This window comes from Rhipicephalus microplus, unplaced genomic scaffold, assembly GCF_043290135.1.
Source record: "Rhipicephalus microplus isolate Deutch F79 unplaced genomic scaffold, USDA_Rmic scaffold_35, whole genome shotgun sequence".
NCBI classification, from domain to species: Eukaryota; Metazoa; Arthropoda; class Arachnida; order Ixodida; family Ixodidae; genus Rhipicephalus; species Rhipicephalus microplus.
In genome coordinates this window covers 2,870,203-2,942,291 of record NW_027464608.1, presented here as the reverse complement: position 1 = coordinate 2,942,291, position 72,089 = coordinate 2,870,203, and positions in this window count along the sequence as shown.

Sequence of the window (72,089 nt, the reverse complement as noted above, 5' to 3'; positions counted from 1 at the left end):
AACTAGAAACTTCACAACTAGAAACTCCACAACTAGAGACTCCACAACTAGAAAATCCGACTAGAAACTCCACAACTAGAGGCTCCACAACTAGAGACTCGACAACTAGATACTCCGCAACTGGAAACTCAAGAACTAGAAACTCCACAACTAGAAACTGCTCAACTAGAAACTCCACGACTAGAAACTCCACAACTAGAACCTCCACAACTAGAAATTCCAACACTAGAAACTCCACAATCAGAAACTCCGCAACTAGAAACTCCACAACTGGAAACTCTACAACTAGAAACTCCACAACTAGAGACGATGCAAATGAAACTCCGACACTAGAAACTCCGCAACTAGAAACTCAACAACTAGGAACTCCACAACTAGACTTCACAACTAGAAATTTCACAACTAAAAACTCTGCAACCGGAAACTCCACAGCTACACACTCCGCAACTAGAAACTCCACAAGTAGGAAAACCGACTTCAAACTCCACAACTAGAGACTCCACAACTAGAAACTCAACAACTAGAAACTCTACAGCAAGAAACTCCACGACTAGAAAGTCCACAACTAGAACCTCCGCAACTAGAGACTCCGCAACTAGAAACTCCAACACTAGAGACTCGGCAACTAGGAACTCCGCAAATAGAAACTCCACATCTAGAAACTCCGCAACTAGAAACTCCGCAACTAAAGACTCCACAACTAGGAACTCTGCAAATAGAGACTCCACAGCTAGAAACTCCACAACTAGAGACTCCACAACTAGAAACTCCGAAACTAGAAACTCCACAACTAGAAACTCCAACACTAGAAACTCCACAACTAGAAACTCTACAAATAAGAACTCCACAACTAGACACTCCGTGACTATAGACTTCTCAACTCTAAACTCCACAACTAGAGACTGTACCCAGAAACTCCACAACTAGAAACTCCACAACCAGAAACTCCATAACTAGAAACTCCGCAACTAGAAACTCCGCAACTAGACACTGCACGACTAGAAACTTCGCAACTAGAGACTCCACAACTAGACACTCCACGACAAGAGACTCCACTACTAGAAACTCTACAACTAGAAACTCCACAACTAGAAACCCAACAACAAGAAACTCAGCTACAAACTTCACAACTAGAGACTGCGCAACTACAAACTCCACAATTGAAACTCCAAAACTTGAAACTTCGCAACTACAAACTCCACAACTAGAAACTTCACAACTACAAACTCCACAACTAATGACTCCGCAATTAGAGACTCCCCAAATAGAAGCTCCACAACTGGAAACTCCAAAACTTGAGACTCCGCAACTAGAAACACCACAGCTAGAAACTCCACAATAGAAACTCCACAACTAGAGATACTTGAACTAGAAACTCCGCAACTAGAGACTCTGCAACTAGAGACTCCGCAACTAGAGACTCCATAACTAGAAACTCCGGAACTAGAGACTCCGCAACCAGAGACTCCGCGACTAGAAACTCCACGACTAGAAACTCCACAACTAGATACTCTAAAACTAGAAACTCCACAACTAGAAACTCCAGAACTTGAAACTCCACAACTAGAAACTTCGAAACTAGAAACTCCGCATCTAGAAACTCCGATTACAAACTGCACAACCAGAAACTCCACAACTAGAGACTTCTCAACTTGTGACCCCACAACTGGAAACTCCAGAACTAGAAACTCCACAACTAGACACTGCGCAACTAGAAAATCCATGACTAGAAACTCCACAACTAGAACCTCCATAACTAGAGTCTCCACGACCAGAAACTCCACAACTAGATACTCCACAACTAGAGACTCTACAACTGGAAACTCCACAACTAGAAACTCCACAACTAGAAACTCCACAACTAGATACTCCGCAACTAGAAACTCCAAAACTAGAGACTCCGCATTTGAAACTTCGCAACTAGAAACTCCACAACGAGAAACTCAACAACTAGAAACTCCACAACTAGAGACTCCACAACTAGAGACATCACAACTAGAAACTCCAAAACTAGAAACTCCGCAACTAGAAACTCCACAACTAGAAACTCCGACTAGAATCTCCACAACTAGAGACTCCACCATTAGAGACTCAACAACTAGAGACTCCACAACTAGAAACTCCAGAACTAGAAACTTCACTACTAGAAACTCCACAACTAGAAACTCGACAACTAGAGACTCAACAACTAGAACCTCCACAACTGGAAATTCCGCAACTAGAAACTCCACAACTAGAAACTCCAGAACTTGAAACTCCACAACTAGAAACTCCACAAATCGGAACTCCAAAACTAGAAACTCCGCAACAAGAAACTCCACAACTAGAGACTCAAAAACCAGAAACTCCGCAACTAGAAACTCCACAACTGGAAACTCCACAACTAGAAACTCCACAACTAGAGACTCTGCAATTGAACCTCCGCAACTAGAAACTCCACAACTAGAAACTCAACAACTAGAAACTCCACAACTAGAGACTCCACAACTACAAACTCCACAACTAGTAATTTCAAGACTAGAAACTCTGCAACTAGAAACTCCGACTAGAAACTCCACAACTAGAGACTCCACAACTAGAGACTCGACAACTAGACACTCCGCAACTGGAAACTCCAGAACTGGAAACTCCACAAATAGAAACTGCGCAACTAGAAACTCCACGACTAGAAACTCCACAACTAGAACCTCCACAACAAGAAACTCCGCAACTAGAAACTCGACAACTACATACTCCGCAACTGGAAACTCCAGACTAGAAACTCCACAACTAGAAAGTGCGCAACTAGAAACTTCGCAACTAGAAACTCCACAACGAGAAACTCAACAACTAGAAACTCCACAACTAGAGACTCCAAAACTAGAGACTTCACAACTAGAAATTCCAAAACTAGAAACTCCGCAACTAGAAACTCCACAACTAGAAACTCCGACTAGAATCTCCACAACTAGAGACTCCACCATTAGAGACTCGACAGCTAGAGACTCCACAACTAGAAACTCCAGAACTAGAAACTTCACAACTAGAAACTCCACAACTAGAGACTCAAACACTAGAACCTCCACAACTGGAAACTCCGCAACTAGAAACTCCACTACTAGAAACTCCAGAACTTGAAACTCCACAACTAGAAACACCACAAATAGGAACTCCACAACTAGAAACTCCGCAACCAGAAATTTCACAATTAGAAACTCTGCAACTAGAAACTCCGACTAGAAACTCCACAGCTAGAGACTCCACAACTAGAGACTCGACAACTAGACACTCTGCAACTGGAAACTCCAGAACTGGAAACTCCACAACTAGAAACTGCGCAACTAGAAACTCCACGACTACAAACTAGAAACTCCACAACTAGAACCTCCACAACTAGAAACTCCGCAACTAGAAACTCCACAACTAGAAACTCCCCAACTTTAAACTCCACAACTAGAAATTCCTTAACTAGAAACTCCACAACCAGAAACTCCGCAACTAGAAACTCCGATTACAAACTGAACAACCAGGGACTCCACAACTACAGACTCCACAACTAGAGACTCCACAACCAGAAACTCGGCAACCAGAAAATCCACAACTGGAAACTCCACAACTAGAAACTCCACAACTAGAGACTCCACAACTAGAAACTCCACAACTAGAAATTTCACAACTAGAAACTCCACAACTAGAGACTCCACAACTAGAAACTCCACAACTAGATATTTCACAACTAGAAACTCTGCAACAAGAAACTCCGACTAGAAACTCCACAACTAGAGGCTCAAAAACTAGAGACTCGACAACTAGATACTCCGCAACTGGAAACTCCAGAACTAGAAACTCCACAACTAGAAACTGCTCAACTAGAAACTCCACGACTAGAAACTCCACAACTAGAACCTCCACAACTAGAAATTCCACAACTAGAAACTCCACAATCAGAAACTCCGCAACTAGAAACTCCCCAACTGGAAACTCTGCAACTAGAAACTCCACAACTAGAGACGATGCAAATGAAACTCCGACACTAGAAACTCCGCAACTAGAAACTCAACAACTAGGAACTCAACAACTAGGAACTCCACAACTAGACTTCACAACTAGAAATTTCACAACTAAAAACTCTGCAACCAGAAACTCCACAGCTACACACTCCGCAACTAGAAACTCCACAAGTAGGAAAACCGACTTCAAACTCCACAACTAGAGACTCCATAACTAGAAACTCAACAACTAGAAACTCTACAGCAAGAAACTCCACGACTAGAAAGTCCACAACTAGAACCTCCGCAAGTAGAGACTCCGCAACTAGAAACTCCAACACTAGAGACTCGGCAACTAGGAACTCCGCAAATAGAAACTCCACATCTAGAAACTCCGCAACTAGAAACTCCGCAACTAAAGACTCCACAACTAGGAACTCTGCAAATAGAGACTCCACAGCTAGAAACTCCACAACTAGAGACTCCACAACTAGAAACTCCGAAACTAGAAACTCCACAACTAGAAACTCCAACACTAGAAACTCCACAACTAGAAACTCTACAAATAAGAACTCCACAACTAGAGACTCCGTGACTATAGACTCCTCAACTCTAAACTCCACAACTAGAGACTGTACCCAGAAACTCCACAACTAGAAACTCCACAACCAGAAACTCCATAACTAGAAACTCCGCAACTAGAAACTCCGCAACTAGACACTGCACGACTAGAAACTTCGCAACTAGAGACTCCACAACTAGACACTCCACGACAAGAGACTCCACTACTAGAAACTCTACAACTAGAAACTCCACAACTAGAAACCCAACAACAAGAAACTCAGCTACAAACTTCACAACTAGAGACTGCGCAACTACAAACTCCACAATTGAAACTCCAAAACTTGAAACTTCGCAACTACAAACTCCACAACTAGAAACTTCACAACTACAAACTCCACAACTAATGACTCCGCAATTAGAGACTCCCCAAATAGAAGCTCCACAACTGGAAACTCCAAAACTTGAGACTCCGCAACTAGAAACACCACAGCTAGAAACTCCACAATAGAAACTCCACAACTAGAGATACTTGAACTAGAAACTCCGCAACTAGAGACTCTGCAACTAGAGACTCCGCAACTAGAGACTCCATAACTAGAAACTCCGGAACTAGAGACTCCGCAACCAGAGACTCCGCGACTAGAAACTCCACGACTAGAAACTCCACAACTAGATACTCTAAAACTAGAAACTCCACAACTAGAAACTCCAGAACTTGAAACTCCACAACTAGAAACTTCGAAACTAGAAACTCCGCATCTAGAAACTCCGATTACAAACTGCACAACCAGAAACTCCACAACTAGAGACTTCTCAACTTGTGACCCCACAACTGGAAACTCCACAACTAGAAACTCCACAACTAGACACTGCGCAACTAGAAACTCCATGACTAGAAACTCCACAACTAGAACCTCTATAACTAGAGTCTCCACGACCAGAAACTCCACAACTAGATACTCCACAACTAGAGACTCTACAACTGGAAACTCCACAACTAGAAACTCCACAACTAGAAACTCCACAACTAGATACTCCGCAACTAGAAACTCCAAAACTAGAGACTCCGCATTTGAAACTTCGCAACTAGAAACTCCACAACGAGAAACTCAACAACTAGAAACTCCACAACTAGAGACTCCACAACTGGAGACTTCACAACTAGAAACTCCAAAACTAGAAACTCCACAACTAGAACCTCCACAACTAGAAACTCCGCAACTAGAAACTCGACAACTAGATACTCCGCAACTGGAAACTCCAGACTAGAAACTCCACAACTAGAAACTGCGCAACTAGAAACTTCGCAACTAGAAACTCCACAACGAGAAACTCAACAACTAGAAACTCCACAACTAGAGACTCCAAAACTAGAGACTTCACAACTAGAAATTCCAAAACTAGAAACTCCGCAACTAGAAACTCCACAACTAGAAACTCCGACTAGAATCTCCACAACTAGAGACTCCACCATTAGAGACTCGACAACTAGAGACTCCACAACTAGAAACTCCAGAACTAGAAACTTCACAACTAGAAACTCCACAACTAGAGACTCAAACACTAGAACCTCCACAACTGGAAACTCCGCAACTAGAAACTCCACTACTAGAAACTCCAGAACTTGAAACTCCACAACTAGAAACACCACAAATAGGAACTCCACAACTAGAAACTCCGCAACCAGAAATTTCACAATAAGAAACTCTGCAACTAGAAACTCCGACTAGAAACTCCACAGCTAGAGACTCCACAACTAGAGACTCGACAACTAGACACTCTGCAACTGGAAACTCCAGAACTGGAAACTCCACAACTAGAAACTGCGCAACTAGAAACTCCACGACTACAAACTAGAAACTCCACAACTAGAACCTCCACAACTAGAAACTCCGCAACTAGAAACTCCAAAACTAGAAACTCCCCAACTTGAAACTCCACAACTAGAAATTCCTTAACTAGAAACTCCACAACCAGAAACTCCGCAACTAGAAACTCCGATTACAAACTGGACAACCAGGGACTCCAGAACTACAGACTCCACAACTAGAGACTCCACAACCAGAAACTCGGCAACCAGAAAATCCACAACAGGAAACTCCACAACTAGAAACTCCACAACTAGAGACTCCACAACTAGAAACTCCACAACTAGAAATTTCACAACTAGAAACTCCACAACTAGAGACTCCACAACTAGAAACTCCACAACTAGATATTTCACAACTAGAAACTCTGCAACAAGAAACTCCGACTAGAAACTCCACAACTAGAGGCTCAAAAACTAGAGACTCGACAACTAGATACTCCGCAACTGGAAACTCCAGAACTAGAAACTCCACAACTAGAAACTGCTCAACTAGAAACTCCACGACTAGAAACTCCACAACTAGAACCTCCACAACTAGAAATTCCACAACTAGAAACTCCACAATCAGAAACTCCGCAACTAGAAACTCCACAACTGGAAACTCTGCAACTAGAAACTCCACAACTATGGACGATGCAAATGAAACTCCGACACTAGAAACTCCGCAACTAGAAACTCAACAACTAGGAACTCAACAACTAGGAACTCCACAACTAGACTTCACAACTAGAAATTTCACAACTAAAAACTCTGCAACCAGAAACTCCACAGCTACACACTCCGTAACTAGAAACTCCACAAGTAGGAAAACCGACTTCAAACTCCACAACTAGAGACTCCACAACTAGAAACTCTACAGCAAGAAACTCCACGACTAGAAAGTCCACAACTAGAACCTCCGCAACTAGAGACTCCGCAACTAGAAACTCCAACACTAGAGACTCGGCAACTAGGAACTCCGCAAATAGAAACTCCACATCTAGAAACTCCGCAACTAGAAACTCCGCAACTAAAGACTCCACAACTAGGAACTCTGCAAATAGAGACTCCACAGCTAGAAACTCCACAACTAGAGACTCCACAACTAGAAACTCCGAAACTAGAAACTCCACAACTAGAAACTCCAACACTAGAAACTCCACAACTAGAAACTCTACAAATAAGAACTCCACAACTAGAGACTCCGTGACTATAGACTCCTCAACTCTAAACTCCACAACTAGAGACTGTACCCAGAAACTCCACAACTAGAAACTCCACAACCAGAAACTCCATAACTAGAAACTCCGCAACTAGAAACTCCGCAACTAGACACTGCACGACTAGAAACTTCGCAACTAGAGACTCCACAACTAGACACTCCACGACAAGAGACTCCACTACTAGAAACTCTACAACTAGAAACTCCACAACTAGAAACCCAACAACAAGAAACTCAGCTACAAACTTCACAACTAGAGACTGCGCAACTACAAACTCCACAATTGAAACTCCAAAACTTGAAACTTCGCAACTACAAACTCCACAACTAGAAACTTCACAACTACAAACTCCAGAACTAATGACTCCGCAATTAGAGACTCCCCAAATAGAAGCTCCACAACTGGAAACTCCAAAACTTGAGACTCCGCAACTAGAAACACCACAGCTAGAAACTCAACAATAGAAACTCCACAACTAGAGATACTTGAACTAGAAACTCCGCAACTAGAGACTCTGCAACTAGAGACTCCGCAACTAGAGACTCCATAACTAGAAACTCCGGAACTAGAGACTCCGCAACCAGAGACTCCGCGACTAGAAACTCCACGACTAGAAACTCCACAACTAGATACTCTAAAACTAGAAACTCCACAACTAGAAACTCCAGAACTTGAAACTCCACAACTAGAAACTTCGAAACTAGAAACTCCGCATCTAGAAACTCCGATTACAAACTGCACAACCAGAAACTCCACAACTAGAGACTTCTCAACTTGTGACCCCACAACTGGAAACTCCAGAACTAGAAACTCCACAACTAGACACTGCGCAACTAGAAACTCCATGACTAGAAACTCCACAACTAGAACCTCTATAACTAGAGTCTCCACGACCAGAAACTCCACAACTAGATACTCCACAACTAGAGACTCTACAACTGGAAACTCCACAACTAGAAACTCCACAACTAGAAACTCCACAACTAGAAACTCCACAACTAGAGACTCCAAAACTAGAGACTTCACAACTAGAAATTCCAAAACTAGAAACTCCGCAACTAGAAACTCCACAACTAGAAACTCCGACTAGAATCTCCACAACTAGAGACTCCACCATTAGAGACTCGACAACTAGAGACTCCACAACTAGAAACTCCAGAACTAGAAACTTCACAACTAGAAACTCCACAACTAGAGACTCAAACACTAGAACCTCCACAACTGGAAACTCCGCAACTAGAAACTCCACTACTAGAAACTCCAGAACTTGAAACTCCACAACTAGAAACACCACAAATAGGAACTCCACAACTAGAAACTCCGCAACCAGAAATTTCACAATTAGAAACTCTGCAACTAGAAACTCCGACTAGAAACTCCACAGCTAGAGACTCCACAACTAGAGACTCGACAACTAGACACTCTGCAACTGGAAACTCCAGAACTGGAAACTCCACAACTAGAAACTGCGCAACTAGAAACTCCACGACTACAAACTAGAAACTCCACAACTAGAACCTCCACAACTAGAAACTCCGCAACTAGAAACTCCAAAACTAGAAACTCCCCAACTTGAAACTCCACAACTAGAAATTCCTTAACTAGAAACTCCACAACCAGAAACTCCGCAACTAGAAACTCCGATTACAAACTGGACAACCAGGGACTCCAGAACTACAGACTCCACAACTAGAGACTCCACAACCAGAAACTCGGCAACCAGAAAATCCACAACAGGAAACTCCACAACTAGAAACTCCACAACTAGAGACTCCACAACTAGAAACTACCAACTAGAAATTTCACAACTAGAAACTCCACAACTAGATATTTCACAACTAGAAACTCTGCAACAAGAAACTCCGACTAGAAACTCCACAACTAGAGGCTCAAAAACTACAGACTCGACAACTAGATACTCCGCAACTGGAAACTCCAGAACTAGAAACTCCACAACTAGAAACTGCTCAACTAGAAACTCCACGACTAGAAACTCCACAACTAGAACCTCCACAACTAGAAATTCCACAACTAGAAACTCCACAATCAGAAACTCCGCAACTAGAAACTCCACAACTGGAAACTCTGCAACTAGAAACTCCACAACTATGGACGATGCAAATGAAACTCCGACACTAGAAACTCCGCAACTAGAAACTCAACAACTAGGAACTCAACAACTAGGAACTCCACAACTAGACTTCACAACTAGAAATTTCACAACTAAAAACTCTGCAACCAGAAACTCCACAGCTACACACTCCGTAACTAGAAACTCCACAAGTAGGAAAACCGACTTCAAACTCCACAACTAGAGACTCCACAACTAGAAACTCTACAGCAAGAAACTCCACGACTAGAAAGTCCACAACTAGAACCTCCGCAACTAGAGACTCCGCAACTAGAAACTCCAACACTAGAGACTCGGCAACTAGGAACTCCGCAAATAGAAACTCCACATCTAGAAACTCCGCAACTAGAAACTCCGCAACTAAAGACTCCACAACTAGGAACTCTGCAAATAGAGACTCCACAGCTAGAAACTCCACAACTAGAGACTCCACAACTAGAAACTCCGAAACTAGAAACTCCACAACTAGAAACTCCAACACTAGAAACTCCACAACTAGAAACTCTACAAATAAGAACTCCACAACTAGAGACTCCGTGACTATAGACTCCTCAACTCTAAACTCCACAACTAGAGACTGTACCCAGAAACTCCACAACTAGAAACTCCACAACCAGAAACTCCATAACTAGAAACTCCGCAACTAGAAACTCCGCAACTAGACACTGCACGACTAGAAACTTCGCAACTAGAGACTCCACAACTAGACACTCCACGACAAGAGACTCCACTACTAGAAACTCTACAACTAGAAACTCCACAACTAGAAACCCAACAACAAGAAACTCAGCTACAAACTTCACAACTAGAGACTGCGCAACTACAAACTCCACAATTGAAACTCCAAAACTTGAAACTTCGCAACTACAAACTCCACAACTAGAAACTTCACAACTACAAACTCCAGAACTAATGACTCCGCAATTAGAGACTCCCCAAATAGAAGCTCCACAACTGGAAACTCCAAAACTTGAGACTCCGCAACTAGAAACACCACAGCTAGAAACTCCACAATAGAAACTCCACAACTAGAGATACTTGAACTAGAAACTCCGCAACTAGAGACTCTGCAACTAGAGACTCCGCAACTAGAGACTCCATAACTAGAAACTCCGGAACTAGAGACTCCGCAACCAGATACTCCGCGACTAGAAACTCCACGACTAGAAACTCCACAACTAGATACTCTAAAACTAGAAACTCCACAACTAGAAACTCCAGAACTTGAAACTCCACAACTAGAAACTTCGAAACTAGAAACTCCGCATCTAGAAACTCCGATTACAAATTGCACAACCAGAAACTCCACAACTAGAGACTTCTCAACTTGTGACCCCACAACTGGAAACTCCAGAACTAGAAACTCCACAACTAGACACTGCGCAACTAGAAACTCCATGACTAGAAACTCCACAACTAGAACCTCTATAACTAGAGTCTCCACGACCAGAAACTCCACAACTAGATACTCCACAACTAGAGACTCTACAACTGGAAACTCCACAACTAGAAACTCCACAACTAGAAACTCCACAACTAGATACTCCGCAACTAGAAACTCCACGACTAGAGACTCCACAACTGGAGACTTCACAACTAGAAACTCCAAAACTAGAAACTCCACAACTAGAACCTCCACAACTAGAAACTCCGCAACTAGAAACTCGACAACTAGATACTCCGCAACTGGAAACTCCAGACTAGAAACTCCACAACTAGAAACTGCGCAACTAGAAACTTCGCAACTAGAAACTCCACAACGAGAAACTCAACAACTAGAAACTCCACAACTAGAGACTCCAAAACTAGAGACTTCACAACTAGAAATTCCAAAACTAGAAACTCCGCAACTAGAAACTCCACAACTAGAAACTCCGACTAGAATCTCCACAACTAGAGACTCCACCATTAGAGACTCGACAACTAGAGACTCCACAACTAGAAACTCCAGAACTAGAAACTTCACAACTAGAAACTCCACAACTAGAGGCTCAAACACTAGAACCTCCACAACTGGAAACTCCGCAACTAGAAACTCCACTACTAGAAACTCCAGAACTTGAAACTCCACAACTAGAAACACCACAAATAGGAACTCCACAACTAGAAACTCCGCAACCAGAAATTTCACAATTAGAAACTCTGCAACTAGAAACTCCGACTAGAAACTCCACAGCTAGAGACTCCACAACTAGAGACTCGACAACTAGACACTCTACAACTGGAAACTCCAGAACTGGAAACTCCACAACTAGAAACTGCGCAACTAGAAACTCCACGACTACAAACTAGAAACTCCACAACTAGAACCTCCACAACTAGAAACTCCGCAACTAGAAACTCCAAAACTAGAAACTCCCCAACTTGAAACTCCACAACTAGAAATTCCTTAACTAGAAACTCCACAACCAGTAACTCCGCAACTAGAAACTCCGATTACAAACTGAACAACCAGGGACTCCAGAACTACAGACTCCACAACTAGAGACTCCACAACCAGAAACTCGGCAACCAGAAAATCCACAACTGGAAACTCCACAACTAGAAACTCCACAACTAGAGACTCCACAACTAGAAACTCCACAACTAGAAATTTCACAACTAGAAACTCCACAACTAGAGACTCCACAACTAGAAACTCCACAACTAGATATTTCACAACTAGAAACTCTGCAACAAGAAACTCCGACTAGAAATTCCACAACTAGAGGCTCAAAAACTAGAGACTCGACAACTAGATACTCCGCAACTGGAAACTCCAGAACTAGAAACTCCACAACTAGAAACTGCTCAACTAGAAACTCCACGACTAGAAACTCCACAACTAGAACCTCCACAACTAGAAATTCCACAACTAGAAACTCCACAATCAGAAACTCCGCAACTAGAAACTCCACAACTGGAAACTGTGCAACTAGAAACTCCACAACTAGAGACGATGCAAATGAAACTCCGACACTAGAAACTCCGCAACTAGAAACTCAACAACTAGGAACTCAACAACTAGGAACTCCACAACTAGACTTCACAACTAGAAATTTCACAACTAAAAACTCTGCAACCAGAAACTCCACAGCTACACACTCCGCAACTAGAAACTCCACAAGTAGGAAAACCGACTTCAAACTCCACAACTAGAGACTCCACAACTAGAAACTCTACAGCAAGAAACTCCACGACTAGAAAGTCCACATCTAGAACCTCCGCAACTAGAGACTCCGCAACTAGAAACTCCAACACTAGAGACTCGGCAACTAGGAACTCCGCAAATAGAAACTCCACATCTAGAAACTCCGCAACTAGAAACTCCGCAACTAAAGACTCCACAACTAGGAACTCTGCAAATAGAGACTCCACAGCTAGAAACTCCACAACTAGAGACTCCACAACTAGAAACTCCGAAACTAGAAACTCCACAACTAGAAACTCCACGACTAGAAAGTCCACAACTAGAACCTCCGCAACTAGAGACTGCGCAACTACAAACTCCACAATTGAAACTCCAAAACTTGAAACTTCGCAACTACAAACTCCACAACTAGAAACTTCACAACTACAAACTCCACAACTAATGACTCCGCAATTAGAGACTCCCCAAATAGAAGCTCCACAACTGGAAACTCCAAAACTTGAGACTCCGCAACTAGAAACACCACAGCTAGAAACTCCACAATAGAAACTCCACAACTAGAGATACTTGAACTAGAAACTCCGCAACTAGAGACTCTGCAACTAGAGACTCCGCAACTAGAGACTCCATAACTAGAAACTCCGGAACTAGAGACTCCGCAACCAGAGACTCCGCGACTAGAAACTCCACGACTAGAAACTCCACAACTAGATACTCTAAAACTAGAAACTCCACAACTAGAAACTCCAGAACTTGAAACTCCACAACTAGAAACTTTGAAACTAGAAACTCCGCATCTAGAAACTCCGATTACAAACTGCACAACCAGAAACTCCACAACTAGAGACTTCTCAACTTGTGACCCCACAACTGGAAACTCCACAACTAGAAACTCCACAACTAGACACTGCGCAACTAGAAACTCCATGACTAGAAACTCCACAACTAGAACCTCCAAAACTAGAGTCTCCACGACCAGAAACTCCACAACTAGATACTCCACAAGTAGAGACTCTACAACTGGAAACTCCACAACTAGAAACTCCACAACTAGAAACTCCACAACTAGATACTCCGCAACTAGAAACTCCAAAACTAGAGACTCCGCATTTGAAACTTCGCAACTAGAAACTCCACAACGAGAAACTCAACAACTAGAAACTCCACAACTAGAGACTCCACAACTAGAGACTTCACAACTAGAAACTCCAAAACTAGAAACTCCGCAACTAGAAACTCCGCAACTAGACACTGCACGACTAGAAACTTCGCAACTAGAGACTCCACAACTAGACACTCCACGACAAGAGACTCCACTACTAGAAACTCTACAACTAGAAACTCCACAACTAGAAACCCAACAACAAGAAACTCAGCTACAAACTTCACAACTAGAGACTGCGCAACTACAAACTCCACAATTGAAACTCCAAAACTTGAAACTTCGCAACTACAAACTCCACAACTAGAAACTTCACAACTACAAACTCCAGAACTAATGACTCCGCAATTAGAGACTCCCCAAATAGAAGCTCCACAACTGGAAACTCCAAAACTTGAGACTCCGCAACTAGAAACACCACAGCTAGAAACTCCACAATAGAAACTCCACAACTAGAGATACTTGAACTAGAAACTCCGCAACTAGAGACTCTGCAACTAGAGACTCCGCAACTAGAGACTCCATAACTAGAAACTCCGGAACTAGAGACTCCGCAACCAGATACTCCGCGACTAGAAACTCCACGACTAGAAACTCCACAACTAGATACTCTAAAACTAGAAACTCCACAACTAGAAACTCCAGAACTTGAAACTCCACAACTAGAAACTTCGAAACTAGAAACTCCGCATCTAGAAACTCCGATTACAAATTGCACAACCAGAAACTCCACAACTAGAGACTTCTCAACTTGTGACCCCACAACTGGAAACTCCAGAACTAGAAACTCCACAACTAGACACTGCGCAACTAGAAACTCCATGACTAGAAACTCCACAACTAGAACCTCTATAACTAGAGTCTCCACGACCAGAAACTCCACAACTAGATACTCCACAACTAGAGACTCTACAACTGGAAACTCCACAACTAGAAACTCCACAACTAGAAACTCCACAACTAGATACTCCGCAACTAGAAACTCCACAACTAGAGACTCCACAACTGGAGACTTCACAACTAGAAACTCCAAAACTAGAAACTCCACAACTAGAACCTCCACAACTAGAAACTCCGCAACTAGAAACTCGACAACTAGATACTCCGCAACTGGAAACTCCAGACTAGAAACTCCACAACTAGAAACTGCGCAACTAGAAACTTCGCAACTAGAAACTCCACAACGAGAAACTCAACAACTAGAAACTCCACAACTAGAGACTCCAAAACTAGAGACTTCACAACTAGAAATTCCAAAACTAGAAACTCCGCAACTAGAAACTCCACAACTAGAAACTCCGACTAGAATCTCCACAACTAGAGACTCCACCATTAGAGACTCGACAACTAGAGACTCCACAACTAGAAACTCCAGAACTAGAAACTTCACAACTAGAAACTCCACAACTAGAGACTCAAACACTAGAACCTCCACAACTGGAAACTCCGCAACTAGAAACTCCACTACTAGAAACTCCAGAACTTGAAACTCCACAACTAGAAACACCACAAATAGGAACTCCACAACTAGAAACTCCGCAACCAGAAATTTCACAATTAGAAACTCTGCAACTAGAAACTCCGACTAGAAACTCCACAGCTAGAGACTCCACAACTAGAGACTCGACAACTAGACACTCTACAACTGGAAACTCCAGAACTGGAAACTCCACAACTAGAAACTGCGCAACTAGAAACTCCACGACTACAAACTAGAAACTCCACAACTAGAACCTCCACAACTAGAAACTCCGCAACTAGAAACTCCAAAACTAGAAACTCCCCAACTTGAAACTCCACAACTAGAAATTCCTTAACTAGAAACTCCACAACCAGTAACTCCGCAACTAGAAACTCCGATTACAAACTGAACAACCAGGGACTCCAGAACTACAGACTCCACAACTAGAGACTCCACAACCAGAAACTCGGCAACCAGAAAATCCACAACTGGAAACTCCACAACTAGAAACTCCACAACTAGAGACTCCACAACTAGAAACTCCACAACTAGAAATTTCACAACTAGAAACTCCACAACTAGAGACTCCACAACTAGAAACTCCACAACTAGATATTTCACAACTAGAAACTCTGCAACAAGAAACTCCGACTAGAAATTCCACAACTAGAGGCTCAAAAACTAGAGACTCGACAACTAGATACTCCGCAACTGGAAACTCCAGAACTAGAAACTCCACAACTAGAAACTGCTCAACTAGAAACTCCACGACTAGAAACTCCACAACTAGAACCTCCACAACTAGAAATTCCACAACTAGAAACTCCACAATCAGAAACTCCGCAACTAGAAACTCCACAACTGGAAACTGTGCAACTAGAAACTCCACAACTAGAGACGATGCAAATGAAACTCCGACACTAGAAACTCCGCAACTAGAAACTCAACAACTAGGAACTCAACAACTAGGAACTCCACAACTAGACTTCACAACTAGAAATTTCACAACTAAAAACTCTGCAACCAGAAACTCCACAGCTACACACTCCGCAACTAGAAACTCCACAAGTAGGAAAACCGACTTCAAACTCCACAACTAGAGACTCCACAACTAGAAACTCTACAGCAAGAAACTCCACGACTAGAAAGTCCACATCTAGAACCTCCGCAACTAGAGACTCCGCAACTAGAAACTCCAACACTAGAGACTCGGCAACTAGGAACTCCGCAAATAGAAACTCCACATCTAGAAACTCCGCAACTAGAAACTCCGCAACTAAAGACTCCACAACTAGGAACTCTGCAAATAGAGACTCCACAGCTAGAAACTCCACAACTAGAGACTCCACAACTAGAAACTCCGAAACTAGAAACTCCACAACTAGAAACTCCACGACTAGAAAGTCCACAACTAGAACCTCCGCAACTAGAGACTGCGCAACTACAAACTCCACAATTGAAACTCCAAAACTTGAAACTTCGCAACTACAAACTCCACAACTAGAAACTTCACAACTACAAACTCCACAACTAATGACTCCGCAATTAGAGACTCCCCAAATAGAAGCTCCACAACTGGAAACTCCAAAACTTGAGACTCCGCAACTAGAAACACCACAGCTAGAAACTCCACAATAGAAACTCCACAACTAGAGATACTTGAACTAGAAACTCCGCAACTAGAGACTCTGCAACTAGAGACTCCGCAACTAGAGACTCCATAACTAGAAACTCCGGAACTAGAGACTCCGCAACCAGAGACTCCGCGACTAGAAACTCCACGACTAGAAACTCCACAACTAGATACTCTAAAACTAGAAACTCCACAACTAGAAACTCCAGAACTTGAAACTCCACAACTAGAAACTTTGAAACTAGAAACTCCGCATCTAGAAACTCCGATTACAAACTGCACAACCAGAAACTCCACAACTAGAGACTTCTCAACTTGTGACCCCACAACTGGAAACTCCACAACTAGAAACTCCACAACTAGACACTGCGCAACTAGAAACTCCATGACTAGAAACTCCACAACTAGAACCTCCAAAACTAGAGTCTCCACGACCAGAAACTCCACAACTAGATACTCCACAAGTGGAGACTCTACAACTGGAAACTCCACAACTAGAAACTCCACAACTAGAAACTCCACAACTAGATACTCCGCAACTAGAAACTCCAAAACTAGAGACTCCGCATTTGAAACTTCGCAACTAGAAACTCCACAACGAGAAACTCAACAACTAGAAACTCCACAACTAGAGACTCCACAACTAGAGACTTCACAACTAGAAACTCCAAAACTAGAAACTCCGCAACTAGAAACTCCACAACTAGAAACTCCGACTAGAATCTCCACAACTAGAGACTCCACCAATAGAGACTCAACAACTAGAAACTCCAGAACTAGAAACTTCACTACTAGAAACTCCACAACTAGAAACTCGACAACTAGAGACTCAACAACTAGAACCTCCACAACTAGAAATTCCGCAACTAGAAACTCCACAACTAGAAACTCCAGAACTTGAAACTCCACAACTAGAAACTCCACAAATAGGAACTCCACAACTAGAAACTCCGCAACAAGAAACTCCACAACTAGAGACTCAAAAACCAGAAACTCCGCAACTAGAAACTCCACAACTGGAAACTCCACAACTAGAAACTCCACAACTAGAGACTCTGCAATTGAACCTCCGCAACTAGAATCTCCACAACTAGAAACTCAACAACTAGAAACTCCACAACTAGAGACTACACAACTACAAACTCCACAACTAGTAATTTCAAGACTAGAAACTCTGCAACTAGAAACTCCGACTAGAAACTTCACAACTAGAGACTCCACAACTAGAGACTCGAAAACTAGACACTCCGCAACTGGAAACTCCAGAACTGGAAACTCCACAAATAGAAACTGCGCAACTAGAAACTCCACGACTAGAAACTCCACAACTAGAACCTCCACAACTAGAAACTCCGCAACTAGAAACTCGACAACTAGATACTCCGCAACTGAAAACTCCAGACTAGAAACTCCACAACTAGAAACTGCGCAACTAGAAACTTCGCAACTAGAAACTCCACAACGAGAAACTCAACAACTAGAAACTCCACAACTAGAGACTCCAAAACTAGAGACTTCACAACTAGAAATTCCAAAACTAGAAACTCCGCAACTAGAAACTCCACAACTAGAAACTCCGACTAGAATCTCCACAACTAGAGACTCCACCATTAGAGACTCGACAACTAGAGACTCCACAACTAGAAACTCCAGAACTAGAAACTTCACAACTAGAAACTCCACAACTAGAGACTCAAACACTAGAACCTCCACAACTGGAAACTCCGCAACTAGAAACTCCACTACTAGAAACTCCAGAACTTGAAACTCCACAACTAGAAACACCACAAATAGGAACTCCACAACTAGAAACTCCGCAACCAGAAATTTCACAATTAGAAACTCTGCAACTAGAAACTCCGACTAGAAACTCCACAGCTAGAGACTCCACAACTAGAGACTCGACAACTAGACACTCTGCAACTGGAAACTCCAGAACTGGAAACTCCACAACTAGAAACTGCGCAACTAGAAACTCCACGACTACAAACTAGAAACTCCACAACTAGAACCTCCACAACTAGAAACTCCGCAACTAGAAACTCCACAACTAGAAACTCCCCAACTTGAAACTCCACAACTAGAAATTCCTTAACTAGAAACTCCACAACCAGAAACTCCGCAACTAGAAACTCCGATTACAAACTGAACAACCAGGGACTCCACAACTACAGACTCCACAACTAGAGACTCCACAACCAGAAACTCGGCAACCAGAAAATCCACAACTGGAAACTCCACAACTAGAAACTCCACAACTAGAGACTCCACAACTAGAAACTCCACAACTAGAAATTTCACAACTAGAAACTCCACAACTAGAGACTCCACAACTAGAAACTCCATAACTAGATATTTCACAACTAGAAACTCTGCAACAAGAAACTCCGACTAGAAACTCCACAACTAGAGGCTCAAAAACTAGAGACTCGACAACTAGATACTCCGCAACTGGAAACTCCAGAACTAGAAACTCCACAACTAGAAACTGCTCAACTAGAAACTCCACGACTAGAAACTCCACAACTAGAACCTCCACAACTAGAAATTCCACAACTAGAAACTCCACAATCAGAAACTCCGCAACTAGAAACTCCACAACTGGAAACTCTGCAACTAGAAACTCCACAACTAGAGACGATGCAAATGAAACTCTGACACTAGAAACTCCGCAACTAGAAACTCAACAACTAGGAACTCAACAACTAGGAACTCCACAACTAGACTTCACAACTAGAAATTTCACAACTAAAAACTCCGCAACCAGAAACTCCACAGCTACACACTCCGCAACTAGAAACTCCACAAGTAGGAAAACCGACTTCAAACTCCACAACTAGAGACTCCACAACTAGAAACTCAACAACTAGAAACTCTACAGCAAGAAACTCCACGACTAGAAAGTCCACAACTAGAACCTCCGCAACTAGAGACTCCGCAACTAGAAACTCCACGACAAGAGACTCCACTACTAGAAACTCTACAACTAGAAACTCCACAACTAGAAACCCAACAACAAGAAACTCAGCTACAAACTTCACAACTAGAGACTGCGCAACTACAAACTCCACAATTGAAACTCCAAAACTTGAAACTTCGCAACTACAAACTCCACAACTAGAAACTTCACAACTACAAACTCCACAACTAATGACTCCGCAATTAGAGACTCCCCAAATAGAAGCTCCACAACTGGAAACTCCAAAACTTGAGACTCCGCAACTAGAAACACCACAGCTAGAAACTCCACAATAGAAACTCCACAACTAGAGATACTTGAACTAGAAACTCCGCAACTAGAGACTCTGCAACTAGAGACTCCGCAACTAGAGACTCCATAACTAGAAACTCCGGAACTAGAGACTCCGCAACCAGAGACTCCGCGACTAGAAACTCCACGACTAGAAACTCCACAACTAGATACTCTAAAACTAGAAACTCCACAACTAGAAACTCCAGAACTTGAAACTCCACAACTAGAAACTTCGAAACTAGAAACTCCGCATCTAGAAACTCCGATTACAAACTGCACAACCAGAAACTCCACAACTAGAGACTTCTCAACTTGTGACCCCACAACTGGAAACTCCAGAACTAGAAACTCCACAACTAGACACTGCGCAACTAGAAACTCCATGACTAGAAACTCCACAACTAGAACCTCCATAACTAGAGTCTCCACGACCAGAAACTCCACAACTAGATACTCCACAACTAGAGACTCTACAACTGGAAACTCCACAACTAGAAACTCCACAACTAGAAACTCCACAACTAGATACTCCGCAACTAGAAACTCCAAAACTAGAGACTCCGCATTTGAAACTTCGCAACTAGAAACTCCACAACGAGAAACTCAACAACTAGAAACTCCACAACTAGAGACTCCACAACTAGAGACTTCACAACTAGAAACTCCAAAACTAGAAACTCCGCAACTAGAAACTCCACAACTAGAAACTCCGACTAGAATCTCCACAACTAGAGACTCCACCATTAGAGACTCAACAACTAGAGACTCCACAACTAGAAACTCCAGAACTAGAAACTTCACTACTAGAAACTCCACAACTAGAAACTCGACAACTAGAGACTCAACAACTAGAAGCTCCACAAATGGAAATTCCGCAACTAGAAACTCCACAACTAGAAACTCCACAACTTGAAACTCCACAACTAGAAACTCCACAAATAGGAACTCCACAACTAGAAACTCCACAACAAAAAACTCCACAACTAGAGACTCAAAAACCCGAAACTCCGCAACTAGAAACTCGACAACTGGAAACTCCACAACTAGAAACTCCACAACTAGAGACTCTGCAATTGAACCTCCGCAACTATAAACTCCACAACTAGAAACTCAACAACTAGAAACTCCACAACTAGAGACTCCACAACTACAAACTCCACAACTAGTAATTTCAAGACTAGAAACTCTGCAACTAGAAACTCCGACTAGAAACTCCACAACTAGAGACTCCACAACTAGAGACTCGACTACTAGACACTCCGCAACTGGAAACTCCAGAACTGGAAACTCCACAAATAGAAACTGCGCAACTAGAAACTCCACGACTAGAAACTCCACAACTAGAACCTCCACAACTAGAAACTCCGCAACTAGAAACTCGACAACTAGATACTCCGCAACTGGAAACTCCAGACTAGAAACTCCACAACTAGAAACTGCGCAACTAGAAACTTCGCAACTAGAAACTCCACAACGAGAAACTCAACAACTAGAAACTCCACAACTAGAGACTCCAAAACTAGAGACTTCACAACTAGAAATTCCAAAACTAGAAACTCCGCAACTAGAAACTCCACAACTAGAAACTCCGACTAGAATCTCCACAACTAGAGACTCCACCATTAGAGACTCGACAACTAGAGACTCCACAACTAGAAACTCCAGAACTAGAAACTTCACAACTAGAAACTCCACAACTAGAGACTCAAACACTAGAACCTCCACAACTGGAAACTCCGCAACTAGAAACTCCACTACTAGAAACTCCAGAACTTGAAACTCCACAACTAGAAACACCACAAATAGGAACTCCACAACTAGAAACTCCGCAACCAGAAATTTCACAATTAGAAACTCTGCAACTAGAAACTCCGACTAGAAACTCCACAGCTAGAGACTCCACAACTAGAGACTCGACAACTAGACACTCTGCAACTGGAAACTCCAGAACTGGAAACTCCACAACTAGAAACTGCGCAACTAGAAACTCCACGACTACAAACTAGAAACTCCACAACTAGAACCTCCACAACTAGAAACTCCGCAACTAGAAACTCCACAACTAGAAACTCCCCAACTTGAAACTCCACAACTAGAAATTCCTTAACTAGAAACTCCACAACCAGAAACTCCGAAACTAGAAACTCCGATTACAAACTGAACAACTACAGACTCCACAACTAGAGACTCCACAACCAGAAACTCGGCAACCAGAAAATCCACAACTGGAAACTCCACAACTAGAAACTCCACAACTAGAGACTCCACAACTAGAAACTCCACAACTAGAAATTTCACAACTAGAAACTCCACAACTAGAGACTCCACAACTAGAAACTCCACAACTAGATATTTCACAACTAGAAACTCTGCAACAAGAAACTCCGACTAGAAACTCCACAACTAGAGGCTCAAAAACTAGAGACTCGACAACTAGATACTCCGCAACTGGAAACTCCAGAACTAGAAACTCCACAACTAGAAACTGCTCAACTAGAAACTCCACGACTAGAAACTCCACAACTAGAACCTCCACAACTAGAAATTCCACAACTAGAAACTCCACAATCAGAAACTCCGCAACTAGAAACTCCACAACTGGAAACTCTGCAACTAGAAACTCCACAACTAGAGACGACACAAATGAAACTCCGACACTAGAAACTCCGCAACTAGACTTCACAACTAGAAATTTCACAACTAAAAACTCTGCAACCAGAAACTCCACAGCTACACACTCCGCCACTAGAAACTCCACAAGTAGGAAAACCGACTTCAAACTCCACAACTAGAGAATCCACAACTAGAAACTCAACAACTAGAAACTCTACAGCTAGAAACTCCACGACTAGAAAGTCCACAACTAGAACCTCCGCAACTAGAGACTCCGCAACTAGAAACTCCAACACTAGAGACTCGGCAACTAGGAACTCCGCAAATAGAAACTCCACATCTAGAAACTTCGCAACTAGAAACTCCGCAACTAGACTTCACAACTAGAAATTTCACAACTAAAAACTCTGCAACCAGAAACTCCACAGCTACACACTCCGCCACTAGAAACTCCACAAGTAGGAAAACCGACTTCAAACTCCACAACTAGAGAATCCACAACTAGAAACTCAACAACTAGAAACTCTACAGCTAGAAACTCCACGACTAGAAAGTCCACAACTAGAACCTCCGCAACTAGAGACTCCGCAACTAGAAACTCCAACACTAGAGACTCGGCAACTAGGAACTCCGCAAATAGAAACTCCACATCTAGAAACTTCGCAACTAGAAACTCCGCAACTAAAGACTTCACAACTAGGAACTCTGCAAATAGAGACTCCACAGCTAGAAACTCCACAACTAGAGACTCCACAACTAGAGACTCCACAACTAGAAACTCCGAAACTAGAAACTCCACAACTAGAAACTCCACAACAAGAGACTCCGCAATTGAACCTCCGCAACTAGAAACTCAACAACTAGAGAATCCACAACTAGAAACTCCACAACTAGAAATTTCACAACTAGAAACTCTGCAACAAGAAACTCCGACCGAAAACTCCACAACTAGAGACTCGACAACTAGATGCTCCGCAACTGGAAACTCCAGAACTAGAAACTCTACAACTAAAAACTGCGCAACTAGAAACTCCACAACTAGAACCTCCACAACTAGAAATTCCACAACTAGAAACTCCACAATCAGAAACTCCGCAACTAGAAACTCCACAACTGGAAACTCCACAACTAGAAACTCCACAACTAGAGACGCCGCAAATGAAACTCCGACACTAGAAACTCAACAACTAGGAACTCAACAACTAGGAACTCCACAACTAGGCTTCACAACTAGAAATCTCACAACTAAAAACTCTGCAACCAGAAACTCCACAGCTACACACTCCGCAACTAGAAACTCCACAAGTAGGAACACTGGCTTCAAACTCCACAACTAGAGACTCCATAACTAGAAACTCAACAACTAGAAACTCTACAGCTAGAAACGCCACGACTAGAAAGTCCACAACTAGATACTCCACAACTAGAGAATCTACAACTGGAAACTCCACAACTAGAAACTCCACAGCTAGAAATTCCACAACTAGATACTCCGCAACTACAAACTCCAATACTAGAGACTCCGCATTTGAAACTCCGCAACTAGAAACTCCACAACGAGAAACTCAAAAGCTAGAAACTCCACAACTAGAGACTCCACAACTAGAGACTTCACAACTTGAAACTCCAGAACTAGAAACTCCACAACTAGAAACTGCTCAACTAGAAACTCCACGACTAGAAACTCCACAACTAGAATCTCCACAACTAGAAATTCCACAACTAGAAACTCCACAACTATAAACTCCACAACTGGACACTCCACAACTAGAAACTCCACAACTAGAGACGACGCAAATGAAACTCTGACACTAGAAACTCCGCAACTAGAAACTCAACAATTAGGAACTCCACAACTAGAGACTCCACAACTAGAGACTTCACAACTAGAAACTCCAAAACTAGAAACTCCGCAACTACAAACTCCACAACTAGAAACTCCGACTAGAATCTCCACAACTAGAGACTCCACCATTAGAGACTCGACAACTAGAGAGTCCACAACTAGAAACTCCAGAACTAGAAACTTCACAACTAGAAACTCCACAACTAGAAACTCCACAACTAGAGACTCAACAACTAGAACCTCCACAACTGGAAACTCCGCAACTAGAAACTCCACAACTAGAAACTCCAGAACTTGAAACTCCACAACTAGAAACTCCACAAATAGGAACTCCACAACTAGAAACTCCGCAACTAGAAACTCCACAACTAGAGACTCAAAAACCAGAAACTCCGCAACTAGAAACTCCACAACTGGAAACTCCACAACTAGAAACTCCAGCACTAGAGACTCTGCAATTGAACTTCCGCAACTAGAAACTCCACAACTAGAAACTCAACAACTAGAAACTCCACAACTAGAGACTCCACAAATACAAACTCCACAACTAGTATTTCAAGACTAAAAACTCTGCAGCTAGAAACTCCGACTAGAAACTCCACAAATAGAGACTCCACAACTAGAGACTCGACAACTAGATACTCCACAACTGGAAACTCCAGAACTAGACACTCCACAACTAGAAACTGCGCAACTAGAAACTCCACGACTACAAACTCCACAACTAGAACCTCCATAACTAGAGTCTCCACAACCAGAAACTCCACAACTAGATACTCCACAACTAGAGAATCTACAACTGGAAACTCCACAACTAGAAACTCCACAACTAGAAATTCCACAACTAGATACTCCGCAACTAGAAACTCCAAAACTAGAGACTCCGCATTTGAAACTCCGCAACTAGAAACTCCACAACGAGAAACTCAACAACTAGAAACTCCAGAACTAGAGACTCCACAGCTAGAGACTTCACAACTAGAAACTCCAGAACTAGAAACTCCGCAACTAGAAACTCCACAACTAGAAACTCCGACTAGAATCTCCTCCACCATTAGAGACTCGACAACTAGAGACTCCACAACTAGAAACTCCAGAACTAGAAACTTCACAACTAGAAACTCCACAACTAGAAACTCCACAACTAGAGACTCAACAACTAGAACCTCAACAACTGGAAGATCCGCAACTAGAAACTCCACAACTAGAAACTCCAGAACTTGAAACTCCACAACTAGACACTCCATAAATAGGAACTCCACAACTAGAAACTCCGCAACTAGAAACTCTACAACTAGATACTCAAAAACAAGAAACTCCGCAACTAGAAACTCCACAACTGGAAACTCCACAACTAGAAACTCCACAACTAGAGACTCTGCAATTCAACCTCCGCAACTAGAAACTCCACAACTAGAAACTAAACAACTAGAAACTCCACAACTAGAGACTCCACAACTACAAACTCCACAACTAGTAATTTCAAGACTAGAAACTCTGCAACTAGAAACTCCGACTAGAAACTCCACAACTGGAGACTCCACAACTAGAGACTCGACAACTAGACACTCCGCAACTGGAAACTCCAGAACTGGAAACTCCACAACTAGAAACTGTGCAACTAGAAACTCCACGACTAGAAACTCCACAACGAGAACCTCCACATCTAGAAACTCCCCAACTTGAAACTCCACAACTAGAAATTCCACAACTAGAAACTCCACAACCAGAAACTCCGCAACTAGAAACTCCCATTACAAACTGCACAACCAGGGACTCCACAACTAGAGACTCCACAACTAGAGACTCCACAACCAGAAACTCCGCAACCAGGAAATCCACAACTGGAAACTCCACAACTAGAGACTCCGCAATTGAATCTCCGCAACTAGAAACTCAACAACTAGAAACTCAACAACTAGAAACTGCTCAACTAGAAACTCCACGACTAGAAACTCCACAACTAGAACCTCCACAACTAGAAATTCCACAACTAGAAACTCCACAATCAGAAACTCCGCAACTAGAAACTCCACAACTGGTAAATCCACAACTAGAAACTCCACAACTAGAGACGATGCAAATGAAACTCTGACACTAGAAACTCCGCAACTAGAAACTCAACAATTAGGAACTCCACAACTAGAGACTCCACAACTAGAGACTTCACAACCAGAAACTCCACAACTAGAAACTCCAGAACTTGAAACTCCACAACTAGAAACTCCACAAATAGGAACTCAACAACTAGAAACTCCGCAACTAGAAACTCCACAACTAGAGACTCAAAAACCAGAAACTCCGCAACTAGAAACTCCACAACTGGAAACTCCACAACTAGAAACTCCAGCACTAGAGACTCTGCAATTGAACTTCCGCAACTAGAAACTCCACAACTAGAAACTCAACAACTAGAAACTCCACAACTAGAGACTCCACAAATACAAACTCCACAACTAGTATTTCAAGACTAGAAACTCTGCAGCTAGAAACTCCGACTAGAAACTCCACAAATAGAGACTCCACAACTAGAGACTCGACAACTAGATACTCCACAACTGGAAACTCCAGAACTAGAAACTCCACAACTAGAAAAAGCGCAACTAGAAACACCACGACTAGAAACTCCACAACTAGAACCTCCATAACTAGAGTCTCCACAACCAGACACTCCACAACTAGATACTCCACAACTAGAGAATCTACAACTGGAAACTCCACAACTAGAAACTCCACAACTAGAAATTCCACAACTAGATACTCCGCAACTAGAAACTCCAAAACTAGAGACTCCGCATTTGAAACTCCGCAACTAGAAACTCCACAACGAGAAACTCAACAACTAGAAACTCCACAACTAGAGACTCCACAGCTAGAGACTTCACAACTAGAAACTCCAGAACTAGAAACTCCGCAACCAGAAACTCCACAACTAGAAACTCCAACTAGAATCTCCAAAACTAGAGACTCCACCATTAGAGACTCGACAACTAGAGACTCCACAACTAGAAACTCCAGAACTAGAAACTTCACAACTAGAAACTCCACAACTAGAAACTCCACAACTAGAGACTCAACAACAAGAACCTCCACAACTGGAAACTCCGGAACTAGAAACTCCACAACTAGAAACTCCAGAACTTGAAACTCCACAACTAGAAACTCCACAAATAGTAACTCCACAACTAGAAACTCCGCAACTAGAAACTCCACAACTAGATACTCAAAAACCAGAAACTCCGCAACTAGAAACTCCACAACTGGAAACTCCATAACTAGAAACTCCACAACTAGAGACTCTGCAATTCAACCTCTGCAACTAGAAACTCCACAACTAGAAACTCAACAACTAGAAACTTCACAACTAGAGACTCCACAACTACAAACTCCACAACTAGTAATTTCAAGACTAGAAACTCTGCAACTAGAAACTCCGACTAGAAACTCCACAACTAGAGACTCCACAACTAGAGACTCGACAACTAGACACTCCGCAACTGGAAACTCCAGAACTGGAAACTCCACAACTAGAAACTGTGCAACTAGAAACTCCACGACTAGAAACTCCACAACTAGAACCTCCACAACTAGAAACTCCGCAACTAGAAACTCCACAACTAGAAACTCCCCAACTTGAAACTCCACAACTAGAAACTCCACAACTAGAGACTCCGCAATTCAAACTCTGCAACTAGAAATTCCACAACTGCAAACTAAACAACTAGAAACTCCACAACTAGAGATTCCGCAATTGAAACTCCGCCACTAGAAACTTCGCAACTGGAAACTCAACAACTAGAAACTCAACAACTAGGAACTCCACAACTAGACTCCACAACTAGAAATTTCACAACTAGAAAATCTGTAACGAAAAACTCCACAGCTACAAACTCCGCAACTAGAAACTCCACAAAAAGAAACTCCGACTTCAAACTCCACAACTAGAGACTCCACAACTATAAACTCCACAACTAGAAACTCTACAGCTAGAAACTCCACGACTAGAAAGTCCACAACTAGAACCTCCACAACTAGAGACTCCGCAACTAGAAACTCCAACACTAGAGACTCGGCAACTAGGAACTCCGCAAATAGAAACTCCACATCTACAAACTTCGCAACTAGAAACTTCACAACTAGAGACTCCACAACTAGAGACTCCACAACTAGAAACTCCGCAACTAGAAACTCCACAACTGGAAACTCCACAACTAGAAACTCCACAACTAGGAACTCAACAACTAGGAACTCCACAACTAGGCTTCACAACTAGAAATCTCACAACTAAAAACTCTGCAACCAGAAACTCCACAGCTACACACTCCGCAACTAGAAACTCCACAAGTAGGAACACTGGCTTCAAACTCCACAACTAGAGACTCCATAACTAGAAACTCAACAACTAGAAACTCTACAGCTAGAAACGCCACGACTAGAAAGTCCACAACTAGATACTCCACAACTAGAGAATCTACAACTGGAAACTCCACAACTAGAAACTCCACAGCTAGAAATTCCACAACTAGATACTCCGCAACTACAAACTCCAATACTAGAGACTCCGCATTTGAAACTCCGCAACTAGAAACTCCACAACGAGAAACTCAAAAACTAGAAACTCCACAACTAGAGACTCCACAACTAGAGACTTCACAACTTGAAACTCCAGAACTAGAAACTCCACAACTAGAAACTGCTCAACTAGAAACTCCACGACTAGAAACTCCACAACTAGAATCTCCACAACTAGAAATTCCACAACTAGAAACTCCACAACTATAAACTCCACAACTGGAAACTCCACAACTAGAAACTCCACAACTAGAGACGACGCAAATGAAACTCTGACACTAGAAACTCCGCAACTAGAAACTCAACAATTAGGAACTCCACAACTAGAGACTCCACAACTAGAGACTTCACAACTAGAAACTCCAAAACTAGAAACTCCGCAACTACAAACTCCACAACTAGAAACTCCGACTAGAATCTCCACAACTAGAGACTCCACCATTAGAGACTCGACAACTAGAGAGTCCACAACTAGAAACTCCAGAACTAGAAACTTCACAACTAGAAACTCCACAACTAGAAACTCCACAACTAGAGACTCAACAACTAGAACCTCCACAACTGGAAACTCCGCAACTAGAAACTCCACAACTAGAAACTCCAGAACTTGAAACTCCACAACTAGAAACTCCACAAATAGGAACTCCACAACTAGAAACTCCGCAACTAGAAACTCCACATCTAGAGACTCAAAAACCAGAAACTCCGCAACTAGAAACTCCACAACTGGAAGCTCCACAACTAGAAACTCCAGCACTAGAGACTCTGCAATTGAACTTCCGCAACTAGAAACTCCACAACTAGAAACTCAACAACTAGAAACTCCACAACTAGAGACTCCACAAATACAAACTCCACAACTAGTATTTCAAGACTAAAAAGTCTGCAGCTAGAAACTCCGACTAGAAACTCCACAAATAGAGACTCCACAACTAGAGACTCGACAACTAGATACTCCACAACTGGAAACTCCAGAACTAGAAACTCCACAACTAGAAACTGCGCAACTAGAAACTCCACGACTAGAAACTCCACAACTAGAACCTCCATAACTAGAGTCTCCACAACCAGAAACTCCACAACTAGATACTCCACAACTAGAGAATCTACAACTGGAAACTCCACAACTAGAAACTCCACAACTAGAAATTCCACAACTAGATACTCCGCAACTAGAAACTCCAAAACTAGAGACTCCGCATTTGAAACTCCGCAACTAGAAACTCCACAACGAGAAACTCAACTAGAAACTCCAGAACTAGAGACTCCACAGCTAGAGACTTCACAACTAGAAACTCCAGAACTAGAAACTCCGCAACTAGAAACTCCACAACTAGAAACTCCGACTAGAATCTCCACAACTAGAGACTCCACCATTAGAGACTCGACAACTAGAGACTCCACAACTAGAAACTCCAGAACTAGAAACTTCACAACTAGAAACTCCACAACTAGAAACTCCACAACTAGAGACTCAACAACAAGAACCTCCACAACTGGAAACTCCGCAACTAGAAACTCCACAACTACAAACTGCAGAACTTGAAACTCCACAACTAGAAACTCCACAAATAGGAACTCCACAACTAGAAACTCTGCAACTAGAAACTCCACAACTAGATACTCGAAATCCAGAAACTCCGCAACTAGAAACTCCACAACTGGAAACTCCATAACTAGAAACTCCACAACTAGAGACTCTGCAATTCAACCTCCGCAACTAGAAACTCCACAACTAGAAACTCAACAACTAGAAACTCCACAACTAGAGACTCCACAACTACAAACTTCACAAACGGTTTCACGCCCCACTGACGCACTGAAGAGTCCCGCTTTATGAAGCTGAGCGTTATCGTCGAGCCGGTAATCACTCAGATTTTCACTGGCAGGAATCGCAGATGCGCCGGATACCGGAACGTCTGGTGGCGTCATCCCGCTGTCGTCATCAGGTGCTACGTTGGTTTTAAGGGTTGTTCCTCGTAGTCCTTGCGTTGTGGCTCCTTCCGGTGGAAGAAACGCTGCGGCTTTCCTGGGACACTGTCTTGCAGAAGCGCCGTTAACCTGCATAAGCAGTAGGAACAGCGTGAAGCGTACTGCTGCAGCCATGCCGGTTTCACGCCCCAGGTTAACTGCGCTTCTGCAAGACAGTGTCCCAGGAAAGCCGCAGCGTTTCTTCCACCGGAAGGAGCCACAACGCAAGGACTACGAGGAACAACCCTTAAAACCAACGTAGCACCTGATGACGACAGCGGGATGACGCCACCAGACGTTCCGGTATCCGGCGCATGTGCGATTCCTGCCAGTGAAAATCTGAGTGATTACCGGCTCGACGATAACGCTCAGCTTCATAAAGCGGGACTCTTCAGTGCGTCAGTGGGGCGTGAAACCGGCATGGCTGCAGCAGTATGCTTCACGCTGTTCCTACTGCTTATGCAGGTTAGTCATACGGAACCCCCTTTCTTGTTCCCCCTTTTTCTTGCCGGTTTCACCCCAAAAGTTGTTTGACTGCATTCTGTCACATTCATGCACGCAATACCGTTCGCGGAAACAGTTTCGCTTGCTGCGTCGCTTCTCTTTTTATTTTTTACTTCTGCTAATATGTGGCGACGTAGAGGTGAATCCGGGACCGTCCACCGAGGCGACACTGCAGCAGCTCTTAGCAGGTCAAAGCATAATTAAGGATAAACTAAATGCTATTGAAACCGTTCAAGCTGCAAACAAGCTCGCTATAAACGATCTAGGTGATCGTATCAAATCCCTTGAAACTAAGTTCACAAACCTTGATGAAATGAAATCGTCTTTAGCAGAGTGCGTTGTACAATGTGAGACTCAAGCACGAGTGTTGAAGTCTCTAACGTCAAAGGTTGACGACCTTGAAAACCGCAGCAGAAGGTGCAACCTCATCTTTCACGGTATACCCGACGAAGGAGCCAACGAAACAAATGCGGAGTGTGAGAAACAGATCTTGGATATCTGTTCTTCGAAGTTAGGAATTCCCACTATAGGAATAGAAAGGGCACACCGGTTGGGACGTTTTCGAGCTGGGAGGAGCAGACCCATCATCGCAAAATTTTCATCTTTCAAAGAAAAACAGCATGTCCTAAGCAACGCAAGAAAGTTAAAAGGCACTACGACTAGCATTTCCGAAGATTTCTCCGAAGCAGTACGAAAGAAAAGAAAAATTTTGTGGGAATATGCAAAAGCACAAAAACAGGATGGCGTGAAAGCTATGCTTAGGTACGATTACCTTCTTTTGAACGGGCAGAAGTTTGTCTGCGATGATGCAACAATGCATGTGACCCCACAGAAATGACCGTGCCAGTCTAGTTCTGTGAACATTAGTATTCTTCTGCTGAATTGCAGGAGCATAAAGAATAAGAGAGATGAATTTTCCGCCTTAGTAGAAACTGTTAAGCCTTCCGTGATTCTCGGTACGGAATCCTGGTTAGATCCTGACATTGGTGACCACGAGGTATTTCCAACTGGTTACACCTGCTTCAGAAAAGACAGGAACGGTCATGGAGGGGGTGTGTTCATTCTCATTGATAGTAGCATTAGGTCCTCCCAGATTGACGTTGATGCTGGCGTGAGTGAAGTAGTGTTGTGCAAACTAGAACTTCCGAACCGCATCGCCTTAACAGTATGTAGCTTTTATCGTCCCCCTAATGCATCGCCGGATGTTCTCACTCGACTTCAAAGTGCGATTGATGAAGTTCACTCAGATACCGTGGTCATTGGGGGAGACTTCAATTTACCGGACTTGAAATGGGATGCATCGAACACCGCCACAGTTACTGGAATATGCAATACAGAAATGATGAACATGGTCAACCTGCATGCTCTGCATCAGCTAGTCCTCACCCCAACGCGGGGAAACAACATTTTAGACCTTCTGCTTACCAATCGACCAGAACTTGTTCAGTCAACGCTTGTGATTCCTGGCATAAGCGACCATCACGCTGTCGTGTCGACGATGTCGCTGGCCTATGTTAAAACAAAAAACCATGCTAACAGAAAACTGTACAATTATAAAAAAGCCAATTTCGATTGTATAAATCAAGCATTACAGGCTTATTTAGTAGTGTTCGAAACGGAAGCCGAGTGTAGGAGTGTGGACGGGCTATGGCGGTTATTTAAGCAGAAAATACTCGAATTACGTGAGCTGTTCGTCCCAACTTGGGTGTTGACGGCGAGACAGGGTAGAAGCAAGCCTTGGTTTACGAAAACCTTGCGCCAGCTCACACAAAAAAGACAACGAACTTATCGCGCTTATTGCAGAAAACCTTCAAAAGAGACAGAGAAAAAACTGAAAGAAATAACTCGTGAAGTTAAAGAAGCAACACGCATTGCCAAAGACAGTTATTCGGGAACTATTCAAACAAGACTAAAAGATAAACCGAAAGTGTTCTGGAAGCACGTGAAGCAGAATGGCAGGGATGTTGTAACTATCCCTCCACTCGTGTCTGGTGACGTCATTGTTCGCGAAGACGCTGACAAGGCAGAATGCTTTAACGCCTACTTCTTCTCCGTCTTCACTCCTTCAGTAATGCCCTCTGAAGACGTCCCACCGGTACTTGAAACGATAAGCGACATGGATGATGTCATATGTACACACGGCATTGAATCGTTGCTTCGAAGGCTCGACTCTTCTAAAGCGTGTGGTCCTGACGACTTACCCAATTTCCTGCTTAAATCATGCACTGAATCGATAGCAAAGTACTTGAAAGTTATATTTGATATGTCACTACTCGAAGCTTCTCTTCCTGATGACTGGAAAGCAGGTATTGTGGTTCCTATTCATAAGTCCGGCCCTAGAAGCGACGTTTCAAACTACCGCCCGATATCGCTGATATCCGTTGCATGTAAAATAATGAAGCACATTCTATTCACGAGTATTGTAGCTCACTTGAATACTCATTCTGCGATTACGTCAGCCCAACATGGATTTCGTAAAGGTTTTTCCTGTGTTACCCAATTATTGGAATTCACAAATGATATTGCTTTTCATTAGATAAACGGCTTGCGGTTGAATGTATTTTCCTCGATTTCAGGAAAGCTTTCGACACAGTACCCCATTCATTACTCATTGAAAAGATGCTCACATATAAAGTAAATCCGGCGGTTGTCTCATGGATTAAAGAATATCTAACGTTACGCCGGCAATTCGTGGTTGTAAATGGGGTTCGGTCACGGGCACAAAGCGTTTCATCTGGTGTACCCCAGGGCTCCGTCCTGGGACCTTTGCTGTTCTTATTGTACATCAATGATATTGTGGACGGTTTGACATCGCAGTTGAGGCTGTTTGCAGATGACTGTGTGGTTTATAGGATCACTAACGGTACGGAAGACCTCAACCTGATTCAGCAAGACCTCGATCGAATCAGCACATGGTGCACTAGGTGGCGCATGCAGCTAAACCTCACGAAAACTGTCAATATAACATTCACTCGAAAGAAGAACCCTCTAAATTACTGCTACACCCTGAATAACATTGTAATTGGTAAAGTAACCGAATTTAAATACTTAGGTGTTTGGTATACCCCACAATTATCGTGGCAGAAGCAGGTTAACTACGTAACCGGAAAGGCGGGAAAAATGCTGGGCTTCATTCGCAGGAACTCTGGTGCATTCAGTCAGTCCACACGTGAGCTACTCTACAAGACGTACGTGAGGTCCGTCCTCGAGTACGCTTGTGTAGTGTGGGACCCTACGACGGCGCGCGACGTTGTTAAACTTGAAAGAGTTCAGAATCTCGGTGCGAGGTACGTGTCCCGTCAATACACAATTAATTTCAGTGCAGCAAGAACTAAGGAAGAACTCAAATGGGATAACCTGGTAGAACGACGCAGAAAGCTGCGCCTGAAGCTTTTTCATTCCATTTACTATGGTACGATTAACATGCAGAGAGACATATATATAATACCGCCTAACTATAGGTCCCAACGCGTGGACCATGAGCGAAATGTAAGAGAGGTTCTATGCCGCACGGAACTTTTTAAGAAATCTTTCTTTCCAAAAACAATCCACGACTGGAATAGGTTACCTGCTGACATCGTCAACGTAGTTTCGAATGAGATGTTTTTTGCCCTGCTGAAATGATTGTTTCTTTGATCTTTTTAGGACGTACTGTATGTATTACTGTTCTTATCTTTTGTTCTTCTTTCTTTTCTCCTCACACTGTATGCAGAAGGGAATTGTGGCTATACTCCGATATCAAATCACTTATTTTTCCTGTTGAAGTGACTCAACCTTGTAGTGTTCTTGTTTCTCACATATACTGCATACTGCTGTGAATAACTTATATTGTCGATCTGCTGTAGCTGTTGTTGTTGCTATTGCCGTTTTCCACGCTTGATATATGACAAAATAATGAACTGTCCAGACTGACTGTAAACCCCTCCCCCACTGTAATGCCTCTGGCGCTGTGGGTACTAAATAAATAAACAAATAACTAGTAATTTCAAGACTAGAAACTCTGCAACTAGAAACTCCGACTAGAAACTCCACAACTAGAGACTCCACAACTAGAGACTCGACAACTAGACACTCCGCAACTGGAAACTCCAGAACTGGAAACTCCACAACTAGAAACTGTGCAACTAGAAACTCCACGACTAGAAACTCCACAACTAGAACCTCCACAACTAGAAACTCCGCAACTAGAAACTCCACAACTAGAAACTCCCCAACTTGAAACTCCACAACTAGAAATTCTACAACTAGAAACTCCACAACCAGAAACTCCGCAACTAGAAACTCCGATTACAAACTGCACAACCAGGGACTCCACAACTACAGACTCCACAACTAGAGACTCCACAACTAGAGACTCCATAACTAGAAACTCCGCAACTAGAGACTCCGCAACCAGAGACTCCGCGACTAGAAACTCCTCGACTAGAAACTCCACCACTAGATATTCTACAACTAGAAACTCCACAACTAAAAACTCCAGAACTTGAAACTCCACAACTAGAAACTTCACAACTAGAAACTCCACAACTAGAGACTTCTCAACTAGTGACTCCACAACCAGAAACTCCGCAACTAGAAACTCCACAACTGGAAACTCCACAACTAGAAACTCCACAACTAGAGACTCCGCAATTGAACATCCACAACTAGAAACTCCACAACTAGAAACTCAACAACTACAAACTCCACAACTAGAGACTCCACAACTAGAAACTCCACAACTAGAAATTTTACAACTAGAAACTCTGCAACAAGAAACTCCGACTAGAAACTCCACAACTAGAGACTCCAAAACTAGAGACTCGACAACTAGATACTCCGCAACTGGACACTCCAGAACTAGAAACTCCACAACTAGAAACTGCGCAACTAGAAACTTCGCAACTAGAAACTCCACAACGAGAAACTCAACAACTAGACACTCCACAACTAGAGACTCCACAACTAGAGACTTCACAACTAGAAACTCGAAAACTAGAAACTCCGCCACTAGAAACTCCACAACTAGAAACTCCGACTAGAATCTCTACAACTAGAGACTCCACTATTAGAGACTCGACAACTAGAGACTCCACAACTAGAAACTCCGGAACTAGAAACTTCACAACTAGAAACTCCACAAGTAGAGACTCAACAACTAGAACCTCCACAACTGGAAACTCCGCAACTAGAAACTCCACAACTAGAAACTCCAGAACTTGAAACTCCACAACTAGAAACTCCACAACTAGAAATTTCACAACTAGAAACTCTGCAACTAGAAACTCCGACTAGAAACTCCACAGCTATAGACTCCACAACTAGAGACTCGACAACTAGACACTCCGCAACTGGAAACTCCAGAACTGGAAACTCCACAACTAGAAACTGCGCAACTAGTAACTCCACGACTAGAAACTAGAACCTCCACAACTAGAAACTCCACAACTAGAAACTCCACAACTAGAACCTCCACAACCAGAAACTCCGCAACCAGAAACTCCACAACTGGAAACTCCACAACTAGAAACTCCACAACTAGAGACTCCGCAATTGAACATCCACAACTAGAAATTCCACAACTAGAAACTCAACAACTAGAAACTACACAACTAGAGACTCCACAACTAAAAACTCCACAACTAGGAATTTCACAACTAGAAACTCTGCAACAAGAAACTCCGACTAGAAACTCCACAACTAGAGCATCCACAACTAGAGACTCGACAACTAGATACTCCACAACTGGAAACTCCAGAACTAGAAACTCCACAACTAGAAACTGCGCAACTAGAAACTCCACGACTAGAAACTCCACAACTAGAACCTCCATAACTAGAGTCTCCACAACCAGAAACTCCACAACTAGATACTCCACAACTAGAGAATCTACAACTGGAAACTCCACAACTAGAAACTCCACAACTAGAAATTCCACAACTAGATACTCCGCAACTAGAAACTCCCAATCTAGAGACTCCGCATTTGAAACTCCGCAACTAGAAACTCCACAACGAGAAACTCAACAACTAGAAACTCCACAACTAGAGACTCCACAACTAGAGACTTCACAACTAGAAACTCCGCAACTGGAAACTCCGCATCTAGAAACTCCCCAACTTGAAACTCCACAACTAGAAATTCCACAACTAGAAACTCCACAACCAGAAACTCCGCAACTAGAAACTCCGATTACAAACTGCACAACCAGGGACTCCACAACTACAGACTCCACAACTAGAGACTCCACAACCAGAAACTCCGCAACCAGGAAATCCACAACTGGAAACTCCACAACTAGAGACTCCGCAATTGAATCTCCGCAACTAGAAACTCAACAACTAGAAACTCAACAACTAGAAACTCCACAACTAGAGACTCCACAACTAGAAACTCCACAACTAGAAATTTCACAACTAGAAACTCTGCAACAAGACACTCCGACTAGAAACTCCACAACCAGAGGCTCCACAACGAGAGACTCGACAACTAGATACTCCGCAACTTGAAACTCCAGAACTAGAAACTCCACAACTAGAAACTGCTCAACTAGAAACTCCACGACTAGAAACTCCACAACTAGAACCTCCACAACTAGAAATTCCACAACTAGAAACTCCACAATCAGAAACTCCACAACTAGAAACTCCAACTAGAATCTCCAAAACTAGAGACTCCACCATTAGAGACTCGACAACTAGAGACTCCACAACTAGAAACTCCAGAACTAGAAACTTCACAACTAGAAACTCCACAACTAGAAACTCCACAACTAGAGACTCAACAACAAGAACCTCCACAACTGGAAACTCCGGAACTAGAAACTCCACAACTAGAAACTCCAGAACTTGAAACTCCACAACTAGAAACTCCACAAATAGTAACTCCACAACTAGAAACTCCGCAACTAGTAACTTCAAGACTAGAAACTCTGCAACTAGAAACTCCGACTAGAAACTCCACAACTGGAGACTCCACAACTTGAGACTCGACAACTAGACACTCCGCAACTGGAAACTCCAGAACTGGAAACTCCACAACTAGAAACTGTGCAACTAGAAACTCCACGACTAGAAACTCCACAACTAGAACCTCCACAACTAGAAACTCCGCAACTGGAAACTCCGCATCTAGAAACTCCCCAACTTGAAACTCCACAACTAGAAATTCCACAACTAGAAACTCCACAACCAGAAACTCCGCAACTAGAAACTCCGATTACAAACTGCACAACCAGGGACTCCACAACTACAGACTCCACAACTAGAGACTCCACAACCAGAAACTCCGCAACCAGGAAATCCACAACTGGAAACTCCACAACTAGAGACTCCGCAATTGAATCTCCGCAACTAGAAACTCAACAACTAGAAACTCAACAACTAGAAACTCCACAACTAGAGACTCCACAACTAGAAACTCCACAACTAGAAATTTCACAACTAGAAACTCTGCAACAAGACACTCCGACTAGAAACTCCACAACCAGAGGCTCCACAACGAGAGACTCGACAACTAGATACTCCGCAACTTGAAACTCCAGAACTAGAAACTCCACAACTAGAAACTGCTCAACTAGAAACTCCACGACTAGAAACTCCACAACTAGAACCTCCACAACTAGAAATTCCACAACTAGAAACTCCACAATCAGAAACTCCACAACTAGAAACTCCAACTAGAATCTCCAAAACTAGAGACTCCACCATTAGAGACTCGACAACTAGAGACTCCACAACTAGAAACTCCAGAACTAGAAACTTCACAACTAGAAACTCCACAACTAGAAACTCCACAACTAGAGACTCAACAACAAGAACCTCCACAACTGGAAACTCCGGAACTAGAAACTCCACAACTAGAAACTCCAGAACTTGAAACTCCACAACTAGAAACTCCACAAATAGTAACTCCACAACTAGAAACTCCGCAACTAGAAACTCCACAACTAGATACTCAAAAACCAGAAACTCCGCAACTAGAAACTCCACAACTGGAAACTCCATAACTAGAAACTCCACAACTAGAGACTCTGCAATTCAACCTCCGCAACTAGAAACTCCACAACTAGAAACTCAACAACTAGAAACTTCACAACTAGAGACTCCACAACTACAAACTCCACAACTAGTAATTTCAAGACTAGAAACTCTGCAACTAGAAACTCCGACTAGAAACTCCACAACTAGAGACTCCACAACTAGAGACTCGACAACTAGACACTCCGCAACTGGAAACTCCAGAACTGGAAACTCCACAACTAGAAACTGTGCAACTAGAAATTCCACGACTAGAAACTCCACAACTAGAACCTCCACAACTAGAAACTCCGCAACTAGAAACTCCACAACTAGAAACTCCCCAACTTGAAACTCCACAACTAGAAATTCCACAACTAGAAACTCCACAACCAGAAACTCCGCAACTAGAAACTCCGATTACAAACTGCACAACCAGGGACTCCACAACTACTGACTCCAGAACTAGAGACTCCACAGCCAGAAACTCCGCAACCAGGAAATCCACAACTGGAAACTCCACAACTAGAGACTCCGCAATTGAATCTCCGCAACTAGAAACTCAACAACTAGAAACTCAACAACTAGAAACTCCACAACTAGAGACTCCACAAGTAGAAACTCCACAACTAGAAATTTCACAACTAGAAACTCTGCAACAAGCAACTCCGACTAGTAACTCCACAACTAGAGGCTCCACAACTAGAGACTCGACAACTAGATACTCCGCAACTTGAAACTCCAGAACTAGAAACTCCACAACTAGAAACTGCTCAACTAGAAACTCCACGACTAGAAACTCCACAACTAGAACCTCCATACCTAGAGCCTCCACAACCAGAAACTCCGCAACTAGAAAACCCACAACTGGAAACGCCACAACTAGAAACTCCACAACTAGAGACTCCGCAATTCAAACTCTGCAACTAGAAATTCCACAACTGCAAACTAAACAACTAGAAACTCCACAACTAGAGATTCCGCAATTGAAACTCCGCCACTAGAAACTTCGCAACTGGAAACTCAACAACTAGAAACTCAACAACTAGGAACTCCACAACTAGACTCCACAACTAGAAATTTCACAACTAGAAAATCTGTAACGAAAAACTCCACAGCTACAAACTCCGCAACTAGAAACTCCACAAAAAGAAACTCCGACTTCAAACTCCACAACTAGAGACTCCACAACTATAAACTCCACAACTAGAAACTCTACAGCTAGAAACTCCACGACTAGAAAGTCCACAACTAGAACCTCCACAACTAGAGACTCCGCAACTAGAAACTCCAACACTAGAGACTCGGCAACTAGGAACTCCGCAAATAGAAACTCCACATCTACAAACTTCGCAACTAGAAACTTCACAACTAGAGACTCCACAACTAGAGACTCCACAACTAGAAACTCCGAAACTAGAAACTCCACAACTAGAAACTCCAACACTAGAAACTCCACAACTAGAAACTCTACAAATAGGAACTCCACAACTAGACTTTCCGTGACTAGAGACTCCTCAACTCTAAACTCCACAACTAGAGACTGTACCCAGAAACTCCACAACTAGAAACTCCACAACCAGAAACTCCACAACTAGAAACTCCGCTACTAGAAACTCCGCAACTAGACACTGCACGACTAGAAACTTCGCAACTAGAGACTCCACAACTAGACACTCAACGACAAGAGACTCCACAACTAGAAACTCCACAACTAGAAACTCCACAACTAGAAACTCCACAACTAGAAACCCAACAACAAGAAACTCAACTACAAACTTCACATCTAGAGACTGCGCAACTACAAACTCCACAATTGAAACTCCAAAACTAGAAACTTCGCAACTACAAACTCCACAACTAGTGACTCCGCAATTAGAGACTCCCCAAATAGAAGCTCCACAACTGGAAACTCCAAAACTTGAGACTCCGCAACTGGAAACTCCACAGCTAGAAACTCCACAATAGAAACTCCACAACTAGAGATACTTGAACTAGAAACTCCGCAATTAGAGACTCTGCAACTAGAGACTCCGCAACTAGAGACTCCATAACTAGAAACTCCGGAACTAGAGACTCCGCAACCAGAGACTCCGCGACTAGAAACTCCGCGACTAGAAACTCCACAACTAGATACTCTACAACTAGAAACTCCACAACTAGAAACTCCAGAACTTGAAACTCCACAACTAGAAACTTCACAACTAGAAACTCTGCATCTATAAACTCCGATTACAAACTGCACAACCAGAAACTCCACAAATAGAAACTCCACAACTAGAAACTCAACAACTAGAAACTCCACAACTAGAAACTCCGACTAGAATCTCCACAACTAGAGACTCCACCATTAGAGACTCGACAACTAGAGACTCCACAACTAGAAACTCCAGAACTAGAAACTTCACAACTAGAAACTCCACAACTAGAGACTCAACAACTAGAACCTCCACAACTGGAAACTCCGCAACTAGAAACTCCACAACTAGAAACTCCGACTAGAAACTCCACAGCTAGAGACTCCACAACTGGAGACTCGAAAACTAGACACTCCGCAACTGGAAACTCCAGAACTGGAAACTCCACAACTAGAAACTGCGCAACTAGAATCTCCACGACTAGAAACTAGAAACTCCACAACTAGAAACTCCCCAACTTGAAACTCCACAACTAGAAATTCCTCAATTAGAAACTCCACAACCAGAAACTCCGCAACTAGAAACTCCGATTACAAACTGCACAACCAGGGACTCCACAACTACAGACTCCACAACTAGAGACTCCACAACCAGAAACTCCGCAACCAGAAAATCCACAACTGGAAACTCCACAACTAGAAACTCCACAACTAGAGACTCCGCAATTGAACCTCTGCAACTAGAACCTCAACAACTAGAAACTCAACAAATAGAAACTATACAACTAGAGACTCCACAACTAGAAACTCCACAATTAGAAATTTCACAACTAGAAACTCTGCAACAAGAAACTCCGACTAGAAGCTCCACAACTAGAGGCTCCACAACTAGAGACTCGACAACTAGATACTCCGCAACTGGAAACTCCACAACTGGAAACTCCACAACTAGAAACTCCACAACTAGAGACGACGCAAATGAAACTCCGACACTAGAAACTCCGCAAGTAGAAACTCAACAACTAGGAACTCAACAACTAGGAACTCAACAACTAGACTCCACAACTAGAAATTTCACAACTAGAAACTCTGTAACCAGAAACTCCACAGCTACAAACTCCGCAACTAGAAACTCCACAAGTAGAAACTCCGACTTCAAACTCCACAACTAGAGACTCCACAACTATAAACTCCACAACTAGAAACTCTACAGCTAGAAACTCCACGACTAGAAAGTCCACAACTAGAAACTTCGACTAGAAACTCAACAACTAGAGACTCCACCATTAGAGACTCGACAACTAGAGACTCCACAACTAGAGACTCCGAAACTAGAAACTTCACAACTAGAAACTCCACAACAAGAACCTCCACAACTAGAAACTTCGCAACTAGAAACTCAAAACTAGAAACTCCAGAACTTGAAACTCCACAACTAGGAACTTCACAACTAGAAACTCCACAACTAGAAACTCCGACTAGAAACTCCACAGCTAGAGACTCCACAAATACAAACTCCACAACTAGTAATTTCAAGACTAGAAACTCTGCAGCTAGAAACTCCGACTAGAAAGTCCACAAATAGAGGCTCCACAACTAGAGACTCGACAACTAGATACTCCGCAACTGGAAACTCCAGAACTAGAAACTCCACAACTAGAAACTGCTCAACTAGAAACTCCCCGACTAGAAACTCCACAACTAGAACCTCCACAACTAGAAATTCCACAACTAGAAACTCCACAATCAGAAACTCCGCAACTAGAAACTCCACAACTGGAAACTCTACAACTAGAAACTCCACAACTAGAGACGACGCAAATGAAACTCCGACACTAGAAACTCCACAAATAGAAACTCAACAACTAGGAACTCAACAAATAGGAACTCCACAACTAGACTTCACAACTAGAAATTTCACAACTAAAAACTCTGCAACCAGAAACTCCACAGCTACACACTCCGCAACTAGAAACTCCACAAGTAGGAAAACCGACTTCAAACTCCACAACTAGAGATTCCATAACTAGAAACTCAACAACTAGAAACTCTACAGCTAGAAACTCCACGACTAGAAAGTCCACAACTAGAACCTCCGCAACTAGAGACTCCGCAACTAGAAACTCCAACACTAGAGACTCGGCAACTAGGAACTCTGCAACTAAAGACTCCACAACTAGGAACTCTGCAAATAGAGACTCCACAGCTAGAAACTCCAACCCTAGAGACTCCACAACTAGAGACTCCACAACTAGAAACTCCGAAACTAGAAACTCCACAACTAGAAACTCCAACACTAGAAACTCCACAACTAGAAACTCTACAAATAGGAACTCCACAACTAGAGACTCCGTGACTAGAGACTCCTCAACTCTAAACTCCACAACTAGAGACTGTACCCAGAAACTCCACAACTAGCAACTCCACAACCAGAAACTCCACAACTAGAAACTCCGCTACTAGAAACTCCGCAACTAGACACTGCACGACTAGAAACTTCGCAACTAGAGACTCCACAACTAGACACTCCACGAAAAGAGACTCCACAACTAGAAACTCCACAACTAGGAACTCCACAACTAGAAACCCAACAACAAGAAACTCAACTACAAACTTCAAAACTAGAGACTGCGCAACTACAAACTCCACAATTGAAACTCCAAAACTAGAAACTTCGCAACTACAAACTCCACAACTAGAAACTTCACAACTACAAACTCCACAACTAGTGACTCCGCAATTAGAGACTCCCGAAATAGAAGCTCCACAACAGGAAACTCCAAAACTTGAGACTCCGCAACTAGAAACTCCACAGCTAGAAACTCCACAATAGAAACTCCACAACTAGAGATACTTGAACTAGAAACTCCGCAACTAGAGACTCTGCAACTAGAGACTCCGCAACTAGAGACTCCATAACTAGAAACTCCGGATCTAGAGACTCCGCAACCAGAGACTCCGCGACTAGCGACTCCACGACTAGAAACTCCACAACTAGATGCTCTAAAACTAGAAACTCCACAACTAGAAACTCCAGAACTTGAAACTTCACAACTAGAAACTTCACAACTAGAAACTCCGCATCTAGAAACTCAGATTACAAACTGCACAACCAGAAACTCCACAACTAGAGACTTCTCAACTAGTGACTCCACAACTGGAAACTCCAGAACTAGAAACTCCACAACTAGACACTGCGCAACTAGAAAATCCATGACTAGAAACTCCACAACTAGAAACTCCACAACGAGAAACTCAACAACTAGAAACTCCACAACTAGAGACTCCACAACTAGAGACTTCACAACTAGAAACTCCAAAACTAGAAACTCCGCAACTAGAAACTCCACAACTAGAAACTCCGACTAGAATCTCCACAACTAGAGACTCCACCATTAGAGACTCGACAACTAGAGACTCCACAACTAGAAACTCCAAAACTAGAAACTTCACAACTAGAAACTCCACAACTAGTAACTCGACAACTAGAGACTCAACAACTAGAACCTCCACAACTGGAAACTCCGCAACTAGAAACTCCACAACTAGAAACTCCAGAACTTGAAACTCCACAACTAGAAACTCCACAAATAGGAACTCCACAACTAGAAACTCCACAACTAGACACTCCACAACTAGAGACTCAAAAACCAGAAAATCCGCAACTAGAAACTCCACAACTGGAAACTCCACAACTAGAAACTCCACAACTAGAGACTCTGCAATTGAACCTCCGCAACTAAAAACTCCACAACTAGAAACTCAACAACTAGAAACTCCACAACTAGAGACTCCACAACTACAAACTCCACAACTAGTAATGTCAAGACTAGAAACTCTGCAACTAGAAACTCCAACTAGAAACTCCACAACTAGAGACTCCACAACTAGAGACTCGACAACTAGACACTCCGCAACTGGAAACTCCAGAACTGGAAACTCCACAAATAGAAACTGCGCAACTAGAAACTCCATGACTAGAAACTCCACAACCAGAACCTCCACAACTAGAAACTCCGCAACTAGAAACTCGACAACTAGATACTCCGCAACTGGAAACTCCAGAACTAGAAACTCCACAACTAGAAACTGCGCAACTAGAAACTTCGCAACTAGAAACTCCGCAACGAGAAACTCAACAACTAGAAACTCCACAACTAGAGACTCCACAACTAGAGACTTCACAACTAGAAATTCCGAAACTAGAAACTCCGCAACTAGAAACTCCACAACTTGAAACTCCGACTAGGATCTCCACAACTAGAGACTCCACCATTAGAGACTCGACAACTAGAGACTCCACAACTAGAAACTCCAGAACTAGAAACTTCACAACTAGAAACTCCACAACTAGAGACTCAACAACTAGAACCTCCACAACTGGAAACTCCGCAACTAGAAACTCCACAACTAGAAACTCCAGAACTTGAAACTCCACAACTAGAAACACCACAAATAGGAACTCCACAACTAGAAACTCCGCAACCAGAAATTTCACAACTAGAAACTCTGCAACTAGAAACTCCGACTAGAAACTCCACAGCTAGAGACTCCACAACTAGAGACTCGACAACTAGACTTTCCGCAACTGGAAACTCCAGAACTGGAAACTCCACAACTAGAAACTGCGCAACTAGAAACTGCACGACTAGAAACTAGAAACTCCACAACTAGAACCTCCACAACTAGAAACTCCGCAACTAGAATCTCCACAACTAGAAACTCCCCAACTTGAAACTCCACAACTAGAAATTCCTCAACTAGAAACTCCACAACCAGAAACTCCGCAACTAGAAACTCCGATTACAAACTGCACAACCAGGGACTCCACAACTACAGACTCCACAACTAGAGACTCCACAACCAGAAACTCCGCAACCAGAAAATCCACAACTGGAAACTCCGCATCTAGAGACTCCGATTACAAACTGCACAACCAGAAACTCCACAACTAGAGACTTCTCAACTAGTGACTCACCAACTGGAAACTCCAGAACTAGAAACTCCACAACTAGACAATGCGCAACTAGAAACTCCATGACTAGAAACTCCACAACTAGAACCTTCATAACTAGAGTCTCCACGACCAGAAACTCCACAACTAGAAACTCCAAAACTAGAGACTCCGCATTTGAAACTTCGCAACTAGAAACTCCACAACGAGAAACTCAACAACTAGAAACTCCACAACTAGAGACTCCACAACTAGAGACTTCACAACTAGAAACTCCAAAACTAGAAACTCCGCAACTAGAAACTCCACAACTAGAAACTCCGACTAGAATCTCCACAACTAGAGACTCCACCATTAGAGACTCGACAACTAGTGACTCCAAAACTAGAAACTCCAGAACTAGAAACTTCACAACTAGAAACTCCACAACTAGAAACTTGACAACTAGAGACTCAACAACTAGAACCTCCACAACTGGAAACTCCGCAACTAGAAACTCCACAACTAGGAACTCCAGAAGTAGAAACTCCACAAATAGGAACTCCACAACTAGAAACTCCGCAACTAGAAACTCCACAACTAGAGACTCAAAAACCAGAAACTCCGCAACTAGAAACTCCACAACTGGAAACTTCACAACAAGAAACTCCACAACTAGAGACTCTGCAATTGAACCTCCGCAACTAGAAACTCCACAACTAGAGACTCCACAACTACAAACTCCACAACTAGTAATTTCAAGACTAGAAACTCTGCAACTAAAAACTCCGACTAGAAACTCCACAACTAGAGACTCCACAACTAGAGATTCGACAACTAGACACTCCGCAACTGGAAACTTCAGAACTGGAAACTCCACAAATAGAAACTGCGCAACTAGAAACTCCACGACTAGAAACTCCACAACTAGAACCTCCACAACTAGAAACTCCGCAACTAGAAACTCCACAACTAGAAACTCCCCAACTTAAAACTCCACAACTAGAATTTCCACAACTAGAAACTCCACAACCAGAAACTCCGCAACTAGAAACTCTGATTACAAACTGCACAACCAGGGACTCCACAACTACAGACTCCACAACTAGAGACTCCACAACCAGAAACACCGCAACCAGAAAATCCACAACTGGAAACTCCGCAACTAGAGACTCCGCAACAAGAGACTCCGCAATTGAACCTCCGCAACTAGAAACTCAACAACTAGAAACTCAACAACTAGGAACTCCACAACTAGAGACTCCACAACTAGAAACTCCACAACTAGAAATTTCACAACTAGAAACTCTGCAACAAGAAACTCCGACTGGAAACTCCACAACTAGAGACTCCACAACTAGAGACTCGACAACTAGATGCTCCGCAACTGGAGACTCCAGAACTAGAAACTCTACAACTAAAAACTGCGCAACTAGAAACTCCACAACTAGAACCTCCACAACTAGAAATTCCACAACTAGAAACTCCACAATCAGGAACTCCACAACTAGAAACTCCACAACTGGAAACTCCACAACTAGAAACTCCACAACTAGAGACGCCGCAAATGTAACTCCGACACTAGAAACTCCGCAACTAGAAACTCAACAACTAGGAACTCAACAACTAGGAACTCCACAACTAGGCTTCACAACTAGAAATTTCACAACTAAAAACTCTGCAAGCAGAAACTCCACAGCTACACACTCCGCAACTAGAAACTCCACAAGTAGGAACACCGACTTCAAACTCCACAACTAGAGACTCCACAACTAGAAACTCAACAACTAGAAACTCTACAGCTAGAAACTCCACGACTAGAAAGTCCACAACTAGAAACTCCGACTAGAAACTCCACAACTAGAGACTCCACCATTAGAGACTCGACAACTAGAGACTCCACAACTAGAAACTCCGAAACTAGAAACTGCACAACTAGAAACTCCACAACAAGAACCTCCACAACTAGAAACTTTACAACTGCAAACTCCACAACTAGAAACTCCACAACTAGAGACTCTGCAATTGAACCTCCGCAACTAGAAACTCCACAACTAGAAACTCAACAACTAGAAACTCCACAACTAGAGACTCCACAAATACAAACTCCACAACTAGTAATTTCAAGACTAGAAACTCTGCAGCTAGAAACTCCGACTAGAAAGTCCACAAATAGAGGCTCCACAACTAGAGACTCGACAACTAGATACTCCGCAACTGGAAACTCCAGAACTAGAAACTCCACAACTAGAAACTGCTCAACTAGAAACTCCCCGACTAGAAACTCCACAACTAGAACCTCCACAACTAGAAATTCCACAACTAGAAACTCCACAATCAGAAACTCCGCAACTAGAAACTCCACAACTGGAAACTCTACAACTAGAAACTCCACAACTAGAGACGACGCAAATGAAACTCCGACACTAGAAACTCCGCAAATAGAAACTCAACAACTAGGAACTCAACAAATAGGAACTCCACAACTAGACTTCACAACTAGAAATTTCACAACTAAAAACTCTGCAACCAGAAACTCCACAGCTACACACTCCGCAACTAGAAACTCCACAAGTAGGAAAACCGACTTCAAACTCCACAACTAGAGATTCCATAACTAGAAACTCAACAACTAGAAACTCTACAGCTAGAAACTCCACGACTAGAAAGTCCACAACTAGAACCTCCGCAACTAGAGACTCCGCAACTAGAAACTCCAACACTAGAGACTCGGCAACTAGGAACTCTGCAACTAAAGACTCCACAACTAGGAACTCTGCAAATAGAGACTCCACAGCTAGAAACTCCAACCCTAGAGACTCCACAACTAGAGACTCCACAACTAGAAACTCCGAAACTAGAAACTCCACAACTAGAAACTACAACACTAGAAACTCCACAACTAGAAACTCTACAAATAGGAACTCCACAACTAGAGACTCCGTGACTAGAGACTCCTCAACTCTAAACTCCACAACTAGAGACTGTACCCAGAAACTCCACAACTAGCAACTCCACAACCAGAAACTCCACAACTAGAAACTCCGCTACTAGAAACTCCGCAACTAGACACTGCACGACTAGAAACTCTGCAACTAGAGACTCCACAACTAGACACTCCACGAAAAGAGACTCCACAACTAGAAACTCCACAACTAGAAACCCAACAACAAGAAACTCAACTACAAACTTCACAACTAGAGACTGCGCAACTACAAACTCCACAATTGAAACTCCAAAACTAGAAACTTCGCAACTACAAACTCCACAACTAGAAACTTCACAACTACAAACTCCACAACTAGTGACTCCGCAATTAGAGACTCCCGAAATAGAAGCTCCACAACAGGAAACTCCAAAACTTGAGACTCCGCAACTAGAAACTCCACAGCTAGAAACTCCACAATAGAAACTCCACAACTAGAGATACTTGAACTAGAAACTCCGCAACTAGAGACTCTGCAACTAGAGACTCCGCAACTAGAGACTCCATAACTAGAAACTCCGGATCTAGAGACTCCGCAACCAGAGACTCCGCGACTAGCAACTCCACGACTAGAAACTCCACAACTAGATGCTCTAAAACTAGAAACTCCACAACTAGAAACTCCAGAACTTGAAACTTCACAACTAGAAACTTCACAACTAGAAACTCCGCATCTAGAAACTCAGATTACAAACTGCACAACCAGAAACTCCACAACTAGAGACTTCTCAACTAGTGACTCCACAACTGGAAACTCCAGAACTAGAAACTCCACAACTAGACACTGCGCAACTAGAAAATCCATGACTAGAAACTCCACAACTAGAAACTCCACAACGAGAAACTCAACAACTAGAAACTCCACAACTAGAGACTCCACAACTAGAGACTTCACAACTAGAAACTCCAAAACTAGAAACTCCGCAACTAGAAACTCCACAACTAGAAACTCCGACTAGAATCTCCACAACTAGAGACTCCACCATTAGAGACTCGACAACTAGAGACTCCACAACTAGAAACTCCAAAACTAGAAACTTCACAACTAGAAACTCCACAACTAGTAACTCGACAACTAGAGACTCAACAACTAGAACCTCCACAACTGGAAACTCCGCAACTAGAAACTCCACAACTAGAAACTCCAGAACTTGAAACTCCACAACTAGAAACTCCACAAATAGGAACTCCACAACTAGAAACTCCACAACTAGACACTCCACAACTAGAGACTCAAAAACCAGGAAATCCGCAACTAGAAACTCCACAACTGGAAACTCCACAACTAGAAACTCCACAACTAGAGACTCTGCAATTGAACCTCCGCAACTAAAAACTCCATAACTAGAAACTCAACAACTAGAAACTCCACAACTAGAGACTCCACAACTACAAACTCCATAACTAGTAATTTCAAGACTAGAAACTCTGCAACTAGAAACTCCAACTAGAAACTCCACAACTAGAGACTCCACAACTAGAGACTCGACAACTAGACACTCCGCAACTGGAAACTCCAGAACTGGAAACTCCACAAATAGAAACTGCGCAACTAGAAACTCCATGACTAGAAACTCCACAACCAGAACCTCCACAACTAGAAACTCCGCAACTAGAAACTCGACAACTAGATACTCCGCAACTGGAAACTCCAGAACTAGAAACTCCACAACTAGAAACTGCGCAACTAGAAACTTCGCAACTAGAATCTCCGCAACGAGAAACTCAACAACTAGAAACTCCACAACTAGAGACTCCACAACTAGAGACTTCACAACTAGAAATTCCGAAACTAGAAACTCCACAACTAGAAACTCCACAACTTGAAACTCCGACTAGGATCTCCACAACTAGAGACTCCACCATTAGAGACTCGACAACTAGAGACTCCACAACTAGAAACTCCAGAACTAGAAACTTCACAACTAGAAACTCCACAACTAGAGACTCAACAACTAGAACCTCCACAACTGGAAACTCCGCAACTAGAAACTCCACAACTAGAAACTCCAGAACTTGAAACTCCACAACTAGAAACACCACAAATAGGAACTCCACAACTAGAAACTCCGCAACCAGAAATTTCACAACTAGAAACTCTGCAACTAGAAACTCCGACTAGAAACTCCACAGCTAGAGAGTCCACAACTAGAGACTCGACAACTAGACTTTCCGCAACTGGAAACTCCCGAACTGGAAACTCCACAACTAGAAACTGCGCAACTAGAAACTGCACGACTAGAAACTAGAAACTCCACAACTAGAACCTCCACAACTAGAAACTCCGCAACTAGAAACTCCACAACTAGAAACTCCCCAACTTGAAACTCCACAACTAGAAATTCCTCAACTAGAAACTCCACAACCAGAAACTCCGCAACTAGAAACTCCGATTACAAACTGCACAACCAGGGACTCCACAACTACAGACTCCACAACTAGAGACTCCACAACCAGAAACTCCGCAACCAGAAAATCCACAACTGGAAACTCCGCATCTAGAGACTCCGATTACAAACTGCACAACCAGAAACTCCACAACTAGAGACTTCTCAACTAGTGACTCACCAACTGGAAACTCCAGAACTAGAAACTCCACAACTAGACAATGCGCAACTAGAAACTCCATGACTAGAAACTCCACAACTAGAACCTTCATAACTAGAGTCTCCACGACCAGAAACTCCACAACTAGAAACTCCAAAACTAGAGACTCCGCATTTGAAACTTCGCAACTAGAAACTCCACAACGAGAAACTCAACAACTAGAAACTCCACAACTAGAGACTCCACAACTAGAGACTTCACAACTAGAAACTCCAAAACTAGAAACTCCGCCACTAGAAACTCCACAACTAGAAACTCCGACTAGAATCTCCACAACTAGAGACTCCACCATTAGAGACTCGACAACTAGTGACTCCACAACTAGAAACTCCAGAACTAGAAACTTCACAACTAGAAACTCCACAACTAGAAACTTGACAACTAGAGACTCAACAACTAGAACCTCCACAACTGGAAACTCCGCAACTAGAAACTCCACAACTAGAGACTCAAAAACCAGAAACTCCGCAACTAGAAACTCCACAACTGGAAACTCCACAACAAGAAACTCCACAACTAGAGACTCTGCAATTGAACCTCCGCAACTAGAAACTCCACAACTAGAGACTCCACAACTACAAACTCCACAACTAGTAATTTCAAGACTAGAAACTCTGCAACTAGAAACTCCGACTAGAAACTCCACAACTAGAGACTCCACAACTAGAGACTCGACAACTACACACTCCGCAACTGGAAACTTCAGAACTGGAAACTCCACAAATAGAAACTGCGCAACTAGAAACTCCACGACTAGAAACTCCACAACTAGAACCTCCACAACTAGAAACTCCGCAACTAGAAACTCCACAACTAGAAACTCCCCAACTTAAAACTCCACAACTAGAATTTCCACAACTAGAAACTCCACAACCAGAAACTCCGCAACTAGAAACTCTGATTACAAACTGCACAACCAGGGACTCCACAACTACAGACTCCACAACTAGAGACTCCACAACCAGAAACACCGCAACCAGAAAATCCACAACTGGAAACTCCGCAACTAGAGACTCCGCAATTGAACCTCCGCAACTAGAAACTCAACAACTAGAAACTCAACAACTAGAAACTCCACAACTAGAGACTCCACAACTACAAATTTCACAACTAGAAACTCTGCAACAAGAAACTCCGACTAGAAACTCCAGAACTAGAGGCTCCACAACTAGAGACTCGACAACTAGATACTCCGCAACAGGAAACTCCAGAACTAGAAACTCCACAACTAGAAACTGCTCAACTAGAAACTCCACGACTAGAAACTCTACAACTAGAACCTCCACGACTAGAAATTCCACAACTAGAAACTCCACAATCAGAAACTCCGCAACTAGAAACTCCACAACTGGAAACTCCACAACTAGAAACTCCACAACTAGAGACGACGCAAATGAAACTCTGACACAAGAAACTCCGCAACTAGAAACTCAACAACTAGGAACTCCACAACTAGAGACTCCAAACTAGAGACTTCACAACTAGAAACTCCAAAACTAGAAACTCCGCAACTAGAAACTCCATAACTAGAAACTCCACAACTAGATACTCCGTAACTAGAAACTCCAAAACTAGAGACTCCGCATTGGAAACGTCGCAACTAGAAACTCCACAACGAGAAACTCAACAACTAGAAACTCCACAACTAGAGACTCCACAACTAGAGACTTCCCAACTAGAAACTCCAAAACTAGAAACTCCGCAACTAGAAACTCCACAACTAGAAACTCCGACTAGAAACTCCACAAATAGAGGCTCCACAACTAGAGACTCGACAACTAGATACTCCGCAACTGGAAACTCCAGAACTAGAAACTCCACAACTGGAAACTGCTCAACTAGAAACTCCACAACTAGAAACTCCACAACTAGAAACTCCACAATCAGAAACTCCGCAACTAGAAACTCCACAACTGGAAACTCTACAACTAGAAACTCCACAACTAGAGACGACGCAAATGAAACTCCGACACTAGAAACTCCGCAACTAGAAACTCAACAACTAGGAACTCAACAACTAGGAACTCCACAACTAGACTTCACAACTAGAAATTTCACAACTAAAAACTCTGCAACCAGAAACTCCACAGCTACACACTCCGCAACTAGAAACTCCACAAGTAGGAAAACCGACTTCAAACTCCTCAACTAGAGACTCCACAACTAGAAACTCAACAACTAGAAACTCTACAGCAAGAAACTCCACGACTAGAAATTCCACAACTAGAACTTCCGCAACTAGAGACTCCGCAACTAGAAACTCCAACACTAGAGACTCGGCAACTAGGAACTCCGCAAATAGAAACTCCACATCTAGAAACTCCGCAACTATAAACTCCGCAACTAAAGACTCCACAACTAGGAACTCTGCAAATAGAGACTCCACAGCTAGAAACTCCACAACTAGAGACTCCACAACTAGAGACTCCACAACTAGAAACTCCGAAACTAGAAACTCCACAACTAGAAACTCCAACACTAGAAACTCCACAACTAGAAACTCCGACTAGAAACTCCACAGCTAGAGACTCCACAACTAGAAATTAGACAACTAGACACTCCTCAACTGGAAACTCCAGAACTAGAAACTCCACAACTAGAAACTGCGCAACTAGAAACTCCACAACTAGAACCTCCACAACTAGAAACTCCGCAACTAGAAACTCCACAACTAGAAACTCCCCAACTTGAAACTCCACAACTAGAAATTCCACAACTAGAAACTCCACAACTAGAAACTCCGCAACTAGAAATTTCACAACTAGAAACTCTGCAACAAGAAACTCCGACTGGAAACTCCACAACTAGAGACTCCACAATTAGAGACTCGACAACTAGATGCTCCGCAACTGGAGACTCCAGAACTAGAAACTCTACAACTAAAAACTGCGCAACTAGAAACTCCACAACTAGAACCTCCACAACTAGAAATTCCACAACTAGAAACTCCACAATCAGGAACTCCGCAACTAGAAACTCCACAACTGCAAACTCCACAACTAGAAACTCCACAACTAGAGACGCCGCAAATGTAACTCCGACACTAGAAACTCCGCAACTAGAAACTCAACAACTAGGAACTCAACAACTAGGAACTCCACAACTAGGCTTCACAACTAGAAATTTCACAACTAAAAACTCTGCAAGCAGAAACTCCACAGCTACACACTCCGCAACTAGAAACTCCACAAGTAGGAACACCGACTTCAAACTCCACAACTAAAGACTCCACAACTAGAAACTCAACAACTAGAAACTCTACAGCTAGAAACTCCACGACTAGAAAGTCCACAACTAGAAACTCCGACTAGAAACTCCACAACTAGAGACTCCACCATTAGAGACTCGACAACTAGAGACTCCACAACTAGAAACTCCGAAACTAGAAACTGCACAACTAGAAACTCCACAACAAGAACCTCCACAACTAGAAACTTCACAACTGCAAACTCCACAACTAGAAACTCCACAACTAGAGACTCTGCAATTGAACCTCCGCAACTAGAAACTCCACAACTAGAAACTCAACAACTAGAAACTCCACAACTAGAGACTCCACAAATACAAACTCCACAACTAGTAATTTCAAGACTAGAAACTCTGCAGCTAGAAACTCCGACTAGAAACTCCACAAATAGAGACTCCACAACTAGAGTCTCGACAACTAGACACTCCGCAACTGGAAACTCCAGAACTGGAAACTCCACAACTAGAAACTGCGCAACTAGAAACTCCCAAACTTGAAACTTCACAACTAGAAATTCCACAACTAGAAACTCCACAACCAGAAACTCCGCAACTAGAAACTCCGATTACAAACTGCAAAACCAGGGACTCCACAACTACAGACTCCACAACTACAGACTCCACAACCAGAAACTCCCCAACCAGAAAATCCACAACTGGAAACTCCACAACTAGAGACTCCGCAATTGAACCTCTGCAACTAGAAACTCAACAACTAGAAACTCAACAACTAGAAACTCCACAACTAGAGACTCCACAACTAGAAACTCCTCAACTAGATATTTCACAACTAGAAACTCTGCAACAAGAAACTCCGACTAGAAACTCCACAACTAGAGGCTCCACAACTAGAGACTTGACAACTAGATACTCCGCAACTGGAAACTCCAGAACTAGAAACTCCACAACTAGAAACTGCTCAACTAGAAACTCTCCGACTAGAAACTCCACAACTAGAACCTCCACAACTAGAAATTCCACAACTAGAAACTCCTTAATCAGAAACTCCGCAACTAGAAACTCCACAACTGGAAACTCTACAACTAGAAACTCCACAACTAGAGACGACGCAAATGAAACTCCGACACTAGAAACTCCGCAAATAGAAACTCAACAACTAGGAACTCAACAACTAGGAACTCCACAACTAGACTTCACAACTAGAAATTTCACAACTAAAAACTCTGCAACCAGAAACTCCACAGCTACACACTCCGCAACTAGAAACTCCACAAGTAGGAAAACCGACTTCAAACTCCACAACTAGAGATTCCATAACTAGAAACTCAACAACTAGAAACTCTACAGCTAGAAACTCCACGACTAGAAGGTCCACAACTAGAACCTCCGCAACTAGAGACTCCGCAACTAGAAACTCCAACACTAGAGACTCGGCAACTAGGAACTCTGCAACTAAAGACTCCACAACTAGGAACTCTGCAAATAGAGACTCCACAGCTAGAAACTCCAACCCTAGAGACTCCACAACTAGAGACTCCACAACTAGAAACTCCGAAACTAGAAACTCCACAACTAGAAACTCCAACACTAGAAACGCCACAACTAGAAACTCTACAAATAGGAACTCCACAACTAGAGACTCCGTGACTAGAGACTCCTCAACTCTAAAGTCCTCAACTAGAGACTGTACCCAGAAACTCCACAACTAGCAACTCCACAACCAGAAACTCCACAACTAGAAACTCCGCTACTAGAAACTCCGCAACTAGACACTGCACGACTAGAAACTTCGCAACTAGAGACTCCACAACTAGACACTCCTCGACAAGAGACTCCACAACTAGAAACTCCACAACTAGGAACTCCACAACTAGAAACCCAACAACAAGAAACTCAACTACAAACATCACAACTAGAGACTGCGCAACTACAAACTCCACAATTGAAACTCCAAAACTAGAAACTTCGCAACTACAAACTCCACAACTAGAAACTTCACAACTACAAACTCCACAACTAGTGACTCCGCAATTAGAGACTCCCGAAATAGAAGCTCCACAACAGGAAACTCCAAAACTTGAGACTCCGCAACTAGAAACTCCACAGCTAGAAACTCCACAATAGAAACTCCACAACTAGAGATACTTGAACTAGAAACTCCGCAACTAGAGACTCTGCAACTAGAGACTCCGCAACTAGAGACTCCATAACTAGAAACTCCGGATCTAGATACTCCGCAACCAGAGACTCCACGACTAGCAACTCCACGACTAGAAACTCCACAACTAGAAACTCCAGAACTTGAAACTCCACAACTAGAGACGACGCAAATGAAACTCTGACACAAGAAACTCCGCAACTAGAAACTCAACAACTAGGAACTCCACAACTAGAGACTCCAAACTAGAGACTTCACAACTAGAAACTCCAAAACTAGAAACTCCGCAACTAGAAACTCCATAACTAGAAACTCCACAACTAGATACTCCGCAACTAGAAACTCCAAAACTAGAGACTCCGCATTGGAAACGTCGCAACTAGAAACTCCACAACGAGAAACTCAACAAATAGAAACTCCACAAATAGAGACTCCACAACTAGAGACTTCCCAACTAGAAACTCCAAAACTAGAAACTCCGCAACTAGAAACTCCACAACTAGAAACTCCGACTAGAAACTTCACAACTAGAGGCTCCACAACTAGAGACTCGACAACTAGATACTCCGCAACTGGAAACTCCAGAACTAGAAACTCCACAACTAGAAACTGCTCAACTAGAAACTCCACGACTAGAAACTCCACAACTAGAAACTCCACAATCAGAAACTCCGCAACTAAAAACTCCACAACTGGAAACTCTACAACTAGAAACTCCACAACTAGAGACGACGCAAATGAAACTCCGACACTAGAAACTCCGCAACTAGAAACTCAACAACTAGGAACTCAACAACTAGGAACTCCACAACTAGACTTCACAACTAGAAATTTCACAACTAAAAACTCTGCAACCAGAAACTCCACAGCTACACACTCCGCAACTAGAAACTCCACAAGTAGGAAAACCGACTTCAAACTCCACAACTAGAGACTCCACAACTAGAAACTCAACAACTAGAAACTCTACAGCAAGAAACTCCACGACTAGAAATTCCACAACTAGAACCTCCGCAACTGGAGACTCCGCAACTAGAAACTCCAACACTAGAGACTCGGCAACTAGGAACTCCGCAAATAGAAACTCCACATCTAGAAACTCCACAACTAGAAACTCCGCAACTAAAGACTCCACAACTAGGAACTCTGCAAATAGAGACTCCACAGCTAGAAACTCCACAACTAGAGACTCCACAACTAGAGACTCCACAACTAGAAACTCCGAAACTAGAAACTCCACAACTAGAAACTCCAACACTAGAAACTCCACAACTAGAAACTCTACAAATAAGAACTACACAACTAGAGACTCCGTGACTAGAGACTCCTCAACTCTAAACTCCACAACTAGAGACTGTACCCAGAAGCTCCACAACTAGAAACTCCACAACCAGAAACTCCATAACTAGAAACTCCGCAACTAGAGACTCCACAACTAGAGACTCCACAACTAGAAACTCCGAAACTAGAAACTCCACAACTAGAAACTCCACAACAAGAGACTCCGCAATTGAACCTCCGCAACTAGAAACTCAACAACTAGAAACTCAACAACTAGAAACTCCACAACTAGAGAATCCACAACTAGAAACTCCACAACTAGAAATTTCACAACTAGAAACTCTGCAACAAGAAACTCCGACCGAAAACTCCACAACTAGAGACTCGACAACTAGATGCTTCGCAACTGGAAACTCCAGAACTAGAAACTCTACAACTAAAAACTGCGCAACTAGAAACTCCACAACTAGAACCTCCACAACTAGAAATTCCACAACTAGAAACTCCACAATCAGAAACTCCGCAACTAGAAACTCCACAACTGGAAACTCCACAACTAGAAACTCCACAACTAGAGACGCTGCAAATGAAACTCCGACACTAGAAACTCAACAACTAGGAACTCAACAACTAGGAAATCAACAACTAGGCTTCACAACTAGAAATCTCACAACTAAAAACTCTGCAACCAGAAACTCCACAAGTAGGAACACTGACTTCAAACTCCACAACTAGAGACTCCACAACTAGAAACTCAACAACTAGAAACTCTACAGCTAGAAACTCCACGACTAGAAAGTCCACAACTAGAAACTCCGACTAGAAACTCCACAACTAGAGACTCCATCATTAGAGACTCGACAACTAGAGACTCCACAACTAGAAACTCCGAAACTAGAAACTTCACAACTAGAAACTCCACAACAAGAACCTCCACAACTAGAAACTTCACAACTGCAAACTCCACAAATAGAAACTCTACAACTAGAGACTCTGCAATTGAACCTCCGCAACTAGAAACTCCACAACTAGAAACTCCACAATAAAAACTCCACAACTAGAGATACTTGGACTAGAAACTCCGCAACTAGAGACTCTGCAACTAGAGACTCCGCAACTAGAGACTTCATAACTAGAAACTCCGGAACTAGAGACTCCGCAACCAGAGACTCCGCGACTAGAAACTCAACGACTAGAAACTCCACAACTAGATACTCTAAAACTAGAAACTCCACAACTAGAAACTCCAGAACTTGAAACTCCACAACTAGAAACTTCAAAACTAGAAACTCCGCATCTAGAGACTCCGATTACAAACTGCACAACCAGAAACTCCACAACTAGAGACTTCTCAACTAGTGACTCACCAACTGGAAACTCCAGAACTAGAAACTCCACAACTAGACAATGCGCAACTAGAAACTCCATGACTAGAAACTCCACAACTAGAACCTCCATAACTAGAGTCTCCACGACCAGAAACTCCACAACTAGATACTCCACAACTAGAGACTCTACAACTGGAAACTCCACAACGAGAAACTCAACAACTATAAACTCCACAACTAGAGACTCCACAACTAGAGACTTCACAACTAGAAACTCCAAAACTAGAAACTCCGCAACTAGAAACTCCACAACTAGAAACTCCGACTAGAATCTCCACAACTAGAGACTCCACCATTAGAGACTCGACAACTAGTGACTCCACAACTAGAAACTCCAGAACTAGAAACTTCACAACTAGAAACTCCACAACTAGAAACTTGACAACTAGAGACTCAACAACTAGAACCTCCACAACTGGAAACTCCGCAACTAGAAACTCCACAACTAGGAACTCCAGAAGTAGAAACTCCACAAATAGGAACTCCACAACTAGAAACTCCGCAACTAGAAACTCCACAACTAGAGACTCAAAAACCAGAAACTCCGCAACTAGAAACTCCACAACTGGAAACTCCACAACTAGAAACTCCACAACTAGAGACTCTGCAATTGAACTTCCGCAACTAGAAACTCCACAACTAGAGACTCCACAACTACAAACTCCACAACTAGTAATTTCAAGACTAGAAACTCTGCAACTAGAAACTCCGACTAGAAACTCCACAACTAGAGACTCCACAACTAGAGACTCGACAACTAGACACTCCGCAACTGGAAACTTCAGAACTGGAAACTCCACAAATAGAAACTGCGCAACTAGAAACTCCACGTCTAGAAACTCCACAACTAGAACCTCCACAACTAGAAACTCCGCAACTAGAAACTCCACAACTAGAAACTCCCCAACTTAAAACTCCACAACTAGAATTTCCACAACTAGAAACTCCACAACCAGAAACTCCGCAACTAGAAACTCGGATTACAAACTGCACAACCAGGGACTCCACAACTACAGACTCCACAACTAGAGACTCCACAACCAGAAACACCGCAACCAGAAAATCCACAACTGGAAACTCCGCAACTAGAGACTCCGCAATTGAACCTCCGCAACTAGAAACTCAACAACTAGAAACTCAACAACTAGAAACTCCACAACTAGAGACTCCACAACTACAAATTTCACAACTAGAAACTCTGCAACAAGAAACTCCGACTAGAAACTCCACAACTAGAGGCTCCACAACTAGAGACTCGACAACTAGATACTCCGCAACAGGAAACTCCAGAACTAGAAACTCCACAACTAGAAACTGCTCAACTAGAAACTCCACGACTAGAAACTCTACAACTAGAACCTCCACGACTAGAAATTCCACAACTAGAAACTCCACAATCAGAAACTCCGCAACTAGAAACTCCACAACTGGAAACTCCACAACTAGAAACTCCACAACTAGAGACGACGCAAATGAAACTCTGACACAAGAAACTCCGCAACTAGAAACTCAACAACTAGGAACTCCACAACTAGAGACTCCAAACTAGAGACTTCACAACTAGATCTCCAAAACTAGAAACTCCGCAACTAGAAACTCCATAACTAGAAACTCCACAACTAGATACTCCGCAACTAGAAACTCCAAAACTAGAGACTCCGCATTGGAAACGTCGCAACTAGAAACTCCACAACGAGAAACTCAACAACTAGAAACTCCACAACTAGAGACTCCACAACTAGAGACTTCCCAACTAGAAACTCCAAAACTAGAAACTCCGCATCTAGAAACTCCACAACTAGAAACTCCGACTAGAAACTCCACAACTAGAGGCTCCACAACTAGAGACTCGACAACTAGATATTCCGCAACTGGAAACTCCAGAACTAGAAACTCCACAACTAGAAACTGCTCAACTAGAAACTCCACGACTAGAAACTCCACAACTAGAAACTCCACAATCAGAAACTCCGCAACTAGAAACTCCACAACTGGAAACTCTACAACTAGAAACTCCACAACTAGAAACTCCACAACTAGAAACTGCGCAACTAGAAACTTCGCAACTAGAAACTCCGCAACGAGAAACTCAACAACTAGAAACTCCACAACTAGAGACTCCACAACTAGAGACTTCACAACTAGAAATTCCGAAACTAGAAACTCCGCAACTAGAAACTCCACAACTTGAAACTCCGACTAGGATCTCCACAACTAGAGACTCCACCATTAGAGACTCGACAACTAGAGACTCCACAACTAGAAACTCCAGAACTAGAAACTTCACAACTAGAAACTCCACAACTAGAGACTCAACAACTAGAACCTCCACAACTGGAACCTCCGCAACTAGAAACTCCACAACTAGAAACTCCAGAACTTGAAACTCCACAACTAGAAACACCACAAATAGGAACTCCACAACTAGAAACTGCGCAACCAGAAATTTCACAACTAGAAACTCTGCAACTAGAAACTCCGACTAGAAACTCCACAGCTAGAGACTCCACAACTAGAGACTCGACAACTAGACTTTCCGCAACTGGAAACTCCAGAACTGGAAACTCCACAACTAGAAACTGCGCAACTAGAAACTCCACGACTAGAAACTAGAAACTCCACAACTAGAACCTCCACAACTAGAAACTCCGCAACTAGAAACTCCACAACTAGAAACTCCCCAACTTGAAACTCCACAACTAGAAATTCCTCAACTAGAAACTCCACAACCAGAAACTCCGCAACTAGAAACTCCGATTACAAACTGCACAACCAGGGACTCCACAACTACAGACTCCACAACTAGAGACTCCACAACCAGAAACTCCGCAACCAGAAAATCCACAACTGGAAACTCCGCATCTAGAGACTCCGATTACAAACTGCACAACCAGAAACTCCACAACTAGAGACTTCTCAACTAGTGACTCACCAATTGGAAACTCCAGAACTAGAAACTCCACAACTAGACAATGCGCAACTAGAAACTCCATGACTAGAAACTCCACAACTAGAACCTTCATAACTAGAGTCTCCACGACCAGAAACTCCACAACTAGAAACTCCAAAACTAGAGACTCCGCATTTGAAACTTCGCAACTAGAAACTCCACAACGAGAAACTCAACAACTAGAAACTCCACAACTAGAGACTCCACAACTAGAGACTTCACAACTAGAAACTCCAAAACTAGAAACTCCGCAACTAGAAACTCCACAACTAGAAACTCCGACTAGAATCTCCACAACTAGAGACTCCACCATTAGAGACTCGACAACTAGTGACTCCACAACTAGAAACTCCAGAACTAGAAACTTCACAACTAGAAACTCCACAACTAGAAACTTGACAACTAGAGACTCAACAACTAGAACCTCCACAACTGGAAACTCCGCAACTAGAAACTCCACAACTAGGAACTCCAGAAGTAGAAACTCCACAAATAGGAACTCCACAACTAGAAACTCCGCAACTAGAAACTCCACAACTAGAGACTCAAAAACCAGAAACTCCGCAACTAGAAACTCCACAACTGGAAACTCCACAACAAGAAACTCCACAACTAGAGACTCTGCAATTGAACCTCCGCCACTAGAAACTCCACAACTAGAGACTCCACAACCACAAACTCCACAACTAGTAATTTCAAGACTAGAAACTCTGCAACTAGAAACTCCGACTAGAAACTCCACAACTAGAGACTCCACAACTAGAGACTCGACAACTAGACACTCCGCAACTGGAAACTTCAGAACTGGAAACTCCACAAATAGAAACTGCGCAACTAGAAACTCCACGACTAGAAACTCCACAACTAGAACCTCCACAACTAGAAACTCCGCAACTAGAAACTCCACAACTAGAAACTCCCCAACTTAAAACTCCACAACTAGAATTTCCACAACTAGAAACTCCACAACCAGAAACTCCGCAACTAGAAACTCTGATTACAAACTGCACAACCAGGGACTCCACAACTACAGACTCCACAACTAGAGACTCCACAACCAGAAACACCGCAACCAGAAAATCCACAACTGGAAACTCCGCAACTAGAGACTCCGCAATTGAACCTCCGCAACTAGAAACTCAACAACTAGAAACTCCACAACTAGAGACTCCACAACTACAAATTTCACAACTAGAAACTCTGCAACAAGAAACTCCGACTAGAAACTCCACAACTAGAGGCTCCACAACTAGAGACTCGACAACTAGATACTCCGCAACAGGAAACTCCAGAACTAGAAACTCCACAACTAGAAACTGCTCAACTAGAAACTCCACGACTAGAAACTCTACAACTAGAACCTCCACGACTAGAAATTCCACAACTAGAAACTCCACAATCAGAAACTCCGCAACTAGAAACTCCACAACTGGAAACTCCACAACTAGAAACTCCACAACTAGAGACGACGCAAATGAAACTCTGACACAAGAAACTCCGCAACTAGAAACTCAACAACTAGGAACTCCACAACTAGAGACTCCAAACTAGAGACTTCACAACTAGAAACTCCAAAACTAGAAACTCCGCAACTAGAAACTCCATAACTAGAAACTCCACAACTAGATACTCCGCAACTAGAAACTCCAAAACTAGAGACTCCGCATTGGAAACGTCGCAACTAGAAACTCCACAACGAGAAACTCAACAACTAGAAACTCCACAAATAGAGACTCCACAACTAGAGACTTCCCAACTAGAAACTCCAAAACTAGAAACTCCGCAACTAGAAACTCCACAAGTAGAAACTCCGACTAGAATTTCCACAACTAGAGGCTCCACAACTAGAGACTCGACAACTAGATACTCCGCAACTGGAAACTCCAGAACTAGAAACTCCACAACTAGAAACTGCTCAACTAGAAACTCCACGACTAGAAACTCCACAACTAGAAACTCCACAATCAGAAACTCCGCAACTAGAAACTCCACAACTGGAAACTCTACAACTAGAAACTCCACAACTAGAGACGACGCAAATGAAACTCCGACACTAGAAACTCCGCAACTAGAAACTCAACAACTAGGAACTCAACAACTAGGAACTCCACAACTAGACTTCACAACTAGAAATTTCACAACTAAAAACTCTGCAACCAGAAACTCCACAGCTACACACTCCGCAACTAGAAACTCCACAAGTAGGAAAACCGACTTCAAACTCCACAACTAGAGACTCCACAACTAGAAACTCAACAACTAGAAACTCTACAGCAAGAAACTCCACGACTAGAAATTCCACAACTAGAACCTCCGCAACTAGAGACTCCGCAACTAGAAACTCCAACACTAGAGACTCGGCAACTAGGAACTCCGCAAATAGAAACTCCACATCTAGAAACTCCACAACTAGAAACTCCGCAACTAAAGACTCCACAACTAGGAACTCTGCAAATAGAGACTCCACAGCTAGAAACTCCACAACTAGAGACTCCACAACTAGAGACTGCACAACTAGAAACTCCGAAACTAGAAACTCCACAACTAGAAACTCCAACACTAGAAACTCCACAACTAGAAACTCTACAAATAAGAACTACACAACTAGAGACTCCGTGACTAGAGACTCCTCAACTCTAAACTCCACAACTAGAGACTGTACCCAGAAGCTCCACAACTAGAAACTCCACAACCAGAAACTCCATAACTAGAAACTCCGCAACTAGAGACTCCACAACTAGAGACTCCACAACTAGAAACTCCGAAACTAGAAACTCCACAACTAGAAACTCCACAACAAGAGACTCCGCAATTGAACCTCCGCAACTAGAAACTCAACAACTAGAAACTCAACAACTAGAAACTCCACAACTAGAGAATCCACAACTAGAAACTCCACAACTAGAAATTTCACAACTAGAAACTCTGCAACAAGAAACTCCGACCGAAAACTCCACAACTAGAGACTCGACAACTAGATGCTCCGCAACTGGAAACTCCAGAACTAGAAACTCTACAACTAAAAACTGCGCAACTAGAAACTCCACAACTAGAACCTCCACAACTAGAAATTCCACAACTAGAAACTCCACAATCAGAAACTCCGCAACTAGAAACTCCACAACTGGAAACTCCACAACTAGAAACTCCACAACTAGAGACGCTGCAAATGAAACTCCGACACTAGAAACTCAACAACTAGGAACTCAACAACTAGGAAATCCACAACTAGGCTTCACAACTAGAAATCTCACAACTAAAAACTCTGCAACCAGAAACTCCACAAGTAGGAACACTGACTTCAAACTCCACAACTAGAGACTCCACAACTAGAAACTCAACAACTAGAAACTCTACAGCTAGAAACTCCACGACTAGAAAGTCCACAACTAGAAACTCCGACTAGAAACTCCACAACTAGAGACTCCATCATTAGAGACTCGACAACTAGAGACTCCACAACTAGAAACTCCGAAACTAGAAACTTCACAACTAGAAACTCCACAACAAGAACCTCCACAACTAGAAACTCTACAACTAGAGACTCTGCAATTGAACCTCCGCAACTAGAAACTCCACAACTAGAAACTCCACAATAAAAACTCCACAACTAGAGATACTTGGACTAGAAACTCCGCAACTAGAGACTCTGCAACTAGAGACTCCGCAACTAGAGACTCCATAACTAGAAACTCCGGAACTAGAGACTCCGCAACCAGAGACTCCGCGACTAGAAACTCAACGACTAGAAACTCCACCACTAGATACTCTAAAACTAGAAACTCCACAACTAGAAACTCCAGAACTTGAAACTCCACAACTAGAAACTTCACAACTAGAAACTCTGCATCTAGAGACTCCGATTACAAACTGCACAACCAGAAACTCCACAGCTAGAGACTTCTCAACTAGTGACTCACCAACTGGAAACTCCAGAACTAGAAACTCCACAACTAGACAATGCGCAACTAGAAACTCCATGACTAGAAACTCCACAACTAGAACCTCCATAACTAGAGTCTCCACGACCAGAAACTCCACAACTAGATACTCCACAACTAGAGACTCTACAACTGGAAACTCCACAACTAGAAACTCCACAACTAGAAACTCCACAACTAGATACTCCGCAACTACAAACTCCAAAACTAGAGACTCCGCATTTGAAACTTCGCAACTAGAAACTCCACAACGAGAAACTCAACAACTAGAAACTCCACAACTAGAGACTCCACAACTAGAGACTTCACAACTAGAAACTCCAAAACTAGAAACTCCGCAACTAGAAACTCCACAACTAGAAACTCCGACTAGAATCTCCACAACTAAAGACTCCACCATTAGAGACTCGACAACTAGTGACTCCACAACTAGAAACTCCAGAACTAGAAACTTCACAACTAGAAACTCCACAACTAGAAACTTGACAACTAGAGACTCAACAACTAGAACCTCCACAACTGGAAACTCCGCAACTAGAAACTCCACAACTAGGAACTCCAGAAGTAGAAACTCCACAAATAGGAACTCCACAACTAGAAACTCCGCAACTAGAAACTCCACAACTAGAGACTCAAAAACCAGAAACTCCGCAACTAGAAACTCCACAACTGGAAACTCCACAACTAGAAACTCCACAACTAGAGACTCTGCAATTGAACTTCCGCAACTAGAAACTCCACAACTAGAGACTCCACAACTACAAACTCCACAACTAGTAATTTCAAGACTAGAAACTCTGCAACTAGAAACTCCGACTAGAAACTCCACAACTAGAGACTCCACAACTAGAGACTCGACAACTAGACACTCCGCAACTGGAAACTTCAGAACTGGAAACTCCACAAATAGAAACTGCGCAACTAGAAACTCCACGTCTAGAAACTCCACAACTAGAACCTCCACAACTAGAAACTCCGCAACTAGAAACTCCACAACTAGAAACTCCCCAACTTAAAACTCCACAACTAGAATTTCCACAACTAGAAACTCCACAACCAGAAACTCCGCAACTAGAAACTCTGATTACAAACTGCACAACCAGGGACTCCACAACTACAGACTCCACAACTAGAGACTCCACAACCAGAAACACCGCAACCAGAAAATCCACAACTGGAAACTCCGCAACTAGAGACTCCGCAATTGAACCTCCGCAACTAGAAACTCAACAACTAGAAACTCAACAACTAGAAACTCCACAACTAGAGACTCCACAACTACAAATTTCACAACTAGAAACTCTGCAACAAGAAACTCCGACTAGAAACTCCACAACTAGAGGCTCCACAACTAGAGACTCGACAACTAGTTACTCCGCAACAGGAAACTCCAGAACTAGAAACTCCACAACTAGAAACTGCTCAACTAGAAACTCCACGACTAGAAACTCTACAACTAGAACCTCCACGACTGGAAATTCCACAACTAGAAACTCCACAATCAGAAACTCCGCAACTAGAAACTCCACAACTGGAAACTCCACAACTAGAAACTCCACAACTAGAGACGACGCAAATGAAACTCTGACACAAGAAACTCCGCAACTAGAAACTCAACAACTAGGAACTCCACAACTAGAGACTCCAAACTAGAGACTTCACAACTAGATCTCCAAAACTAGAAACTCCGCAACTAGAAACTCCATAACTAGAAACTCCTCAACTAGATACTCCGCAACTAGAAACTCCAAAACTAGAGACTCCGCATTGGAAACGTCGCAACTAGAAACTCCACAACGAGAAACTCAACAACTAGAAACTCCACAACTAGAGACTCCACAACTAGAGACTTCCCAACTAGAAACTCCAAAACTAGAAACTCCGCAACTAGAAACTCCACAACTAGAAACTCCGACTAGAAACTTCACAACTAGAGGCTCCACAACTAGAGACTCGACAACTAGATACTCCGCAACTGGAAACTCCAGAACTAGAAACTCCACAACTAGAAACTGCTCAACTAGAAACTCCACGACTAGAAACTCCACAACTAGAAACTCCACAATCAGAAACTCCGCAACTAGAAACTCCACAACTGGAAACTCTACAACTAGAAACTCCACAACTAGAGACGACGCAACGGAAACTCCGACACTAGAAACTCCGCAACTAGAAACTCAACAACTAGGGACTCAACAACTAGGAACTCCACAACTAGACTTCACAACTAGAAATTTCACAACTAAAAACTCTGCAACCAGAAACTCCACAGCTACACACTCCGCAACTAGAAACTCCACAAGTAGGAAAACCGACTTCAAACTCCACAACTAGAGACTCCACAACTAGAAACTCAACAACTAGAAACTCTACAGCAAGAAACTCCACGACTAGAAATTCCACAACTAGAACCTCCGCAACTAGAGACTCCGCAACTAGAAACTCCAACACTAGAGACTCGGCAACTAGGAACTCCGCAAATAGAAACTCCACATCTAGAAACTCCGCAACTAGAAACTCCCCAACTAAAGACTCCACAACTAGGAACTCTGCAAATAGAGACTCCACAGCTAGAAACTCCACAACTAGAGACTCCACAACTAGAGACTCCACAACTAGAAACTCCGAAACTAGAAACTCCACAACTAGAAACTCCAACACTAGAAACTCCACAACTAGAAACTCTACAAATAAGAACTACACAACTAGAGACTCCGTGACTAGAGACTCCTCAACTCTAAACTCCACAACTAGAGACTGTACCCAGAAACTCCACAACTAGAAACTCCACAACCAGAAACTCCATAACTAGAAACTCCGCAACTAGAGACTCCACAACTAGAGACTCCACAACTAGAAACTCCGAAACTAGAAACTCTACAACTAGAAACTCCACAAAAAGAGACTCCGCAATTGAACCTCCGCAACTAGAAACTCAACAACTAGAAACTCAACAACTAGAAACTCCACAACTAGAGAATCCACAACTAGAAACTCCACAACTAGAAATTTCACAACTAGAAACTCTGCAACAAGAAACTCCGACCGAAAACTCCACAACTAGAGACTCGACAACTAGATGCTCAGCAACTGGAAACTCCAGAACTAGAAACTCTACAACTAAAAACTGCGCAACTAGAAACTCCACAACTAGAACCTCCACAACTAGAAATTCCACAACTAGAAACTCCACAATCAGAAACTCCGCAACTAGAAACTCCACAACTGGAAACTCCACAACTAGAAACTCCACAACTAGAGACGCCGCAAATGAAACTCCGACACTAGAAACTCAACAACCAGGAACTCAACAACTAGGAAATCCACAACTAGGCTTCACAACTAGAAATCTCACAACTAAAAACTCTGCAACCAGAAACTCCACAAGTAGGAACACTGACTTCAAACTCCACAACTAGAGACTCCACAACTAGAAACTCAACAACTAGAAACTCTACAGCTAGAAACTCCACGACTAGAAACTCCACAACTAGAGACTCCATCATTAGAGACTCGACAACTAGAGACTCCACAACTAGAAACTCCGAAACTAGAAACTTCACAACTAGAAACTCCACAACAAGAACCTCCACAACTAGAAACTTCACAACTGCAAACTCCACAACTAGAAACTCCGCAACTAGAGACTCTGCAACTAGAGACTCCGCAACTAGAGACTCCATAACTAGAAACTCCGGAACTAGCGACTCCGCAACCAGAGACTCCGCGACTAGAAACTCCACAACTAGATACTCCAAAACTAGAAACTCCACAACTAGAAACTCCAGAACTTGAAACTCCACAACTAGAAACTTCACAACTAGAAACTCCGCATCTAGAGACTCCGATTACAAACTGCACAACCAGAAACTCCACAACTAGAGACTTCTCAACTAGTGACTCACCAACTGGAAACTCCAGAACTAGAAACTCCACAACTAGACAATGCGCAACTAGAAACTCCATGACTAGAAACTCCACAACTAGAACCTCCATAACTAGAGTCTCCACGACCAGAAACTCCACAACTAGATACTCCACAACTAGAGACTCTACAACTGGAAACTCCACAACTAGAAACTCCACAACTAGAAACTCCACAACTAGATACTCCGCAACTACAACCTCCAAAACTAGAGACTCCGCATTTGAAACTTCGCAACTAGAAACTCCACAACGAGAAACTCAACAACTAGAAACTCCACAACTAGAGACTCCACAACTAGAGACTTCACAACTAGAAACTCCAAAACTAGAAACTCCGCAACTAGAAACTCCACAACTAGAAACTCCGACTAGAATCTCCACAACTAGAGACTCCACCATTAGAGACTCGACAACTAGTGACTCCACAACTAGAAACTCCAGAACTAGAAACTTCACAACTAGAAACTCCACAACTAGAAACTTGACAACTAGAGACTCAACAACTAGAACCTCCACAACTGGAAACTCCGCAACTAGAAACTCCACAACTAGGAACTCCAGAAGTAGAAACTCCACAAATAGGAACTCCACAACTAGAAACTCCGCAACTAGAAAATCCACAACTAGAGACTTTAAAACCAGAAACTCCGCAACTAGAAACTCCACAACTGGAAACTCCACAACTAGAAACTCCAC